We start from the raw sequence: 72,089 nt of genomic DNA, 5'->3' as shown, positions 1-72,089 counted from the left end.
TTAATGGTCACAGAGTTAAACATTACATACATGGTCCGATGGAAGTCGACAACAAAGTTAATCACAATTTCGATACCACAGCTAACTAAGTGTGGGGAGAATCGAATCTTTAAAGGATAATATGTATTTCTGTTAGAGTTAGATTGTCTGTTTTCGTGTAGTTCTCGAAAATGGAACACGTATGGTCTTTCCCTAGCAGACCCTAAAGAACTAGTCTTCTCCCCCCATTCTGAATTTTTTTTTTTAGGTTTTTACAAAATGAAGACTGCCTGTGAATTAAACCATGGTCTAATGCTACACGCTTTGATCACTAAACGTAATAATGACATACTCCCGAGTGAAATAGTATCAGTAATCAGAGAAAGAATGGACGGAGTTAGAAAAGGATCCAGATGCGAAGATAATAAGTTACAATTTGGTAAAGGAAAATCAAAATCCGCAGCGAAAAGAAGAGCACGACACCTAGAAAAATGTCACAAATGCGGAAAATGGTCACATGGAGGTAAATGTTCAAATAATCAAACCTATTCAAATACCGAATTTGTTACTTTATGCAGAGACGGACCATTCATATGTTTAGAAGAAAAGACAATGAATGCTCGAGGTTACGCCTATGCAGCCATGGAAGACCAATTAAACCGACTATCTTATGAATATAATAGATCATATAACTAAGAAATCTATTTCACAGGTATGTCTGTACAGTTTTTATTTTTATTTTTATTTTTAACCTTTTGATAATAAACGCTAATTTGTTCGCTAAAAAGTATTAAATTGGTATTAAATAAAATTAGGTTTGGCGACCGAAATTATTGATATCATTCAAAAATTTATTACATCACTGCGAAATTTAACGTTTATTCTTAAGGTATAAATATCTTTAAACAATCAAACCAAAATATTTTAAAAATTCGTCATGAGTTAAATTAGGTCTTGGAACCGAAATTACTTTACCGAAAAGAGGGGCGCATATTTTTGATAATATTTGATTAATTAAAGTGGGATAAAAAGACAAAAAGATTTTTAATTTTATTTTTTTACCATGTTTTTAAAATTAATATTTAAATCTTAAATTAATATTGTAAACTTTGTAAAAACAATATTTTTAAAATTGTAAATATTTGAAAAATTAATATAAGTTTGGTATGAATTTATGAATTTTTAAATTAAGTTTGGTGTGAATTTTTAATTTTTAAAATATGAAATTTTAATTTTATGCATTTTAAATTTTGAGTTTGGTGTGAATTTTTAATTTTAATTTTGAATTTTATATTTAAGTTGTGTGAATTTAAAAACAAAAATTTACTTTATCTCATTAAGTTAAGAATATGATTTTTAAAATTCGTCGTAAGTTGAAGACTAGGTCTCTGAACCGAAATTGCTTTACCCGAGGGAGGGACGAGAACTTTTATTATCATTATTTTTAATCTTATTGATTTAAAGTATGCCAAAAACATTGAAAAAACCCAAAAAAAAAAAAAAAAATCTTAGCTTTTAAAACAATCGCTACAAAAAGACAAATTTTAAAATTTTGTCGAGGGACGGACTAGGACATCGATCCGAAACGACCTCGTCCTAAATAACAAAGGAAACAAAATTTTAAAATTAATTTCTTAATTGTTTTATAAGTTAAAGATTATAAAAAAAAAAAAAAAAAAAAAAAAAAAAAAAAAAAAAAAAAAAAGTAACTCCGCGACTCGCGGAGTTTTGAGTGAAAACCTCCGCGACTCGCGGAGGGACAAAATTACAGAAAAAAAATATAACCAGCTGCACGATCTGTACACACCACACACAAACACACATACAGCTCGAAAAAAGACCCCGAAAAACCCACGAAAATCATCCCAAAAACTCGATTTTACACCGTTAATCTTCAAATTTTTCACTACAATCATGTTGAGAAGGATGATATCTAGGAACTACTCAAGAAAACAGGTACAATTACACCCCAAATCACCTTTAAATCCGAATTTTAGTGTGTTCTTGAGCATATTTTCATAATTTGAATTTTGTTAATTTTTAGTGTAATTAGTGTTAAATTGTTAGTATATTATGCATGTATAACCTAGATTGATGCTTGTTAACATGATTTGAAGCCAAAAACTTCAAAATCTTTATAATCTAGGGTTTGTGTTCTTGAGCAAATTTGGGGCTTTTTGATATAAACAGGTTATGGCCGATTTTTGTCATGAATTGTTGCTAAATTGAGTAGTGTAACATGTCTAGGTAGTTAAATGATCCAAACTTTGAGCCTAAACATGATTTTGAGAATTAAAGTGGACTTTTTCAAAGTCCAAAATTCATGAACTTGATTTTTGAAAGATAATGCCATTTGAGACTTGTTTATTTGCTAGTAATGATTATTTTGACATGTTATTTGAGTTGAATGCTTATGAACTTGGCGAAAATTTTCGTATATGCTTATTTGAAAAAGTGTAGAATTGATAAAAATGTGAAAATAAGCTTAAGTTTGATATAAATTGATAATGTCATTGTAATTATTTTGATTGATGATTTTGCTGACACTAATGCATATTTGGATGCACAAAATTTGTGTTTGATGTGTTTTGCAGAATGAAAGGGGTGAATCTTCATCCCAAGCCCGTCACGCTCCTGCTGAGAACTTGGAACAACAGGAGATAGATAACTACTACAAGCAGGATGTACCTCATCCAGTCATGACCTTTTCAGATATGCACTTGGAACAGTTGCACCCGAACCTGCGATTTGACAGACTTTGGATAGATTATCCAAAATATCAACGGGGTTTGCATACTCTTCACTCTAAGGTTGTTGAGGTACCGAGGGTCATAGAATGGGGACCCTTGGAAGCTGTAGAATTGGCCGGGCCAATTAGGGAATTACTGGTACAGAGGTATGGTAATTCTTATTTTAATGACTGGATATGTTTATTCACCATACGCAGACCTGTATATAAAGTATGGTGTGAAGAGTTGTTATGTAGTATAGAGTTGAATGATCGGGTAGCTAGTTTAACCGATCGTTCTTTTATTAGATTTTTGTTAGGCGGTTCGATGCGCCACATGTCTTTACTGGACATGGCTCAGGCTTTACGTATATATACGCCTGAGGAATTAGCGTCTGCCGATTGTAGAGGATTGATACTAAACGGTAGGAAAATAGATGAAAATTTTGATACACACGGTGTGTGGAGTCAAATGACAAGCCATCACCGTTTTAAAGGGGGAAACTACTCTTATTTGGATATAGATAGAGCCGAATTAAGAGTAATACATAGGTTTTTAGCTAATTCGATTACACAAAGGGGTAAAAACAAAGAAAAGGTAAATGAACAAGATTTGTTTTACCATATGTGTATTCGAGACCCACACAGCGCTGTAAGTATACCATATTGTGTGGGTTATTATTTATCAGCTATGGTTCGAGGGATGCGTCCACATAGCATAATAGGGGGTGGTATTTTTATTACTTTGATTGGTGAATACCTCGGTGTGGATATAAGTCGGGGGGGATTATTAGTAGAAGAGCCGGAACCCCGCGACACTATAGGTTTAAATGTGTACCATGGTGCGAAAGTTTTGAAGCGGCGAAACAACGCCGCAGTACGATACAATGGTAGACATCCACAGGTAGAGAGAAACCAGGAACAAGGTAATGTAGGAGGGGGGCAAGAAATGCATAGGTTTATAGCTTCTCAGGAATACGAAAATGCTAGACAGAGAGCATTTGAAGATTGGCAAGTTCATCAGAACCAGATCATAGCGCATTGCCAACATATAGGTAGAAACTATATTCCTACACCGAAGCCCGTCTTCCCTCCTTGGTCGATAGAGATGCAGCCACCATATCCTACGTATGACCCTGCCGAAGCATTCTATAGCACTTATGGTTATGCGTGGAACCCCTATTGGTACCAATATCATCCTTAGTTTACTTATTTTTATTTTTATTTTGTAATTTGTAATTATTGATATGTTTAATATTTTTTGTTAATATTGTAACCATTTTTATATTTATCTAACTTTTATTCTTAGATTTTAATAATTTTTGAATGTGGGGTAATAAACCAAACTTCAAAAATATGTATATATGTTTGCAGTTTATCTTATGTACACAACAGGGTAAAACAACGCATTTTCAAAGACTGGCATTAAGTTCAGCAAAAGCAACTAATTTTGACGACAATGATGCAAAATATATGTGAAATAACAACAAGACGGAATGAACAAATGACGTGCACCATTTATCATTCAGCAAACAAACGCCAATATATTTGAAAACTTTGGTAAAAATTTAATCATTTTCACACAAATCACCCTCAATAATTTAAATTGTTACTGATTTCTTGCAAATGAGGGCATTGCAAGATCTTAAGTGTGGGAAGGGGTTAAATTCTTTCGGATTTTAAAAATTTTTATATTAAACACTTGGTTACCATTAAAAATACTAGTAAAGCAGTAGTTGTATTAGAATCTAGTGCTCTCTGATAAAAAAGAACAGCCCTAGTCTTATATACTGACTACCCAATTCTAGTAAAATTTTTCAAAATTTTTAATTAAATGAATTCAAATCATGTTTATACATATTTATGAACGATAAAACTAGGTTTTAACACCGAAATTATTGTTACCTCGGAAAGGACATAAATTGAGAAACAAACTAAAATGTTAAAATTCATTTAAAATGGAATAGAGGACGATAAAAAGAAAAAATAAAAAAAGCCAAGTGTGGGAAAATTTACCAAGTTATTTTAAACATATGCCACATATATTTGTAACAAATAACTGAAAATACTTTTGCTTTGAACTAAACTAAACTGTTTTACCCGATGAAAGAAAAGAAGAGATGGATCTACACGATGAATCAATTCCATCATTAAAAGGAAGTAAAGTCTTCCGAAAAAGACACGCGCTTCTTGATTTAGGTCATGAAGTTGTCGTCCAGACCAGCTGTAGGTTGACGAAAAATCTAGAAAAGTCATCACTAAAATCAGCAGGAAATCCACGGACCTCAGCATTAAACAGGGTCGCCAAGTGGTCAGATTTATCCTAACCATGAGAAGGATTTATCTCGTACAATGGGGAGGCACCATGCAAAATTAGCTGGATAAGACTAATGAATCAGATCCCCAGAAAGGATAATCTCCTTAAAGATTAAAAATCAGCTTTTAAGACTGATATTACTCAATCCTAGAGATTGACCTTAAAGATTGAGAATTCAAACTCATGGAATTCAATGATATCTAAACTCGAGCTTGAACGAGAAAATATTTTGATCAAAATTATAAACCGATTTGTTTTCTGAAAACCCATTTTCAATGCGTTCATTACCATTGAACGTAAAATCCTAGGAATTCACCTAGAATTCATTAGGTCACCTGAACTAAATCGGGTGTCAACCGTAAGAACGGTGGTTGCATAACATGGTCAAAGACAGGACTTTGTGCCAGACCGACAAATTATAAGGGTGAGCTTTACTATTGCTCCTACCAAGGATAGTAATTGCGTCCGACAAGTTATAGACCATAATCAAAAGCATGTCACGGGACATTGCCTTAAACAGTTGCTTGTTCAACGCTTTCCTTTACAACCGGACGGTAGTTTGCCGAAAGGTAATATACGGAACAAGTAAACTGGACGTGTTGCTTTCCAAATACAAGGTTAGCAAGTGGGTGACACAAAACCGCAAGTTTTGAGCTAAAATTTTCAAATCTGAAACCCACCAAACCCACAAAAATATTTTGCAAACACCGGTAAAGGGTTATTCCGGAAAACTTATCTAGGGTAAAAACTAGATTTAATTTTCAAAAGATCAAATGTTTTCATAAAGATCCAATTTCCTTAATGGATCTAAATTTTTATAGTCATGTGGGACTGTAAACCATATCGTTACTACCATTGTTTATACCGCCGTATAGAAATCACTGATGTACAAAGTGTGAAGAATAAAGAAGTGATTCTAGTATTTCAAGACGATATTGCTTGAGGACAAGCAACGCTCAAGTGTGGGAATATTTGATAATGCTAAAAACGAACATATATTTCATAGCATTATTCCTCAAGAAAGACAAGCTTTTAGTTGCAATTGTTCTATTTACAAGTGATATTCGTTTAAATAATAAAAGGTGAAGACAAAAGACAGATTCGACGAATTGAAGACGCAAACGACCAAAAAGCTCAAAAGTACAAAAGACAATCAAAAAGGTTCCAATTATTGATAAGAAACGTCTCGAAATCACAAGAGTACAAGATTCAAAACGCAAAGTACAAGATATTAAATTGTACGCGAGGACGTTCGAAAATCCGGAACCGGGACTAGAGTCAACTCTTAACGCTCGACGCAACGGACTAAAAATTACAAGTTAACTATGTATATAAATATAATATAATATATAATTAATTATATTAATTATATATATATTATATATATATATTAAAAACTATCGGCAGCCAGAAACTCCAAGGGTGTAAAGTGAAAATACCTCTCCGCGACTCGCGGAGTTTTAAGGCCATTTTGCCGCGAGTCGCGGAGCCCCAAAAATCATTCCTGGCTATAAATCAACCCGAATTCTGATCAAAATATCATCATTTTTTTTTCTCTTCATACGAAGTAATATATTTATATCTATAATTTATATTTTAATTTTAATTATAATTCTAATAATAAGGGTATGTTAGCGAATGTTGTAAGGGTGTAAGTCGAAATTCTGTCCGTGTAACGCTACGCTATTTTTAATCATTGTAAGTTATGTTCAACCTTTTTATATTAATGTCTCGTAGCTAAGTTATTATTATGCTTGTTTAAAACGAAGTAATCATGATGTTGGGCTAATTACTAAAATTGGGTAATTGGGCTTTGTACCATAATTGGGGTTTGGATAAAAGAACGACACTTGTGGAAACTAGGCTATGGGCTATTAATGGGCTTTATATTTGTTTAACTAAATGAAAGTTTGTTAATGTTAATATAAAGATTTACAATTGGGCGTCCCTATAAACTACCATATACACTCGATCGGACACGATGGGCGGGGTATTTATATGTACGAATAATCGTTCATTTAACCGGACACGGGAATGGATTAATAGCCACTAGAATAATCAAAACAGGGGTGAAATTACATTCAAGGGTAATTGGTGTAATTGTTAACAAAGTAGTAAAACCTTGGTTTACACGCAGTCGATAACCTGGTGTATTCATTAAACAAAGTATTAAAACCTTGTTACAATTCGAATCCCCAATTAGTTGGAATATTTATCTTCGGGTATAATAATAATTTGACAAGGACACTTGCAATTTATATTTATGACTGATGGACTGTTATGGACAAAAACCAGACGGACATATTGAATAATCCAGGACAAAGGACAATTAACCCAAGGGCATAAAACTAAAATCAACACGTCAAACATCATGATTACGGAAGTTTAAATAAGCATAATTCTTTTATTTCATATTTAATTTCCTTTATTTTATATTTAATTGCACTTCTAATTATCGCACTTTTATTTATTGTTATTTTATCGCACTTTTAATTATCGTACTTTTTAATTATCGCAATTTTATTATTCGCAATTTCATTATCGTTATTTACTTTACGCTTTAATTTAAGTCTTGTATTTATTTTATATTTTACATTAGGTTTTAACTGCGACTAAAGTTTTAAAATCGACAAACCGGTCATTAAACGGTAAAAAACCCCCCTTTATAATAATAATATTACTTATATATATATTTGTATTTTTATAAAAGTAAACTAATATAGCGTTGAGCTTTGCTTAAAGATCTCCCTGTGGAACGAACCGGACTTACTAAAAACTACACTACTGTACGATTAGGTACACTGCCTATAAGTGTTGTAGCAAGGTTTAAGTATATCCATTCTATAAATAAATAAATATCTTGTGTAAAATTGTATCGTATTTAATAGTATTTTCTGCTAAAATTTAATAGTATTTTATACCCCTCTGCTTTGACATCAGGTGTAATCCGTTTTGGGAAACGCGGGAAGCTAAATCCGCGGTATGTTGGTCCTTTCGAAATCTTGGAGCGTATTGGAAACGTTGCTTATCGTTTAGATCTTCCGCCTCAACTGAACTCCGTTCATCCTACCTTCCATGTATCTAACTTGAAAAAGTGTCTTGCCAAACCCGATATCGTCATCCCTCTCGAGGAACTTACTATTGATGACAAACTTCATTTTGTGGAGGAACCGGTTGAAATTGTGAACACCTCCGTCAAGACATTGAAACAAAGCCGAATTCCAATTGTTAAAGTCCGTTGGAACGCCAAAAGAGGACCCGAGTTTACTTGGGAAAGGAAAGACCAAATGCAAAAGAAATACCCTCACTTGTTCCCGGTTCCGGAAACGCAGAATTCCTAGGAAGAAACAACGACTACTACGCCTACTTAAATTTCGGGACGAAATTTTTTTTAAGGAGTAGGTAATGTAACATCCCGCCTTTTTCCGTTTACTTTTCCATTTAACTATTTAAATCCCGTTATATGTTTATAACATCTCCCGTTAATACGCGTTTTAAAATATCTCGTTTAGGTAATTCACGCACCCGCAACCGAACTTGAGGGACTAGTTTCGCCAAAGTGCCAAAGAGGTGACTAGCTTTTGACTAGTCAACCCCTTCCTCCCACCTTTTTCATTTCATTTCTCTTTTTCTTTACTACTTTCCAATTTTCTCTCAAACTCCATATCAAAAAATCATCATCTAAATCCAAGCTAGCGGGTGTCTTGCAAAACAAATTACATATTTGGAATCCTTGCAACTTCCTCTTCGATTCCATACCGACTTCATCAAGTTTGGGTAACTTTCTAAAATCACTAGATTTTATGTTCTTGATATTTTGAACTTATAAAGTTGTTAATTAGTGTCCATGGCTCAAGTCTAACATGAATATATGATTTATATGCTCGATTTCGTTATTTGAAGTAACTAGCTTGAGAATGAACTTTGGTGTGTTTGATTTGGTGATTTGGTTGTTGTAATGTTGTTAAATGTTATAAATGCATGTATTAAATGTATTCCTAGTATCACTAGCTTCAATTTGATGTATAGGTTGCTTGAGAAAACTCCATAAACTTGATTAGTGATTTTGGTGAAATTGGGTTAGGGTTTGATAAGCTTGAAATGAATATTTGATGCATTGAATGCCATGAATTATTGTTAGTAAGTAGTTAGTTGTATTGTATGCTCGATTACCTACAAAACGGCATATTGTAAGTATGCATTAAATGCCCAAATCATAAATGTGCACTTATCAAATTTGAGTATTAAATGTGTGCATTAATTGATCATTTACTTTGGAAAGTCGATTGTTACAAATAACGTTTTTGGTTGGTGAAATGTATTTAGTTGTGTTCTTTGTCAAATTACCTTTCTAACGATATAAGATACGAGTTCTAAGTATTAGCGGTTTGCGAGTTATGCTTGAAAGTGTTTGGAATTAAGACTTGGACATTTGAGACTGACCAGGTACCAGCTCCCGTGTATTGTCGCGGTGCGACAATCCTGGGTCGCGGCGCGGCCTAAGCCGTGGTCAGGTTCTGACCTCCTTGGTCAATTTATGAAAAATGTTTGGCACCCTATGGACCTCCGATTCACATGAGACTTGTTCTAACATGTTTATATATGAATAAAAACCTCAGAAAAATAGTTCGGGACCCGACCCGAACGTGTTGACTTTTTCGTTGACTTTGACCGACCAAAGTTTGACTTTTTGTCAAATTTAACCAAATGATTATGCAACCTTCCTAACTTGTTTCTATACTTGTATCTTGCATGAAATTTGACAATTTGATTTCACATGCTACATAATCGAGTCGTAACGAGCCATAGGACTAATTGAAAATCTTTGACCTATCGTGTTTACCGTTATTGATACGACCTATTGGTTTAGGTCAAGACTAGCACTATCCTTCGCACACGTTACTTTGTGAAGTACTTTTCATACGTGCACTCAATGTGAAATGAATGCGACATATTTTGGTCAAACGTCATAATAAAGACTTATGACCATGCAACGAGACCGGAGTAGTCGGCGCCGTCAAACATGATTTGGTCGGGTCGCTACAATTAATTAGTTTACTTTCAAGTTTGTAGCTAAATATTACTTTTAGAGTTCATGTATGTGTCGGATCTAAGATCTTGATGTAACTTTGGTTCATCAAATTACTTGCAACACTTAATTGAGTTGTGCTACTTATCTTAGACTTACACTTGTGTTATGATAGTCAAAACTTGGTAAAGATGATGTAAACACATCAACAAGTTGTACACTTGAAGCTATATGCATCAAGGATGAGAACCGTGATGAACATCAAGCACCAAGAACCCACCTGAACACACTGTTTACTATTTTATGGAATTTATCAGAATACCTGGGCTACTTTAAAGTGGATTTTCAGTTAGCTCTGTTCGAGTAGATAATTTTTCGTTTAAGACTCGTCTTAATCCGAGTTACGGTTTAGGATCTATGGCCCTCCGAACGTCACTATGTCCTTTTAAAGTTGTACTGAAAATTCTGACCTACTTGCACTTAAACCGTCGCCACGGTCAAACGAATACGAGTCATCCCGGACTCCAAAAAAGCAGAGGTGCGGTCCGGAGAGTGGGACGGATCTACCTGGCCAAGGTGCCAAAATGTACCAAACTCAACATAGATGGATCAGCTGCTATGGGAGAGAGTGCAGGTGGAATTTTTACAGCAACTAAGGGACTCATATACGGAGCCATGGCCACTGGTCTCACCTCATTTCAGTAGGTATAGAGGATGTGGCGACTGACCGAAGTCAGCCTTTGTTTTAAACTCTTTTCTAGAATGAAACATACTTTACACTTTTTGTTTGATGATGAATGATGATGATACTTAAGACCTAATTTACATACATTTAAACCTTTGGGAACGATTTACTGACTTAATACCTTTTGACTTAGGTTGAGGACTTTCGGACCTTTTCGGACAAACATACTTGCTTACTTTCCCGAACCGACTTTACTACTACTTTACCACTGTGAGTTATAGCATCCCTTTTTTACTTTAACTATTTTGGGAACTGAGAATACATGCGCATTTTACGTTTTACATACTAGGCACGAGTACTTAAACTATATATATGTGTGGGTTATACAACGGCATAAACTTTCCCCTTAGCTCAGTAATGTTTAGTCATTGGTCTTTGACCCGGTGAACGCGAATCTTAGATATGGATCCATAGGGTTTGACATCCCCACTCGGGCTAGTAGCGCTAGCATTTAACGGGTGTTTAATACTTCGTAAACATACGCACTCGCTAAGTGTACTTTCAGGGGGTTATAAACGTTAAGTTAGTTACCAAGTGCCCACGGTTAAACATATACTTTTCATACTATTTCGAAACGCTCTTTGTAGCACTGAAATCTCGTGGCCTACCTTACATACTATTATACTTAAACTATAGCTCACCAACCTTTGTGTTGACGTTTTTAAGCATGTTTTTCTCAGGTGCTTAAGGTTGCTTGCTTCCGCTGTTGTACTAGTCATGCTTTGTAGACACCCGCTGCGCTTGTTAGAGTTGTCACCGCATGAAACATTTTATTTGCATTCAAACTATGTTACCTTTTGAAACAATGATTTGTAACGACCATTGGGTCACGTACTATTACTAATTGCTTCTGTTCATTGAAGCATACTTTTGTGGTAAGACATTTGATGTTGGTTAAGACATCACCTTTATTCATGAATGCAAACTTCTTTTGAAACCGCATATAGTATTTGACCTTGTAATGATCCTGTTGTTGATGATTCGTACACGATGGTTTTGTACGGGGCATCACACGTTAAGAAGATGTTTCTAGATACGATTAACGAGCAACTAGTCAATGTGGTTAAGGAACAAGTTAAGCTTGTTCTACAAGAAGATAATGTGGGAAGACGGGACTTTTTCTACAAGAATTTCAAGGATTCTCAACCTCCCACCTTTGATGGTGAACGAGACCCTCTTAAGAGGGCCCGATGGATCTCTGATATGGAGGGGGCTTTCCGTACTTATGAATGCCCTTTCGATAAGAAGATAAGGTATGGGTGTAGTATGTTGCGGGGCGATGCTAAATTGTGGTGGGACGCGAAGATTCAACTTTATGGTGAAGAACAATGTATGGATTTCACTTGGGAAGAGTTCAAGGCGGAGTTTTTCAACGAGTACCGAACTTCGGCCGATTTTACTAGACTTAAGGACGAGTTGCGTGCCTTGAGGCAAGGGTCGATGGATTTGAACACTCTCAAATCCGTTTTCTTGTCAAAGACCCAATTTTGCTCGGAGTACGTCGGGAATGATAAAATATTGAAGGAAGATTTCTATCGAATCTTAAACGAAAACTATCAAGATAAGATTAGCGTAAACGTGGTGAAAAGTTTTGATGAGTTGTTTGATATGGCCAAAGGTTTTGAGTCGCTCGCTTTGAGAAAGAGTGGCTTTACTTTTGGCAAGAGGAAGTTTGAAGCTACTAATCATTCGAACAAGAAAAGTAAGGGTGCGAGTGAGAGTGTTGGTAGTGTGAAGAAGGGTATGTCCGGGGGTTTTGGACCCAAATGTTATAATTGTGGGCGACAAGGACACTTGGTTCGCGATTGCACAAAGCCATCTTCTACAACCAAACTCACTTGTTATAATTGTGGAAAGGAAGGGCACCGAAGGCCGGAGTGTCCCGATTTGAACACCGATCGTGTTAAGAAATTGGAGAAGGCGACGGGTACGGCTAGGGGATGAAACTATTTAATGACCAATGATGAGGCCAAGCAATCCAACGAAGTTGTCTCAGGTACTTTCATGGTTAACTCTAATCAGGCCATGATCCTATTTGATAGCAGTGCTAATTTGTCGTTTGTTTCTCCAAGATTTGTGTCTAAGCTTGATAAACCACTAGCTAAGTTAAGTCATCCGGTAGGAGTTGAAATAGCGGATGGTAAGACGGTGCTAGGGGTTGATGTTTGTAATGATTGTGATATTGTGTTTGGTTCCGAAACATTTAAAATTGATCTTATCCCGATGACCTTGGGTGAATTCGATATTGTCGTTGGTATGGATTGGCTCGATCATTATAGAGCCGATATTGCATACCATGAGAAATCTATTCGTGTTAAGACCCCAAGTGGGGGAGAGTTAATTATTCATGGAGAGAGACGGAGAAGACTTTTGCCATTATGCACTTATGCACGGGCACGTCGTTTTCTTGTTAGTGGTGGCATGGCTTATCTTGCCCATGTAGTTGATACTCGCGAAGAGCCACCATCCATTCGTGAAATTTCGGTGGTCAGTGAATTTGAAGACGTTTTTTTGGATGAATTACCGGGTGTTCCGGCGGAAAGACAAGTTGAATTTCGCATTGAGTTGGTTCCGGGGGCTACTCCCATTGCTAAAACTCCTTATCGTTTAGCACCAACGGAGATGCAAGAGTTGTTAAATCAAACCCAAGAGTTTCTTGTAAAGGGTTTTATTCGACCGAGTGCTTCACCATAGGGCGCTCCGATTTTATTCGTGAAGAAGAAGGATGGTAGTATGCGGATGTGCATCGATTATCGGGAGTTGAACAAAGTGACGATAAAGAATTGTTACCCATTGCCTCAGATTGACGATTTGTTTGACCAACTCCAAGGTGCAACGTATTTCTCTAAGATCGACCTACGGTCCGGCTATCACCAAATGCGGGTCCGTGAGGAAGATATTGAGAAAACGGCTTTTCGAACGCGTTATGGGCATTATGAGTTTGTAGTTATGCCTTTAGGTCTTACGAATGCACGGGCGGCATTCATGGATATTATGAACCGAGTGTGCCAACCTATGTTGGATAAGTCGGTGATTGTGTTCATTGACGACATACTTGTCTATTCAAAGAGTATGAAGGAACATGAACATCATTTGCGTGGTGTGTTGAGGACGTTGCGGAAGGAGAAGTTGTATGCAAAATTCTCCAAATGTGAATTTTGGCTAAGGGAAGTTCAATTCCTTGGTCATATTGTGAACAAGGATGGTATTCAAGTAGATCCGGGGAAGATTGAGACGGTAAAGAGTTGGGGACGACTGACTACGCCTACGAAAATCCGAAGTTTTCTCGGATTGGCCGGTTATTATCGTCGGTTTATCTAAGACTTTTCTAAAATCACTTCTCCTTTGACAAAGTTAACGAGAAAGAATGCGAGATTTAATTGGGAGAACGAGCAAGAAATTGTTTTTCAATTGTTAAAAGAGAAGTTATGTCAAGCTCCGGTGTTAGTGTTGCCGGAAGGGGTGGAAGACATGACGGTTTATTGTGATGCTTCTTTAAATGGGATCGGTTGTGTTCTAATGCAACGAGGTAAAGTCATCGCGTATGCCTCTAGACAATTAAAGGAACACGAAACGAGATATCCGACTCATGATCTTGAGTTGGCGGCGGTTGTTCATGCGTTGAAAATTTAGCGCCATTACTTGTATGGTGTGAAGTGTAAGAATTATTCAGATCACAAGAGTTTGAAACATCTTTTTGATCAACGAGATTTGAATTATCGACAACGTAGATGGATGGATGTGGTGAAAGACTATGATTGTGAAATCTTATATCATCCGGGCAAGGCGAATGTGGTCGCGGATGCGTTAAATCGGAAGAGTCAACATCCGGCAATACGAGTAGGATCGTTACGCACGATTATTACTAACGTTTTCTTGTAAGGCTCGGTGAGATACAAATTGAAGCTTTTGTTAACAATAAACATGAAGAACGAATCGTGGGGCAAACGGAGTCTATTACCTTAGGCCCGCACGGTTTGTTGTCCTTTCAAGGACGAGTGTGGGTGCCTAGAATGGGAGATTTCAGACAAGTGCTACTTGATGAAGCACATAAGTCAAAGTATTCCATTCATCCGGGCACGACGAAAATGTATCTTGATTTGAAGAAAGAGTATTGGTGGCCGGGCATGAAACGTGATGTCGTAAAGTATGTTGAACAATGTGTCACGTGTTTGCAAGTTAAAGCCGAGCACCAAAAGCCTCATGGTAAGTTACAACCATTGGAAATTCCGAAATGGAAATGGGAGCACATTACCATGGATTTCATTACAAAGTTACCAAAGACGGCGAGAACTCAATTTGATACGATTTGGGTGATAGTTGATCGGTTGACTAAAAGTGTCTTGTTTCTTCCCATTCGGGAAACGATATCGTCTGAGATCTTGGCTAAATTATTTATCAAGGAGGTGATATCGAGACACGGGGTTCCTATATCTATTATTTCAGATCGAAATACTCGTTTCACATCTCGATTTTGGAATAAGTTTCATGAAGATATGGGTACACAATTGAGAATGAGCACGTCGTACCATCCTCAAACGGACAGTCAAACCGAACGTACGAACCAAACATTAGAGGATATGTTACGGGCGTGTATTATTGATTCGGTGGTAGTTGGGATGAGCATTTGCCCTTGGTGGAATTCTCGTACAATAATAGTTATCATACTAGTATTGGGATGCTACCTTATGAGATGCTTTATGGGCGGAGGTGTCGAACTTCGATTTGTTAGGGCGTAGTGGGTCAAAGAGAAATCGGGAGTACCAATTTTGTTTTAGAGACGAATAGCAAGATTGATATGATTCGGACTCATTTGAAAAAGGCCCAAGATAGACAAAAATCTTATGCCGATAAGCGTAGACGACAAATTGAGTTCCAAGAAGGCGACATGGTGATGCTTAAGGTTTCACCATTGAAGGGTATTATTCGGTTTCGAAAAAGGGGAAAGTTAGCTCCTCGGTTTATTGGTCCTTTTAAAATTTTAGCTCGTGTTGGTGAAGTTGCGTATCGTTTGGAATTACCTGAAGAGCTTGTGGGGATCCATAATACATTTCATGTTTCCCATCTCCGTAAGTGTCTTGCGGATGATTCTTCATGGATGCCATTAGACGAAATTGAGCTAAACAACAAGTTAGAGTATGTTGAGGAGCCGATTACTATACTCGATGAAAAGGTGAAAAGGTTGAGGAATAAAGAGGTGAGAACTTATAAATTCAATGGCATCGTAGTAAAGACTCCGAGTTTACATGGGAGCCCGAAGAGTTTGTGTTGGTGTATCTTCCCTCTTGTCATGCGGCTTGGATCGAGAGGATGCGCTCCGATTCAAGTGGGGGAGAGTTGTAAGACCCGAATAATTAGCGTACAGTGGTGTAAATATGGTACATGGAGTGTGAGTGACATTGTACAGCTAAACAGAGGTCAGAGCCTGCTCAGGCCTGTGTGCGCGCCGCGCAGGTATAGGTGTACGCTCCGCGCACCTGTACTGTTGGCAGATTCCAGCTTTTAAATTAAAGTTTAATGAGGGGCATTATGGTCCTTTCACATGGGGCCGGTTTTAGGGCACTTATGGCCAGATTTATGGTGGTTGAAGCACATTCAACACAACCACCAACACCATCTTCAATTCTACTTTAATCTAGAGAGAGAAACCCTTTAAGAGAGAGAAAGCTTGAATCAAGGAGGAAGAAGCTTGATCCGGGTTAAAGCTCAAGTATTAAAGTTGTTCATCTAGCCTTTAGCTACGTTTCAGTTGTGGTGGTATGTTCTAACCTCGATTTCCCTATTTTAATTTGTCTAAGGGTTAGGGTTTGGGTTAGTGATGAACATAAAACCCATATTTGATGATTTTTGGATGTTCTTGGGTAAGATTGAGTCATGAAGACTCAATAGCAAATAACCTAGGGTTTTAAAGTGTTAAATAGTGTTTATGAGCCTTAATTGGTTAGTTAATTACTAGTACACCTAGATGTTTCGTAAATGGGTGTTAAGTGGGTTTGTGGATGACCCGAAATGGGTGTGTTGACCTTAAAATGGTCAAATGGGTAATAATTGACCTAGTTGGGAAAGATGGGTATGAAATACCCTAATTGTGTATTAGTTAGGGTTGTTGAACCCTAATCACTAGCTTTTAGTGGTTCGTGATGGTCTTGACCTTAAATGGTCTGTTTTGGAGTAAATGGGTGGTTTAATGCATTAAGTCATTAAATGCACATTAGTGAATGGTTGGTGTTTAGTCCAACTAGTTTGTGTGTTGATCGAGTACTTATTGTAATAGGTACTTTGCTTTGAAGCTTGCGAAAGTGTAAAACCGTCACCAAATCGTTAAGGTGAGTGGAGTAATTATACATGTATGTATATGGTGTATTTATTTGTATGCTATGGTATGACCCACAGAGCCGGGAGTACCATAGTGTGTGCGAGTGTACTATGATGTGAACCACGGAGCTGGTAGCATCATGGTGCATGTGTTGTGATGTGAACCACAGATCCGGTAGCATCAAAGTGTGAACCACGGAGCCGGTAGCACTATAAAATGAGATGTGAACCACGGAGCCGGTAGCATCTAAGTGTGAACCACGAAGCCGGTAGCACTATAAAATGAGGTGTGAACCACGGAGCCGGTAGCACTATAAAAGAGTATGACTCGAATGCGTAGTGACGTGAACCACGGAGCCGGTAGCGTCATAGCATTACGTATGGTGTGAACCACGGAGCCGGTTGCACCATGACGTGTGTATGGTTAACCATATTGTTTGTGTATGTGTCGTTGTATAGCATAATATATTATTTTGGTGAATATCCTATTGATTACGCTAGTTGCGGTAGTTGGAGGTTATTAGCTTTTACTCGGAGTTTGTATGCTAATTGTTATTGCTAGCGATTATACGATGTATGTAGGTGTATGCAAGTAGGTATATTATATATGTATATGTATAATTATTGCATTCACTAAGCTTTGCTTACCCTCTCGTTGTTTACCTTTTTATAGGCTCGGGCGTTGACAAGGATAAGGGCGTTCGATTGGATTAGAGATCCCGCTTTGTTTTGATAGGGGACGCTTTTGGATGTGTTAGCTTTTGAAGTTTGACCGAGAGTTGGGTAATTTAACCCCAAACATCATGCTCTAGTGTCGTTTGGAATTTAAACTAATTCGGTTGAAACTTATATATTTTGTACGAAACTCGTATTTCGGCCATATGTGGGCCCGGGTTCGTAAAACTTGCTTTATCATTGAAATGTGTTAGTTTTACATATTTGAACATGTTGTGAAAAGCGTTTCGTCTAAATACATCGGGAAGTGGGAGATCTTTATTTGAAAAATGACCAAACCGGACAGAAGCTGGAATGGCCTGTGCGCGCCGCGCACCCTAGGTTGCTGCGCGCCGCGCACTGTTCTATATATAAAAAAATAAAATTTCGCGTATTCGTTTGTATATTGGGTTGGGTCGTTACATGGCTATGGGGTGATCACGACGCCCTTTTGATTGATGAGGCGAACAATGGTATATCGCGTATACTTTTTCTTTTGCTTAAATATGCATTTCATCTTACGCCATATTTGCAAAAAACTAATACACTCATGTTTTTTGCAGAAATTACCTTAGACCAACTGATGACCACAACCGACGTTCGAGCGATCAAACCAGCACGCCGCCCAAAAGAAGGCGATGACGAAATCATTGTTAGTGAAGAACCTATCCTTAATACGTTCACTATTCCCGGTGGCGAAGACCGCGAAAAATGCAAAGCTGCGATGGAGGAGACTGTCACTCCCCGCAAAAGACGCATTCGCTCTATTGTTGAGCAAGAAGCAAGTAAGTTAGCGATATTCGATACTACTGCATATATTCTGCGAATACTATTCCCATATCCGTTAACTTATTTTATTTTCTTATTCTCTTTTAGTTGTGCTTTCAGATTCTGCAGAGGGGACAGAGCAGCTGTACAAAATTGGTGGTGATATCCCTGAAGGGATTTTCGAAAACCCAGGCGATGAAAATTTAAGCCTCCCCTCCGACGCCGAAGCATCAAACAGCGAAGAAGATGCGGAAGAGGCTGAAGAGGAGGAACAAGCTAACAGACTCTACCGCAAACTCTGCAAGTTTGTGCCTAGAAACGTTCAACAACAGTATCGCGAACTTACCTTCGCTCAAGCTGAAAGATAGCGGATAAACAACTGCTTCAATGCTATCTGTTTGACCGTTGATAATGTTGAACGTTTCAACGAAATGTCTGAGCACTATGAGAAGCAAGTCAAAATTGTTGGCTCTCAGCGCAGAAAAATGCAAAGGCTTGAGGCGCAACTGAAGAAAACTACAGATGAAAATGCCACGCTCAAAAAGAGAGCAGAATATGCAGAGAAGCAATTTTCTCAGCTTGTCAAATATCTGCCTGAGTTTGGCGATAAGGTAATGGATTCGACACTGGTGATCGAAAAATTTAAGGAATATGCACAAGCCTCAAAGCTCGCTACCCGCTGTGAATGGTATGACCTTCTGTGCCAACTTGGCGACCTTTCACAGCCGCTTCCCGCAGACATTGCCAAGAAAATATGCCCAACTGGAGAGGCACAATAAGCACTGAATATAGCGAAGAAGGAGGTTGAAAAGGTTACTATTCTGGCACTGGAGGAAATTAGCCAACGCGAAAATGTTACTTTTGAGGACATTAAGGCGCTTAAGCTTTAGGGTAGCTTGCTTAAATTGTAAATTTGTAACCGCAATCTTATATTGCGTTTTGTACTTCTGCGGGTTTCACATAACGCGTTATTAATGAAAATATTTACGTTTCGCAGTTGCAACTTAATTTATTTATATAGCGCTTTATTTAATATATTCATAATCTAGACTTGTCCTTTGCAATTTCCAACTTTTACTATTGTGCACATAATAAGTATGTACTCTTGCGAAACAATCTGCATTTGTATAAACTTATACATTATGAATCTTTTAAGTCCGTCAAAACGATCCTTAGGTAATTTATTAGCATTGCGAAGCATCTAAGTATGGCAAGATCAAATACTTAGGAAATTTTTTCCTTTCGCAACATTTATCATTTAACACAAGTGGACAATTTCATCACTTGGTTTTAAAGTTAAAATTTCACAAGATACATCCGCATTATTATTGCATAAGTAGGCTGTATCATTACTTCGCAAAACAATGCCATGTGTTTTAGAATTTCTGCAAACACTTATCCGCATTTGCATAAGAATTAATTCAGTGTTTAAAAATTTAAGCGTTTGTATTCTGCAAAATGATCACTACGCGTGGCCACACGCAGTGTTTTCTGCTTTGTATAGAAACAATTGCTATAACACAAATTTATTCTTTCTTATTCATAGTTTTCAAGTAATAACTGCTCAAAAAATAGCATACAGATCATGATTAACCATGATAAACACTCAATCAGTGTTTTTTCATTACAAACATTTATGCTATTCAGCGAGCACCACATGCCCTTCAACACTAATACTTTCGCGTGCAGTAATCATTGCACAAAGTGGTTCAATTACCGCCGAAGTAAGCGTACCAATTCCTTTGTAAATAGAAAACTTCACCATTCCATGCAATGTGGATGGGATTGCACCAAACATGCGCAAAGCAGTGTGCCCAAGAATCATGTTAAACCTTGACTGATTTCGCATTACATAAAGGCTTAACAATGCTTGGCGCTTTAGCGATTCATCGCGATCATCTACTAATTCAACTTGCAACTCCAACTGACCAATAGGCCAAGTTGATTCTCCAGAAAAACCAGCTAACGAAACCGCAGTAGGTTTTAGCAAAGTTTTGATATGTGCAGGTAATTTGTTGAAACATTGCTCATACATTACGTCCACACTGCTTCCAGTAACAACATGTGCTTTCAGAATTAGAATGCCAGTATTCGCAATGCGGCATGAAACCACCACTGGCTTATCATGATCCGTACTAAAACTTATTAGAGGGAAAGTAATGGAGAGACATTGCCAATTTGCGAATTGTTCAGACACTTGGAACACTGACATTTCGCCTTGAACCTCCACTACATAGATAACCTAAATTTCGCGCAGATTCTCTTTCTTGCTCACCATTTTAACCCCTAAATTTTTTACTGCGGGAGCTTTTCTATCAGCTGAATTAGGCACTTGTGGAGCATTAGACTCTGCGGGTAGGATAATCGCATTTGCAGTGCTTGCAGCACCTTGAGTTATTAAATGATCCAATTTACCTTGCTCAAATACCTCCGCAATTAATTCTGCCAAATCTCTACAGCGGTTAGTATCGTGACCATAGTCATCATGAAAAATGCAAAACTTAGATTTATCACGCCTGCTGTTTTCCGCTAAAGGTTGAGGATCAGGAAAAGATCTTGCAACCCTTTCCTGTAAAAGAATTTCCTTAGGCGTTTTATTAACATTTGGATGATGTTGAAAAACTCATTATTCCATTTTCGCGAAGTATAGTGATCGCGACGATTATATCCATGATTATTATTTTGACCTTGATGTCTGTCATTATGCGGGTAACTACCGCCACCATTTCGCCTTGGATATCCCGACCCGCGAAAACTATCATTATTTCCATCACGAAAAGAATCATTATCGTCCCGCCAACTTTTATCTTTACCCCATCTACATGCAGGAGTTATAGTGCTATCTTCTCCGCCCCGGATGTAATCATACATTTCTTGCTGTACTTTAGCAAAAGTTGGCGGAACATCTCTTCTCAAACGTCACACAAGTGTTGGATGTCGCTGCGGATTAATAGCATGCAAAAATCCAGAGATTTTTTTATCTTCATTCAAACTTGGTATCTTTTGACATTCATAGATGTATCGCTTAAGCAACGCGTTTAAAGTTTCCTTGTTACCCTGCTTGATGTCATGGCATTCGATATGCGTCTTTTTCTGCGGTAAGAGGTTTTGAAACTGCAACGAAAATTTGTCACGAAGATCGATAAAGCCAATAATAATGCGGGCTTGCAAGCTATGGAACCACTCCCTTGTTGATCCTTGCAAAACCATGGGAAATACCCGGCATGCTACCGGTTCATCCCAATTATAGGTGCTTACAACTCCTTCAAAACGTTGCAAAAAATCCAAAGGATCAGTTAAACCTGAGTACACTCCCAACGTTGCTGGCACGATGGGCGGTGTAACAATCGGATAATCAGAGATATGCTGGACAAACTTGTCTGCAGCAGTAGTGATCTCAGTCGCCTTTTTTGTGCAGATATCAGTATTTTCCGCGCAAAATTTAGCTATCATATCTTGTAAAAAATTCGATTGTTCAAACTTGTGTTGCATTGATTTAGGCGCAATGCTTTTAAAAGCATCCACTAAGAAATTTTGAGCATTTTCCCTGCGCATAGCATCAGAAGTTTCACCCTCATCCCCGTGGTGAGGAAAGGGTGTTGATGGCCTCCCGCGCTTAACATGCGGAATTTTTACAAATTCCTCCGCACTATCTGAATCATCAGAAAATTCACTTTCTTCTCTTGGCGCTTTCGCAGTCTTTGAATTATAAACAGAGTTTAAAACAACACGTTCCTCTGCATCATCGCTATCACTATCACGATGTTCAACAACTAAGCGATCAACCTGTGATCTGGAATCATTCAACGACCATAAGTAAGTTCGCGGTATGCGAGGTTCGCGACCATCTTTTCTAGCTTGTTCAATAGCAGTGCCAACCTTTTGTTGCAAATCAGTGTTATTAGCATTGACATTAGATGCTTTAGCGAGTGGTTCTTAAACTGAACTACTCGCGATAACAGTAGCATTTGCCTGCATATTAACCGGCAAGGCATTCTGCGAATTGTTGCGCATTAGTATTTACAGACTGCTTGCTTGCTTCGCATTAGCTGCCATGTCCGGCAATCAAATCAACTGGTACGCCTTTAGCAATTTCCTGCAAATCATCATAACAATACACGTTTAGAATTAAACAAGCCAATTTATTGTTTGGTAGCACAAAACAAAAAATTTCGAGCTTAATTTTGAAAGTGTCAAATGAATGGCGCCAATTGATCAATCCTATATTAATGAGTTATTTAATTAAGGATTGAGTGCAATGATAAAGATGGAGGATGGGATGTTTGATGATTATTTTGGGCCCTGATGATGGTCTTTCACTTTTCAATCAAGTGATCAACCACCCCGGCCCGGTCTTGATTGTTAATTAGCATAATTCACCTTAACTCGATGTAAATCTTCCTTGGGCAAAGTCACAAGTGAAAATTACAAAGGTCTGGGCAAAAGACAGAGAATCAACAACCTATAAATGAGAGGCCAAGCTCTCTATTTATAGTATTTGAAATATTCGCGGTGTGCGGATTTTAATTGCGGTGACGATCGCTCCAAATCCATATGGACGAACACGTCATTCATCGATTTCATTGCGAGGTATTTGACCTCTATATGATACGTTTTGTAAACATTGCATTCTTTTAAAAAAGGCACACCATAAATGAATATTTAAATCAAAGGTTTTCGACATCTGATGATTTCTACATATAGACAATCACCGTAAATAATAGTTTACAATAGTACTTCCATTGACAATGCAGTCAAAATAAGATACATGGTGATGATTTGGTGAATGCAACGTTTCCTTGATAAATATGCCATGTAAGACTCAATGCACATAGCTTGTCTAACATATAAGCAAACAGCGGAAGACTTCTAGGGAACCTAAGAATAAACATGCTAACAAGTGTCAACACAAAGGTTGGTGAGTTCATAGTTTTAGTGTTTCGCATAATCTGTATATAAAAGTGGATCACAAGATTTCAGTTGTTTCATCCAGAAACAAAGATTGAGCACCCTGGTAGCTAAACTTAACGTATATATAATTTATACCCTTTGTATAATCATCTTAATAATACACGCAAACCAACGTGTACGCTTCTCAAATAGCATACGTCCGTTAAAAGGCTAGTGCTCTAGCTTGGACGGGGATATCAAGCCCTATGGATCCATATACTACTACTCGCGCCCACCAGTTCTTATAACTGGCAGTTAACAGTTACCAAAGCTAAGGGATTTTCGGTTCAAACTCAGTGTAGAATTTAGTATGTACTTGTATCCATTGCGTTTAAAATAAAGTGCATGTATTCTCAGCCCAAAAATATATATTGCAAAAGCAATTAAAAAGGGATCAATGAAACTCACCTTAGCAGCATATAAAGTTGTTCACCAAAATGTGACCGAAACTCGGATTACCAATTAATCGTAGATCTCAACCTAGAGAACATATGTTGGTCAATAAATGTCTATCAAGCTAGGTCAAGTCATAGTGTATCACAATCCTAATGCTCGAGATCGACATATAATAGTTATCCAAAGTTGTTTCAAAAAGTCAATTTTGACAATAGTTTAACAAAACGAGACGTGCCTTATATAAGGATTCATTTACTCGGTTGGTAATATTTAAAAGTTCACTTTATCAATCTCGTAAATAAGTTGTTTAAATCTTAATTGCAGATTCAAAAGCAATTTCAATTAACGTCTATCATAATTCAGTTGATCATATCTTTTAATCCGTTCATCGAAACTATTCGATATCTAAATGAAAAGTTATTGATTTTTCGCCAGCTTTCCAAAAACATGTATATCATATACCTTTTACCAGTAATATATGTATTTAATTAGTGATTCATTATAAACTGTTTAACGATGAAATTTAGCATACAAGCATATATAAATATATATACTCGAGCACTAGACATGAATACATAATTAATATATAAAAGATAAGATATGAGTGCTTACGTATCAGTATTGAGATTCAAAATTGTAGGAAAGTACGTAGACATAACGGAGATGATAAACACTAGGTTTGATTCACAAATATACCCCCAAAAATTACCCATAACCTCCTTGGCAATAACCCATAATTTCCTTAGCTCTATCCCGCTTGAAAACCATTTTGAAAGTGACACGCTCATAACCTCGTCGTAGTATTTTATGTATAATACTAATTAATAATATTAATAATAATAAGATTAATAATAATATTAATCTTAATAATAATAATAAATAAAATAAATACGGAGTAATATATGATTAGAGAAACTGAGCCAAAAGTTGAGCAATTTATAAAACATTTTCTGAAAAAGTACCCCATGCGATCGCATGGGATTTGTGCTTTAAGGCCATGCGATCGCATGGCCCTCTGATCCAGCTCACAAACTTTTAACTTTTTGTTTGTCGACATAATTTTATATATTATATTAAATTCACATGCATAGTTGACTTGTAATTTTTGTTCCGGTAAGTCGTACGTCATCACTCGACTTATGTCCCAGTTCCGGTTTTTCAAATATCCTTTCGTACGCTGAGAAAACTTGCATTTTACATTTCGTGACACGTACCATTGTCAAAATATAGCCTTAAGTTATCCTTAAACTATAGCACTCAAAGTATATCTTAAACTTTCGAGTATTTTGGTCATTTACTTCTATAAATCATCGTCTCGCTATTTGTTAATATATATATAATAACAATTTGTTTTTATGACCAAGTTAATATATATTTTCAATATTAATAAACACATTTTAAAATACATATCACAAGTTATTCATATATCTAATTCCAACTGTTAATATTCCTTATTATTGTATGTGTCCAAATTACATTATTTAAACAAACACTTTACCATTTATTCCGAATACCGTTAAGAATGAATGATTTCCCAAATCAACGTGGACCTCATAACAGAGACCCGTAATAATATTATAATCCTTAAGGGACTCATTAAATATCTTTTAATTCAATCGTTTGGCATTATCTTTTAATTCCATAGTTGAATATATCAATCAGATAATTAAACCAATAAGTTTAATGCACAGTATCATTTACTTAACATTTTGTTATGTTTTCAAGTTATAGTATATGTACCTATTTACGTATAATTGTTCGCGAATCTTTAAGAACAATCGAAGGGTAATTGAATAATTCAAAATTTTGAGATTCAACTTCATAGACTTTGCTTATCGTGTCGGAAACGTTAAATCATTTAAAGATAAAGTTTAAATTTGGTCAAAAATTTCCGGGTTGTCACATTGTCCATTCGTGTTCTCCTGGTTCGGGCAATTGTTCTATTTACAAGTGATATTCGTTTAAATAATAAAAGGTGAAGATAAAAGACAGATTCGACGAATTGAAGACGCAAACGACCAAAAAGCTTAAAAGTACAAAATACAATCAAAGAGTTTCCAATTATTGATGAGAAACGTCTCAAAATTACAAGAGTACAAGACGCGAAACACAAAGTACAAGATATTAAATTGTACGCAAGGACGTTAGAAAATCCGGAACCGGGACCAGAGTCAACTCTCAACGCTCGACGCAACGGACTAAAAATTACAAGTTAACTATGTATATAAATATAATATAATATATAATTAATTATATAAATTATATATATATTATATTTATATATTAAAACCGTCAGCAGACTAAGATCCAAACTTGTGTGAGCTGGATTCCACTGCTCCGCACTCGTGGAGCTTATAAAGGCAAAAACATCCGCACTCGCGGAGGTTAAACAGTAACACGTGGGCCTATAAAAGGCCGAGCATTCGGCCGAATTTTACACATCTTTTTCTTTCCATCATATGTAAACGTATATATATATATATATATATATATATATTTTAATTTTAATTTTAATTTTAAATCCTAATAATAAGGGTATGTTAGCGCATATTGTAAGGGTATAAGTCGAAATTCTGTCCGTGTAACGCTACGCTATTTTTAATCATTGTAAGTTATGTTCAACCTTTTTAATTTAATGTCCCGTAGCTAAGTTATTATTATGCTTATTTAAAACGAAGTAATCATGATGTTGGGCTAAATATTAAATTTGGGTAATTGGGCTTTGTACCATAATTGGGGTTTGGACAAAAGAACGACACTTGTAGAAATTAGACTATGGGCTATTAATGGGCTTTATATTTGTTTAACTAAATGATAGTTTGTTAATTTTAATATAAAGATTTACAATTGGACATCCCTATAAATAACCATATACACTCGATCGGACACGATGGGCGGGGTATCTATATGTACGAATAATCGTTCATTTAACCGGACACGGGAATGGATTAATAGTCACTAGAATTATTAAAACATGGGTGAAATTATGCACAAGGACACTTGGCGTAATTGTTAACAAAGTATTAAAACCTTGGGTTACACGCAGTCGATATCCTGGTGCAATTATTAAACAAAGTAATAAAACCTTGTTACAGTTTAAGTCCCCAATTAGTTGGAATATTTGACTTCGGGTATAAGGATAATTTGACGAGGATACTCGCACTTTATATTTATGACTGATGGATTGTTATGGATAAAAACCAGACGGACATATTAAATAATCCAGGACAAAGGACAATTAACCCATGGGCATAAAACTAAAATCAACACGTCAAACATCATGATTACGAAAGTTTAAATAAGCATAATTCTTTTATTTCATATTTAATTTCCTTTATTTTATATTTAATTGCACTTTTAATTATCGCACTTTTATTTATTGTCATCATATTTAATTGCATTTTTAATTTTCGTACTTTTTAATTATTGCAATTTTATTTTCTCGCACTTTATTTATCACAATTTCATTATCGTTATTTACTTTACGCTTTAAATTAAGTTATATTTATTTTTAATATTTTACATTAGGTTTTAACTGCGACTAAAGTTTTAAAAATCGACAAACCGGTCATTAAACGGTAAAAACCCCCCTTTTATAATAATAATATTACTTATATATATATTTGTATTTTTATAAATTAAAACTAATATAGCGTTAAGCTTTGTTTAAATATTCCCTGTGGAACGAACCGGACTTACTAAAAACTACATTACTGTACGATTAGGTACACTGCCTATAAGTGTTGTAGCAAGGTTTAAGTATATCCATTCTATAAATAAATGAATATCTTGTGTAAAATTGTATCGTATTTAATAGTATTTCGTTATAAAATATAAGCTATTTCATATACACCTCGCACGACATCAAGTATTTTTGGCGCCGCTGCCGGGGAACTTAAAACGCCGAAAGCGCAACGCTAATGATATAAAAAAAATAATAATATAATTTTGTAAAAGTTTTTATTAAGTCTTACAAGTAAAAATATAAGTTTTTAAAAAAAATAAATATAAAAATACAAAAAGAGTTTATTAAAAAATATAGAAAGTTAAAAAGTATTTTTATTTTTGAGTTTAAATATAATTATTTTATTGTTTTATATAAATATTTATTTATATTTATATATATATATTATATTTTTAGAAAAACAGAAAAAATAAATAAAAAAAAACTGAACCTGTTCAAAAACGAACCCTTTCTCAGCTTAAATTTGACCCTCCGCGATTCGCGGAGGTTTTGAACTGGGACTATCCGCACTCGCGGAGGTCTTCTGACAGGCCACACAAACAACCCTAAAACTGCATTAATTACGGTGTATTATTATTATTATTTAATAAACCCTAATTAGGTTTTATTATTTAATTAGTTATTAGTTTTTAGATTTAATTTATATATTTAGTTTAATTAGTTTAATTAAATTATAAAATTAATAGTTTTATTAAATAAATAATATAAAAATAATATTTTTATAAAAATTGTAATTTTTACAACTTTTAGTTTATTTTTATATTTTGTACCTTTTTATTCGTTTTAGCGTAATATTTGTGTTTTTCGCTCGTATTTAGTTTTAATCCATAGTTTTTGCCATAGTTATTTTTATTTCTAGATTTTTAGGCTTTGCCGTAAAATCCCTTAAGTGCTTTTTCTTTAGACTAAAATTTAGGTGCTTTAGAATTTTGCGACGCCTTTTTAAGTTTTTAGTACCTTTTTAAGTTATTGCCGTTCTGGGATATAGTTTTTCTTGTAAGATTTAATATTTTTAGACGCAACTTTTAATTCTTAGTTTTTAGTTCCTTTTTAAGTTTCGACGCGCTACTTTCTTATTTTTATTTTTCGACGCCTTTTACCTATGTATCAATTATCACTCCAATTAGTAATCTCAATTTGCAATTTTAATTTTAAGTTAGTGATAATAATAAGGTTGGGTTAGTCGGGTGTTTTAAAGTTTTATAAGTCACTCTTTTTCTTTCTTATTTCTCCAATTTTAATTTTAATTCCGACGCGCTCTTTTTCTTTCTTATTTCTCGCCATTCTAGTTTTAGGACATAGATTTTTATTCTATTTCTTTTCTAAATTTCTTTGAATTACGAAAATTTATTTTAAGTGGTTAAATTGATAGACATCAAAATTTTCTGGTTCGTAGTAACAGTTGGATTTGTACGTGGACCGGGTTATTGGAGCAAAACAGTACTCAATTATATTGAGACCAAACGAATCCTGCCCCTCTGCTACATCTTTTAGCTATTCGAAACGTGGGCAAAATCAGAAAAGTCTATTAATTGGATAACTTATATAATTTTTCTTTATTTTTAAAAACTAATAGGATATTCAGTGAATGCACCGAGCAAAACGTTCACCACCTTTTGTACGTTCACCACCTGTAACTCGATCAAGACATCTAGCTAATATTGTCGCCGTTGATTTTTCTTTAGAATCGTCATCCAGTCGACCAAGTACTCCAATTCAAATTTCTGATAATCCATTTTTTGAACCCGACCACACAATTGAGAATCCGGAGAATATTCAGGGACGATTCATAGATCCTGAACCATTAATTTTTCCTCCGGAACCACCAATCATTCAAACAGAGATTGTTGCGGAATGAACCATTAAATCAGAATCCTCTAGTGATTCAGATTCAACAAATTAAATTATGGAGAATCTGGAACCTTTAAGTATGGATGACCGAATGAGAGCTAAACGCACTGGCCAAGGTCACGCAATTACTCATCCAGACATTAATGCGCCAGATTATGAAATTAAAGGACAAATTCTATACATGGTGACTAATCAATGCCAATTTAGTGGTGCGCCGAAGGAAGATCCAAATGAACATCTTCGTACCTTTAATAGGATCTACACTCTATTTAAAATAAGAGAAGTTGAAGATGAACAGATATATCTCATGTTATTTCCCTGGACTTTAAAGGGAGAAGCCAAAGATTGGTTGGAATCGTTACCTGAAGGGGCGATTGATACATGGGACGTTTTAGTTGATCATCTTTCTCATCTTGAAAATCCCGAATTAGAAGTTCTAAATGAATCGGCCATACAAGACAACTTTCCTGATGAATATCTATTGAAGATAGATTATAATTAAATTCCATGGTTTGCAGACTATGCAAACTACTTAGTATGTGGATTCCTTGAAAAAGGATTGTCGTACCAAAAACGAAAGAAATTCTTTAGTGATATAAAACACTATTTCTGGGAAGATCCACATTTGTTTAAAAGTTGTCCCGATGGAATAATACGCCGATGTGTATTCGGAGATGAAGCTAGTAAAATTTTAAACCATTGTCACACAGGACCAACAGGAGGGCATTATGGGCCTCAACTAACAGCAAGAAAAGTTTATGATGCTGGATTCTATTGGCCTACAATTTACAAAGACGCACACCTTCTTTGCAAATCCTGTAATACTTGTCAAAGGGCCGGAAAAATAAATCAACGTGATGAAATGCCATAAAATGTCATTCAAGTATGTGAAGTATTTGACATTTGGGGTATTGACTTTATGGGTCCATTTCCAAAATCTCATAATAATCTCTATATTCTCGTAGCCATTGATTATGTATCTAAATGGGCGGAAGCACAAGCTCTCCCAACTAACGATGCACGAGTTGTAGTCAATTTTTTAAAACGTCTTTTTGCAAGGTTTGGAACACCGAAAGCTTTAATAAGTGATCGAGGAACTCATTTTTGTAATAATCAACTTGAGAAAGTTCTTAAAAGATATGGAGTAACTCATAAAGTCTCCACCGCATATCATCCACATACAAGTGGACAAGTTGAAAATACCAACCGAGCTTTAAAACGTATTCTAGAGAAAACCGTAGGCTTAAATCCGAAGGAATGGTCCATTAAATTGGAGGATGCACTCTGGGATTTTAGAACAGCCTACAAAACCTTAATTGGAACCACACCTTTTAGACTCGTTTACGGGAAAGCATGTCATCTTCCAGTAGAAATTGAACACAAAGCATTTTGGGCTTTGAAGACATGTAATCTTGATTTACATGAAGCTGGACGTCTACGGTTAAATCAATTAAACGAATTAGAAGAATTGAGACAAGAAGCATATGAAAATTCGTTAATCTATAAGGAAAGAAAGAAGAAATGGCATGATAAAAGAATCAGAAGTTCAAAAGAATTTAAAGAAGGAGACAGAGTTCTTCTTTTCAATTCACGATTCAAACTATTTCCTGAAAAATTGAAATCAAGATGGTCTGGACCATTCATAGTCAAAAGAGTTTTCCCATACGGAACAGTAGAATTAATAAATTCAAATGGAATTGAATTTAAAGTTAATGGTCACAGAGTTAAACATTACATAGATAGTCCGATGGAAGTTGACAATGAAGTTAATCACAATTTCGATACCACAGCTAACTAAGTGTGGGGAGAATCAAGCCTTTTAAGGATAATATGTATTTCTGTTAGAGTTAGATTTTCTGTTTTCGTGTAGTTTTCGAAAATGGAACCCGAATGGTCTTTCCCTAGCAGACCCTAAAGAACTAGTCTTCTCCCCCCATTCTGAATTTTTTTTTTTTTTTTAGGTTTTTACGAAATCAAGACTTCCTGTGAACTAAACCATGGTCTAATGCTACACGCTTTGATCACTAAACGTAATAATGACACCCTTCCGAGTGAACTGGTATCAATAATCAGAGAAAAATTGGACGGAGTAAGAAAAGAATCCAGATGCGAAAATAATAAGTTACAATTTGGTAAAGGAAAATCAAAATCCGCAGCGAAAAGAAGAGCACGACACCTTGAAAAATGTCACAAATGCGGAAAATGGTCACACGAAGGTAAATGTTCAAATAATCAAACCTATTCAAATACCGAATTTGTTACTCTATGCAGAGACGGACCGTTCATATGTTTAGAAGAAAAAATGTTGAATGCTCGAGGATACGCCTATGTAGCTATGGAAAACTAATTAGTCCGACTATCTTATGAGTGGACTAGAGCGTATCACTAAGAAATATATTTCACAGGTAAGTTTGTACAGTTTTCATTTTTATTTTTATTTTTATTTTTAACCTTTTGATAATAAACGCTAATTTGTTCGCTATAGAGTATTAAATTGGTATTCGATGAAATTAGGTCTTGCGACTGAAATTATTGATATCATACAAAATTTATTACATCACTGCGAAATTTACCGTTTATTCTTAAGGTATAAATATCTTTAATCAATCAACACAAAATATTTCAAAAATTCGTCATGAGTTAAATTAGGTTATGGAACCGAAATTACTTTACCGAAAAGAGGGGCGTATATTTTTAATAATATTTGATTGATTAAAGTGGGATAAAAGCCAAAAAGATTTTTAATTTTATTTTTACCATGTTTTTAAAATTAATATACAAATATTAAATTAATATTATCAATATATTTAAAATTATAAATATTTGAAAAATTAATATTTTTAATATAAGTTTGTATGTACAAAAACAAAAATATAATTTAAGTTTGGTGTGAATTTTTAAATTTTAATAATATGAATTTTTAATTTTATGCATTTTAAATTTAAGTTTGGTGTGAATTTAAAAACAAAAATTTACTTTATTTCGTTAAGTTAAAAATATGATTTTTAAAATTCGTCGTGAGTTGAAGACTAGATCGTTGAACCGAAATTGCTTTACCCGAGGGAGGGACGAGAACTTTTATTATCATTATTTTTAATCTTATTGAATTAAAGTATGCCAAAAATATTAAAAAACCCAAAAATCTTTGCTTTTAAAACCGCGCTTAAAAATGACAAATTTTAAAATTTTGTCGAGGGACGGACTAGGACATAGATTCGAAACGCCCTCATCCTAAAAAGAAACAAAATTTTAATTTTTAAATTAATTTTATGTTTTATAAAGTTATAAGATTTTTATTTAAAAAAAAACCACCGCGACTCGCGGTGATTTAAACTGGCCCACCACCGCACTCGTGGAGGTCAGAAAACCCAGAACACTTATCTGGTCGAACAGACCAGTTGCACACACACACACACATATTTTCACCCGAAAAATCCACAAAAAATCATCACAAATTCGCCATTTTTCATCAATTTTTATCAAATCTTTCATAAAATCGCAATGAGGAGACTATTATCAAGGAATTACACAAGGAAATCGGTAAATTTCTACACCTAAACACCATTTAATCCGAATTTTTAGTGTTCTTGAAAATTTCATACATAATTTGATTTTGATGCTTTCAAGTGTAATAATGCTTAAATTGTTTGTATATTATGTTTGTATAACCTAGATTGATGCTATTTAACATGATTAGAAGCTTTGAACTTCAATTTTTGAATAATCTAGGGGTTTGTGTTCTTGAGCAAAATTAGGGCTTTTTGATATAAACAGGTTATGGCCGATTTTTGTCATGAATTATTGCTAAATTGAGTAGTGTAACATGTTTAGGTAGTTAAATGATCCAATCATTGATCCTAAACATGATTTTTGGAGATTAAAGTGGACTTTTTAGGTGCAAAATTCATGAACTTGATTAATTTGATATAATTGCCATTTGAAACTTGTTTAATTGTTAGTAATGACTATTTTGACATGTTATTTGAGTTAAATGCTTATGAACTTTGCCTACATTTTCATATGTGCTTATTTGGAAAAGTATAGAATTGTAAAAAATTTGTGAAAATGTGTATAAGTTTAATTTTGATTTAACATGTTATTGTGATTGTTTTAAGTTGTTATTTTGCTAAAACTAATGCATATTTGGATGTACAAAAATTGTGTTTGATATATTTTGCAGACTGAAAGGGGTGAATCTTCATCCCAGGCTCGCAATGCTCCTCCGAAAGATGCAAATCAACAAGAAATTAATAACTATTACCGACAAGATATGCCTCACCCAATTGTTTCATATTCAAATATTCATGAGGCAAATTTACATTCGAATTTGAGATTTGATAGATATTGGATAGACTATCCAAAATATCAAAAGAACCTGCACAACCTTGTGTCTAATAATGTTGAGGTACCCAGAGTTATAGATTGGGAGCCATTAGAGGTAGTGGAATTGGCCGAGCCAATCAGGGAATTACTTACTCAAAGGTATGGTAATTCTACTTTTAGTGATTGGGTACATTTATTCAACATGCGTAGACCTGTATATAGAGAATGGTGTATAGAGTTATTGTGTACTATTGAAATAAATGATCGGGTAGATACTTTAACCGATCGTAGTTTTATTAGATTTTTATTAGGAGGGGAGATGCGCCATATGTCCTTACTAGACATGGCTCGGGCTTTAGGTATATATACGCCCGAGGAGCTAGCATCTTATGATTGCCAGAGGTTAATAGTTTATGGTAGGAGGGTGGATGAGAATTTTGATACGAATGACGTATGGAGTAGGATGACTAGCCATCGCCGATTCCAGGGGGGATTATACTCTTATCTTGATATTGATAGAGCTGAATTAAGAGTAATCCATAGGTTTTTAGCCAATTCGATTACACAACGAGGTAAGAATAAGGAAAAGGTAAATGAACGGGATTTGTTTTACCACATGTGTATTCGAGACCCACACAGCACTGTAAGTATACCTTTTTACGTGGGTTATTATTTATTGACTATGGTTAGGGGTATGAGGCGTGGTAGCATAATAGGAGGTGGTATATTTATTACTTTGATTGCTGAATATCTCGGTGTGGATAGAAGTCAGGGGGATTATTAATGGCAGAACCAGAACCCCGCGATAGAATAGATTTGCGTGTTTATCATGGTGCTAAGGTCTTAAAGAAATGAAACAACGTGGCAGCACGTTATGATGGCAGGCATCCACAGGTTGAGAGAGATCAACAGCAAGGTCAACCGGGAGGGGGTAATCCAATGACGGAAATGCAAATTTTTATGGCTCGACACGAGTATGAAATGGCTAGGCAAAAAGCATTTCAAGATTGGCAGTATCATCAAAGCCAAATCATAAGTCATTGTACACACGTAGGTAGAGAATACATTCCTACCGTTATGCCCGAATTTGCTCCTTGGACTTTAGAGAGCCGACCGCCATATCCTACATATGACCCGGCCCAAGCATTTTACAGCATCTATGGATACGCTTGGGACCCACACTGGAACCATCCTCCTCATCCGTAATTTTCTATTTTTATTTATTTTATTGTAATGTTACTAATTCTTAATTTTCTTATTTCTTATTTTATTATTATTATAGCTTTTATAATTTTCTAACTTTATTATATTTTAATAATTTTTTGAATGTGGTGTGAAAACCCAACTTCAAAAATATGTATATATGTGTTTGTAGTTTATCTCATGTACAAAACAGGGTAAAACAGCGCATTTTCAAAGACTGGCATTAAGTTCAGCAAAAGCTATTAATTTTGACGACAAAACGAAAAACAAATGTGATGTACCAACAGACGGAATGAACAAATGATGTGCACCATTTATCATTCAGCAAACAAACGCCAATATGTTTGGAAACTTTGGTAAAATTTAATCATTTTTCTACGCTAATCACCCTCAATAATTTAAATTGTTACTGATTTCTTGCAAATGAGGGCATTGCAAGATCTTAAGTGTGGGTAGGGGTTAAATTCTTTCGGATTTTTAAAATTTTTTTAACTTATATACTTGGTTACCATTAAAAATACTAGTAAAGCAGTAGTTGTATTAGAATCTAGTGATATCTGATAATAAAGAACAGCCCTAGTCTTATATACTGACTACCCAATTCTAGTAAAAATTTTCAAAATTTTCAATTAAATGAACTCAAAATCATGTTTATACAAACCAAAATGTTAGAATTCATTTAAAATAGAATAGAGGACAATAAAAAGACAAATAAATGAAAATAAAAGCCAAGTGTGGGAAAATTTACCAAGTTATTTTAAACATATGTCACATATTTTTGTACAAATAACTGAAGATACTTTTGCTTTAGACTAAAATAAAAAGTTTTACCCGATTTACTGTAAGAAAGATGGATCTACACGATGAATCAATTCCATCATTAAAAGGAAGTAAAGTCTTCCGAAAAAGAAACGCGCTTCTTGATTTAGGTCATGAAGTTGTCGTCCAGATCAGCTGTAGGTTGACGAAAAATCTAGAAAAGTCATCTCTAAAATCAGCAGGAAATCCACGGACCTCAGCATCAAACAGGGTAGCCAAGTGGTTAGACTTATCCTAACCATGAGAGGATCTGTCTTGTAAAATAGGGAGGACGCCGTGCAAATTAGCTGGATAAGACTAATGAATCAGATCCCCAGAAAGGATAATCTCCTTAAAAGATCAAAAATCAGCTTTTAAGACTGATATTACTCAATCCTAGAGATTGACCTTAAAGATTGAGAATTCAAACTCATGGAATTCGATGATATCTAAACTCGAGCTTGAACGAGAAAATATTTTGATCAAAATTACAAACCGATTTGTTTTCTGAAAACCCATTTTTCAATGCGTTCATTACCATTGAACGAAAAATCCTAGGAATTCATCTGAAATTCATTAGGTCACCTGAACCAAATCGGGTGTCAACCGTAAGAATGGTGGTTGCATAGCATGGTCAAAGACATGACCTTGTGCCAGACCGACAAATTATAAGGGTGAGCTTTACTATTGCTCCTACAAAGGATAGTAATTGCGTCCGACACGTTATAGACCATAATTAAAAGCATGTCAGGGGACATTGCCTTAACAGTTGCTTGTTCATCGCTTTCCTTTACAACTGGACGGTAGTTTGTCGAAAGGTAATATACGGGACAAGTAAACTGGACGTGTTGCTTTCCTAAATACAAGGTTAGCAAGTGGGTATCACAAAACCGCAAGTGTTGAGCTAAAATTTTCAAATCTGAAACCCACAAAACCCACAAAAATATTTTGCAAACACCGGTGAAGGGTTATTCCGGAAAACTTATCTAGGGTAAAAGCTAGATTTAATTTTCAAAAGATCAAATGTTTTCATAAAGATCCAATTTCCTTAATGGATCTAAATTTTTATAGTCATGTGGGACTGTAAACCATATCGTTACTACCATTGTTCATACCGCCGTAAAAAAATCACTGATGTACAAAGTGTGAAGAATAAAGAAGTGATTCTAGTATATTTCAAGACTATATTGCTTGAGGACAAGCAACGCTCAAGTGTGGGAATATTTGATAATGCTAAAAACGAACATATATTTCATAGCATTATCCCTCAAGAAATACAAGCTTTTAGTTGCAATTGTTCTATTTACAAGTGATATTCGTTTAAATAATAAAATGTGAAGACAAAAGACGAATTCGACGAATTGAAGATGCAAACGACCAAAAAGCTCAAAAGTACAAAATACAATCAAAGAGGTTCCAATTATTGATAAGAAACGTCTCAAAATTACAAGAGTACAAGACGCGAAACATAAAGTACAAGATATTAAATTGTACGCAAGGACGTTTGAAAATCCGGAACCGGGACCAGAGTCAACTCTCAACGCTCGACGCAACGGACTAAAAATTACAAGTTAACTATGTATATAAATATAATATAATATATAATTAATTACAAGTTAACTATGTATATATTAAAACCGTCGGCAGACTAAGATCCAAACTTGTGTGACCTGGATTCCACTGCTCCGCACTCGCGGAGCTTATAAAGGCAAAAACCTCTGCACTCGCGGAGGTCAAACAGTAACACGTGGGCCTATAAAAGGCCGAGCATTCGGCCGAATTTTACACATCTTTTTCTTTAAATTCATATGTAAACGTATATATATATATTTATATTTTAATTTTAATTTTAAATCCTAATAATAAGGGTATGTTAGCGCATATTGTAAGGGTATAAGTCGAAATTCTGTCCGTGTAACGCTACGCTATTTTTAATCATTGTAAGTTATGTTCAACCTTTTTAATTTAATGTCTCGTAGCTAAGTTATTATTATGCTTATTTAAAACGAAGTAATCATGATGTTGGGCTAAATATTAAATTTGGGTAATTGGGCTTTGTACCATAATTGGGGTTTGGACAAAAGAACGACACTTGTAGAAATTAGACTATGGGCTATTAATGGGCTTTATATTTGTTTAACTAAATGATAGTTTGTTAAGTTTAATATAAAGATTTACAATTGGACGTCCCTATAAATAACCATATACACTCGATCGGACACGATGGGCGGGGTATCTATATGTAAGAATAATCGTTCATTTAACCGGACACGGGAATGGATTAATAGTCACTAGAATTATTAAAACATGGGTGAAATTATGCACAAGGACACTTGGCGTAATTGTTAACAAAGTATTAAAACCTTGGGTTACACGCAGTCGATATCCTGGTGCAATTATTAAACAAAGTAATAAAACCTTGTTACAGTTTAAGTCCCCAATTAGTTGGAATATTTGACTTCGGGTATAAGGATAATTTGACGAGGATACTCGCACTTTATATTTATGACTGATGGATTGCTATGGACAAAAACCAGATGGACATATTAAATAATCCAGGACAAAGGACAATTAACCCATGGGCATAAAACTAAAATCAACACGTTAAATGTCATGATTACGGAAGTTTAAATAAGCATAATTCTTTTATTTCATATTTAATTTCCTTTATTTTATATTTAATTGCACTTTTAATTATCGCACTTTTATTTATTGTCATCATATTTAATTGCATTTTTAATTTTCGTACTTTTTAATTATTGCAATTTTATTTTCTCGCACTTTATTTATCACAATTTCATTATCGTTATTTACTTTACGCTTTAAATTAAGTTATATTTATTTTTAATATTTTACATTAGGTTTTAACTGCGACTAAAGTTTTAAAAATCGACAAACCGGTCATTAAACGGTAAAAACCCCCCTTTATAATAATAATATTACTTATATATATATTTGTATTTTTATAAATTAAAACTAATATAGCGTTAAGCTTTGTTTAAAGATTCCATGTGGAACGAACCGGACTTACTAAAAACTACAATACTGTACGATTAGGTACACTGCCTATATGTGTTGTAGCAAGGTTTAGGTATATCCATTTTATAAATAAATAAATATCTTGTGTAAAATTGTATCGTATTTAATAGTATTTCATTATAAAATATAAGCTATTTCATATACACCTCGTACGACATCAGCGGGCTCGTGTAAACTTATATCTTCTTGGATTCTTTCAGGTAATCCTTTCACAAATGCGTCGATCTTCTCTTCCTCATCTTCGAACGCCCCGGACACAATAGGCATAATTCTGTGAATCGTCTTTCGTACGTGGTAATATCAAATCCTTGGGTTCATAACCCTCTAAGTTCTGTCTTGAGCTTACTGACCTCGGTTCTGGGACGGTACTTCTCGTTCATCAAGTGCTTGAATGCTGACCACGGTAGTGCGTAAGCATCATCTTGTCCCACTTGCTCTAGATAGGTATTCCACCATGTTAACGCAGAACCTGTGAAGGTATGCGTAGCGTACTTCACTTTGTCCTCTTCAGTACACTTACTTATGGCAAACACTGATTCGACCTTCTCGGTCTACCGTTTCAATCCGATCGGTCCTTCGGTTCCATCAAATTCCAAAGGTTTGCAGGCAGTGAATTCTTTGTAGGTGCATCCTACACGATTTCCTGTACTGCTAGATCCAAGGTTATTGTTGGTATGTAGCGCAGCCTGTACTGCGGCTATGTTTGAAGCAAGAAAGGCACGAAATTCCTCTTCACTCATATTCAAGGTGTGTCGAGTAGTCGGTGCCATTTCCTTCAAAATAGTTAAATGAAACGAGTTAATCATATAGAATATCAAGAGTAGTCAATAGTATTTCGTAGCGTAATATGAACTTATTTATAAAAGCTCTTTCTTCATATTAGCATTTTATACTCTTTAATTCGGGTAGTACCTAATCGTTAAGTTCATACTTAGTAGCTAACATACCATTTCAACTACTACAATTCTATATGAAAAACTAATCACAAAAACAAAAAAATATATATCATATTCAAGCCTTTATACAATAACTTGCAAACTTACAATATCGCTATTTTACATATAGTATGAATTATAGCACATAAAACTTTGATACAAAGTAGTTGCGAAGATAATTCTAGTTAATAAATAAGGCGTTCAGCAAAGGCAATAAAGACACGAAATTCATACGTCCAGAAACAAGTCATGCATTCTGGTTTTACTAATACCACTTCCCATCCTTGGTTTTGTGGAACATAACCGTTGTGACCGATAGTAAGACAATGTGTTGTATCGTCGTCAAAAGGATGAAGGTTACGTAATGACCAACAGTCTCGTAATAACCTAAAAACCTCACTTCTTACCCCAATTACCGACTCCGTCACTTGTGGAAACGTTTTGTTTAATAGTTGTAGCCCGATGTTCTTATTCTCACTTTGGTGAGAAGCGAACATTACTAACCCGTAAGCATAACATGCATCTTTATGTTGCATGTTAGCCGCTTTTTCTAAATCACGAAGTCCTATATTCGGATATATTGAGTCAAAATAATTTCTTAACCCGTTGCGTAAAATAGCATTTGGGTTCCCCGCAATATATGCGTCAAAGTAAGCACATCGTAACTTATGGATTTCCCAATGTGATATCCCCCATCTTTCGAACGAAAGCCTTTTATAAACCAAGGCATTCTTGGAACGTTCTTCGAATGTCTTACAAACTGATCTCGCCTTAAATAGTTGTGCCGAGGAATTCTGACCGACTCTAGACAAGATTTCATCAATCATGTCTCTGGGTAGGTCTCTTAAAATATTGGGTTGTCTATCCATTTTGTGTTTTTATACTGTAAAATAGACAAGAGTTAGATTCATAAAAAAAATACTTATTAATACAAGCAATTTTTACATATATCATAAAGCATAAGCACACTATATTACATATATTACACCACACGAATACAACTATCTTATTCCGACTCGCTCGTTTCTACTTCTTCAGTTTTGGTTCGTTTTTCCAAGTTTCTAGGGATATATGATGTTCCCCTAATATGAGCCGTCGTTTTCCACATTGGTTTAGAAAAACCTGGTGGTTTAGAGGTTCCCGGGTTATTGTCACAACTTAAGAAATACGGGTGTTGACGATGCATATAAAGTTCATCGGGTTTGGAATCAAATTTCTCTTTTTTTATTCTCTTTCCCTTATTGTTCTCTTTTGCCTTATTAAATTGTGTTAGGGTAATTTCTATAACATCATCAGAATCCTTGTCGGGATCCGATTCATCGGAGAATTGGTAATCCTCCCAATACTTTGCTTCCTTGACGGAAACACCATTGACCATAATTAACTTTGGTCGGTTGGTTGAGGATTTTCTTCTACTTAACCGTTTTATTATTTCCCCTACTGGTTCTATTTCTTCTTCCGATTCCGATTCTTCTTCCGGTTCCGATTCTTCTTCCGGTTCCGACTCTTCTTCCGGTTCCTCTTCTGGAACTTGTGAATCAGTCCACGAATCATTCCAATTTATATTTGACTCTTCATTATTATAAGGTGAGTCAATGGGACTTGTTCTAGAGGTAGACATCTATCACATAATATCAAACGCGTTAAGAGATTAATATATCACATAATATTCACATGTTAAAAATATATAGTTTCCAACAAAATTTGTTAAGCAATCATTTTTCAAGTAAACACGGTCGAAGTCCAGACTCACTAATGCATCCTAACAAACTCTATAAGACACACTAATGCAAAATTCTGGTTCTTTAAGACCAACGCTCGGATACCAACTGAAATGTCCCGTTCTTATTGATTAAAAACGTTTCATATTAATTGATTTCATTGCGAGGTTTTGACCTCTATATGAGACATTTTTCAAAGACTGCATTCATTTTAAAACAAACCATAACCTTTATTTCATCAATAAAGGTTTAAAAAGCTTTACGTAGATTATCAAATAATGATAATCTAAAATATCCTGTTTACACACGACTATTACATAATGGTTTACAATACAAATATGTTACAACGAAATAAGTTTCTTGAATGCAGTTTTTACACAATATCATACAAGCATGGACTCCAAATCTTGTCCTTATTTAAGTATGCGACAGCGGAAGCTCTTAATAATCACCTGAGAATAAACATGTTTAAAACGTCAACAAAAATGTTGGTGAGTTACAGGTTTAACCTATATATATCAAATTGTAACAATAGACCACAAGATTTCATATTTCAATATACATCCCATACATAGAGATAAAAATCATTCATATAGTGAACACCTGGTAACCGACATTAACAAGATGCATATATAAGAATATTCCCATCATTCCGGGATCCTCCTTCGGACATGATATAAATTTCAAAGTACTAAAGCATCCGGTACTTTGGATGGGGCTTGTTGGGCCCGATAGATCTATCTTTAGGATTCGCGTCAATTAGGGTGTCTGTTCCCTAATTCTTAGATTACCAGACTTAATAAAAAGGGGCATATTCGATTTCGATAATTCAACCATAGAATGTAGTTTCACGTACTTGTGTCTATTTTGTAAATCATTTATAAAACCTGCATGTATTCTCATCCCAAAAATATTAGATTTTAAAAGTGGGACTATAACTCACTTTCACAGATTTTTACTTCGTCGGAAAGTAAGACTTGACCACTGGTCAATTCACGAACCTATAACAAATATGTACATATATATCAAAGTATATTCAAAATATATTTACAACACTTTTAATACATTTTGATGTTTTAAGTTTATTAAGTCAGCTGTCCTCGTTAGTAACCTACAACTAGTTGTCCAACGTTAGATGTACAGAAAAAAAATTGATATATATTATCTTGAATCAATCCACGACCCAGTGTATACACGTCTCAGGCTAGATCACAACTCAAAGTATATATATTTTTGGAATCAACCTCGACCCTGTATAGCTAACTCCCACATTACTGCATATAGAGTGTCTATGGTTGTTCCAAATAATATATACACATAGGTCGATATGATATGTCAAAACATTTGCATACGTGTCTATGGTATCCCAAGATTATATAATATATTAGAATACATGTATAATACAATATAAGTTAGCTAGGATATGATTAATATAGATTTGTTACCAATTTTCACGTTGCTACAACAAGAAAAATTATCCAATCTTGTTTTACCCATAACTTCTTCATTTTAAATCCGTTTTGAGTGAATCAAATTGCTATGGTTTCATATTGAACTCTATTTTATGAATCTAAACAGAAAAAATATAGGTTTATAGTCGGAAATATAAGTTACAAGTCGTTTTTGTAAAGGTAGTCATTTCAGTCGAAAGAACGACGTCTAGATGACCATTTTAGAAAACATACTTCCACTTTGAGTTTAACCATGATTTTTGGATATAGTTTCATGTTCATAAGAAAAATCATTTTCCCAGAAGAACAACTTTTAAATCAAAGTTTATCATAGTTTTTAATTAACTAACCCAAAACAGCCCGCGGTGTTACTACGACGGCGTATGTCCGGTTTTACAGTGTTCTTCGTGTTTCCAGGTTTTAAATCATTAAGTTAGCATATAATATAGATATAGAACATGTGTTTAGTTGATTTTAAAAGTCAAGTTAGAAGGATTAACTTTTGTTTGTGAACAAGTTTAGAATTAACTAAACTATGTTCTAGTGATTACAAGTTTAAACCTTCGAATAAGATAGCTTTATATGTATGAATCGAATGATGTTAGGAACATCATTACTACCTCAAGTTTTCTGGATAAAGCTACTGGAAATGAGAAAAATGGATCTAGCTTCAAAGGATCCTTGGATGGCTTGAAAGTTCTTGAAGCAGAATCATGACACGAAAACAAGTTCAAGTAAGATTTCCACTCGAAATAAGATTGTTATAGTTATAGAAATTGAATCAAAGTTTGAATATGAGTATTACCTTATATTAGAAAGATATCTTACTGTAAATAAGAAAGATTTCTTGAGGTTGGATGATGTGACGATCGCTCCAAATCCATATGGACAAACACGTCATTCATTGATTTCATTGCGAGGTATTTGACCTCTATATGATACATTTTGTAAACATTGCATTCTTTTGAAAAGGCACACCATAAATGAATATTTAAATCAAAGGTTTTCGACATCTGATGATTTCTACATATAGACAATCACCATAAATAATAGTTTACAACAGTATTTTCGTTGACAATGCAGTCAAAATAAGATACATGGTGATGATTTGGTGAATGCAACGTCTCCTTGAAAAATATATCATGTAAGACTCCATGCACATAGCTTGTTTAACATCTAAGCAAACAGCGGAAGACTTCTAGGAAACCTGAGAATAAACATGCTAACAAGTGTCAACACAAAGGTTGGTGAGTTCATAGTTTTAATGTTGCGCATAATCTGTATATAAAGGTGGATCACAAGATTTCAGTTGTTCAATCCAGAAACGTTTATCAAAATATTCTACGAAATTGAGCACCCTGGTAACTAAACTTAACGTATATATAATTTGTACCCTTTGTATAATCATCTTAATAATACACGCCAACCAACGTGTACGCTTCTCAAATAGCATACGTCCGTTAAAAGGCTAGCGCTCTAGCTCGGACGGGGATATCAAGCCCTATGGATCCATATACTACTACTCGCGCCCACCAGTTCTTATAACTGGCAGTTAACAGTTACCAAAGCTAAGGGATTTTCGGTTCAAACTCAGTGTAGAATTTAGTATGTACTTGTATCCATTGCGTTTAAAATAAAGTGCATGTATTCTCAGCCCAAAAATATATATTGCAAAAGCAATTAAAAAGGGATCAATGAAACTCACCTTAGCAGCATATAAAGTCGTTCACCAAAATGTGATCGAAACTCAGAGTATCAAATAACCGTAGATCTCAACGTATCAATATTGTGATTCAATATTGCAGAAAAGTACGTAGACGTAACGGAGATGATAAATACTAGATTTGATTAACAAATATACCCCCGAACATTACCCATAACCTCCTTGGCAATAACCCATAATTTTGTTAGCTCTATCCCGCTCAAAACCCATTTTGAAAGTGACACGCTCAAGACCTCGTCGTAGTATTTTATGTATAATAATACTACTAATAATAATAAGATTAATAATAACAATAATCTTAATAATAATAATAATAATAATAATAATAATAATAATAATAATAAGAATAATAATAATAATAATAATAATAATAATAATAATAATAATAATAATAATTATAATAATAATTATAATAATAATACGGAGTAAAAAAATAGATTGAGGATATATATTGGCCAAATGATTGAGCTTTATAATGTCTCCTGGAAATCCTTGCCATGCGATCACATGGCATATGTGAGGGGAACCCATGCGATCGCATGGCCCCTGGTGATAGCTCAAAGTTGCTTGTTTTCTTGCTTGTCGACATAATATTATAATATATATAATATATTTAATTTAAATAATTAATTATATATTATATTAAATTCACGTGCATAGTTGACTTGTAATTTTTGTTCCGATAAATCGTACGTCATTACGCGACTTATGTCCCGGTTTCGGTTTTTCGAACGCATTTTTGTACGCTTAGAAAACTAGCATTTTACGTTTTGTAACACGTACACTTGTCAAAATATAGACTTAGATTATCCCTAAATTATACCTCTCAAAATATAACTTATACATTTGAGTGTTTTGGTCATTTACTTCTATAAATCATCGTCTCACTATTTGTTGAAATACATTTTAAAATAGTGTTTTACTGTAGAAAAGTTACTATAGCAATTCACTGTAGCAAAGTCAATTTCACTGTAGCAAATAGTGATTTTCGAAAACACTGTAGCATTTTGGGTACTGTAGCAATTTGAAAATACTGTAGCAAGTTAGTGTTTTACTGGTTCATCTTAAATGCTTTAGTTAACTTATCTAAATATCAATTGAATCAATAAACGAATGTTACTATCGTTTACTAAATAACTTGAAATTATATATATGTATATATCTTTTTAATATACATAAATCAGTTTTTAAATACACATTGGAAGTTATTTATAAATAAATTTTAATAATAAATATTTCAACTTATCATATATATATTCAAATAGTTATTTAAACCAATAAGTTTAATGTACGGTATCAAACAATTAATACATTGTTACCTTTTCAAGTTATAGTATATATGTATCTATTTACATATAATTGTTAGCGAATCATCGAAAACAACCGAAGGGTATTTAAATATATAAAAGTAGTTCAAAAATTTTGAGATTCAGTTTTACAGACTTTGCTTTTCGTGTCGAAAATGTTAATCATACAAAGATTAAGTTTAAATTTGGTCAGAAATTTCCGGGTCATCACAGATGATCACTCTACAAGATTGGAAGTAAGCTAGCAAACTTGGAAGTATTCTTGATTTTATGAAACTAGAACTTGTAGAATTTATGAAGAACACTTAGAACTTGAAGATAGAACTTGATAGAGATCAATTAGATGAAGAAAATTGAAGAATGAAAGTATTTGCATGTGTTTTTGGTCGTTGGTGTATGGATTAGATATAAAGGATATGTAATTTTGTTTTCATGTAAATAAGTCATGAATGATTACTCATATTTTTGTAATTTTATGAGATATTTCATGCTAGCTGCCAAATGATGGTCCCCACATGTGTTAGGTGACTCACATGGGCTGCTAAGAGCTGATCATTGGAGTGTATATACCAATAGTACATACATCTAAAAGCTGTGTATTGTACGAGTACGAATACGGGTGCATACGAGTAGAATTGTTGATGAAACTGAACGAGGATGTAATTGTAAGCATTTTTGTTAAGTAGAAGTATTTTGATAAGTGTCTTGAAGTCTTTCAAAAGTGTATGAATACATATTAAAACACTACATGTATATACATTTTAACTGAGTCTTTAAATCATCGTTAGTCGTTACATGTAAGTGTTGTTTTGAAACCTTTAGGTTAACGATCTTGTTAAATGTTGTTAACCCAATGCTTATAATATCAAATGAGATTTTAAATTATTATATTATCATGATATTATGATGTACGAATATCTCTTAATATGATATATATACATTAAATGTCGTTACAACGATAATCGTTACATATATGTCTCGTTTCAAATTCATTAAGTTAGTAGTCTTGTTTTTACATATGTAGTTCATTATTAATATACTTAATGATATGTTTACTTATCAAAATATCATGTTAACTATATATATAACCATATATATGTCATCATATAGTTTTTACAAGTTTTAACGTCCGTGAATCACCGGTCAACTTGGGTGGTCAATTGTCTATATGAAACCTATTTCAATTAATCAAGTCTTAACAAGTTTGATTGCTTAACATGTTGGAAACACTTAATCATGTAAATAACAATTTCATTTAATATATATATATATATATATATATATATATATATATATATATATATATATATATATATATATATATAAACATGGAAAAGTTCGGGTCACTACAATGTCAAGCCCTATGGATCCATATACTACTACTCGCGCCCACCAGTTCTTATAACTGGCAGTTACTAGTTACCAAAGCTAAGGGATTTTCGGTTCAAACTCGGTGTAGAATTTAGTATGTACTTGTGTCCATTGCGTTTAAAATAAATTATATGTATTCTCAGCTCAAAAATATATATTGCAAAAGCAATTAAAAAGGGAGCAATGAAACTCACCTCAGTAGCATATAAAGTCGTTCACCAAAATGTGACTGAAATTCGGATTATCAAATAACCATAGATCTCAACCTAGAGAATATATGTTGGTCAATAAATGTCTATCAAGCTAGGTCTGGTTATAGTGTATCACAATCCTAATGCTCGAGATCGACATACAAAAGTTATCCAAAGTCGTTTCAAAAAGTCAGTTTTGACAATAGTTCAACAAAACGAGACATACTTTATATAAGGAGTCATTTACTCGGTTGGTAATATTCAAAAATCCAATTTATCAATCTCGTAAACAAGTTGTTTAAATCTTAATTGTAGATTCAAAAGCAATTTCAATTAACGTCAATCATAATTCAGTTGATCATATCTTTTAATCCGTTCATCGAAACTATTCGATATCTAAATGAAAAGTTATTGATTTTTCGCCAGCTTTCCAAAAACATGTATATCATATACCTTTTACCAGTAGTATATGTATTTAATTAGTGATTCATTATAAACTGTTTAACGACGAAATTTAGTATACAAGCATGCATAAACATATATACTCGAGCACTAGACATGGATACACTATTAATTTATAAAAGATAAAATATAAATGCTTACGTATCAATATTGTGATTCAATATTTCAGAAAAGTACGTAGACGCAGGAAGATGATAAACACTAGGTTTGACTTGAGAACAATACCCTTGAACATTACCCATAACCTCCATAGCTATAACCCATAGTTTTCTTATCTCTATCCCGCTCGAAAACCCGTTTTGAAAGTGACACGCCCATAACCTCGTCGTAATATTTTATGTAATAATATTACTAATATTACTAATATTAATGATAAGATTAATAATAATATTAATCTTAATAATAATAATAATAATAATAATAATAATAATAATAATAATAATAATAATATAAATAATATAAATACTTACAGAGTAATAATAAAATGAATTCAGAGGCAGAAATGATCGAGCTTTTATAGTTGTGGCGTGTCCCCAGACCCCATGCGATCGCATGGTTCTGAAGGCCGATGGCCATGCGATCGCATGGCCCACTTTTACAGCTCACAAAATTCTGGCAACTAGCTCGTCGACATATTTTTATAATATATATATAATATATAATTTAAATTAATTAATTATATATTATATTTTATTCCCGTGCATAGTTAATTTGTAATTTTTGTTTCGATAAGTTGTACATCATCACGCGACTTATGTCTCGGTTCCGGTTTTTCGAATGTCCCTTCGTACGCTGAGAAAACTTGTACATTACATTTTGAGACACGTACCTTAGTCAAAATATAGCCTTAAATTATCCCTAAATTATATCACTCGAAATATAACTTATACATTTGAGTGTTTTGGTCATTTACTTCTATAAATCATCGTCTCGCTATTTGTTAAAATACATTTTAAAATAGTGTTTTACTGTAGCAAAGTTTTTTTACTGTAGCAAATAGTGATTTTCGAAAACACTGTAGCTTTTCGGGTACTGTAGCAATTCGAAAATACTGTAGCAAATTAGTGTTTTACTGGTTCATCTTAAACGTTTTAGTTAACTTATCTAAATATCAATCAAATAATCAAATCAATAAGGTTAATACACAGTATCATTTACTTAACATTTTGTTATATTTTCAAGTTATAGTATATGTACCTATTTACATATAATTGTTCGCGAATCGTTGAGAACAATCGAAGGATAATTGAATAATTCAAAATTTTGAGATTCAACTTCATAGACTTTGCTTATCGTGTCGGAAACGCTAAAGATTAAGTTTAAATTTGGTCAGAAATTTCCGGGTCATCACAATTGCTGTCCGCAATAACTTAGCGAAGATAATCCGCAGTCTTTTATTAATACGCCATAATCCGCAGACTTAACTTTTAGCGTATATGTCCAGTCTCTTGAATATACTTCGCGCAACTTCTATTTTTAGCCTTCAGCAAATAAAATATACATATACAATGCTATGTATATGATCAACTCGCATACCCGGCCAGTATTCCCGACCTATATACATGTGTACCCGATCCGATAAAGATTTTAATTTCATCAATAACTATAATAAAATTTACTAATACTAATATAAGCTATAATGTGTTATTGTACTATTGTTCCATATTTTTATATATTTATTTAGATTTAGAACTTAATTTAATATCATTATTGAAACATAAACTGAAATAAGTGAATGGTGAATGATAATGGCTAATAAAGAGGATATTCGATACTCACAAGAAAAGTCGATAACCCTAGGGTTACTAAGTATATGGGGATCCCCGTTTACCCGTGAGGAAACCTGATAATCCGTCGGTTATTAATTAAATGAGGACCCGGCGGGTATAAGACCGGTTTAGGACGAGGTTTCACATACCGAGTTCGAATATGAAATTACCTAAAATCAGGCCAAACCCGACCCTATGTCATCCTTACTATAGCTAAAATGTGAGAGTAAGCAAAGTTGTGACGTATCTTCGGTTCGGGGGGACCAAGTGAAGAAATCCGCTTTCTCTGCTCTTAAGCAAAGTTGGAGAGGGAGGACTTTCTCCGCTCTTGTGAGTGTTTAACTCGGGGTGGATAAATGATTTCTCTTTATTCTAGGATAGAGGAATGATTGTCGACCTCCCACCTCCCCATTCATATGGGTTTGAGTATTGTTGTTGTTGATATATTTTCTTTTTCTTTTGTTTATTTTTGCTTTTGCATACATGCTCATAGGCTATACATATACGTACACAAACATAAATCTATATCTCATTTTAGGATTCTTCCTTCTTCACAGACAACAATCACTCCTTGAATCATTCCTCAGTTTCTCTCTCTACAACTATCATGTGAACTCGGTCAAAAATACACACACTCTTACACCTTTTTTCACACACTACTCTTCTTTGTAAGTACATACTTCCAGTTTAGGGTTTATGTACTTTATAATGCCTGTGTATTGCTAATTTGTGATCATGATGTTCGTTTTATGAAGAATTAAGCTGTATTTTGCGGTATGATCATGTGTTAGACTGTTAGGTTTATTTAGCTGGATAATTTTGAATTCAGTTGGTGTAGTTGTTGTGATGCAGTTAGAAAAAGTACTTTTGATTGAGACAATACTTCAAAATATATTAAAATCTAATTGCGTATGAAAAAAGTTAATTAGTTTGTTATATTATTTAATTAGTTTTTGTTAGAAGATGAATTAAGCTCTGGTGTACCCTGATTTTGATGTATGTTTTCAGTATAGTTAAATTCAACTATGTTATTCTAATATTACTTTGTTATTTGTTATATTTATGTGATAATGCTTTTCTAAATTGCTACTCAATTTGAAGGTTTTGTTGTTAAACCTTTTTATGTTATTAATTTTCATGGAAGCCTAATTGATCCTTCGCCTATATTCTGTGACATGGTGTATGCTGATTTGTTTTTTTTTTTGTTTTTTTGTTTTTTTGTTTTTTTTTTTTGTTGTTAACAGTTTAAGTAGATCTGCTATCATGCTATAACTTTGGTACTTTATTGTTAAAAAAAAGAAGTCTAGTTTTGATTTTTATAAATCAAAGTATGTCATTAGCATTTTGTGGATTTATTGCAACAGAATGTTTATGTTTAGTAGAACAAAATTTTGTTAATCAACTGGTAATTGCTAGTATTTTGTGGCTTTGAAACATGAACAACTTTATGAGTTGTAAAATTTGAATAAAAGACCGACTCTAAAAAGTCCAGCTATCATGGACTTCTTTTTCGGTGGGACAATGAGTGTATTACTTTATGTAGAAGATATTCAATAAAGAACATGTTTCTGCAATATCTTGAGCATGGGTTTCAATGAAATATGGTAGGTAATATATCTAGGTAATAGAAGACTTTAAGTGACATATTATAAACTATGAGACATTGGCGTTTTCTTTATGTGCCTCTAGTAATTGTATTTTTTTTTTTTTTTTTATCATTATGTTGAATATATAGTCTACAAAGATGACAAAGGTAAGCCCTGAAGTGGGAGATGAGACGCATATACAAGCTGTTTTGTCTGTATCAGCAGATGTGAGTTTCATATCAAACAAGTTCCCCAAATACAAATTAGGTCCTGATAATCAGATTCTGGATGAAGCAACCATGCATATTAAGGGCCCGCCATTGAAAGAGGTGGTGGCACAAGAAACAGAGCAGCTATCTGATCAGCACAAACGCCTCTCTGTACGTGACCTGGCCAGTAAGTTTGACAAGAATTTGTCTGCTGCAGCTAAGTTGTCCAATGAGGTATAACTACATATCTGGTTTTAGAAAGAAAAAAAAATGATAGAACTTTGTTTCGATAATCGCATTGTGTTTTTTTTTTCTTCATGTAGACCAAACTTAGAGATGTGGCTTCTTTAGAGGGTCATGTACTTTTGAAGAAACTTAGAGATGCTTTGGAGTACTTAAGAGGACGCGTAGCTGGTATGAACAAAGATGATGTTGAAAAGGCAATCTCAATGGTATACCATTTTTTTTTTTACTTTTCTTACATGTTAACTTTATGATTTAGGAAGATTTTTTTGGTATGACATGATAATAACAGGGTTAAGAAAGAATCACAATCGATGCGATGTATTTTGTAGTGACTAGTCTGAATGTTTTTGTGGTTGATACGTTGTTGTAGGTGGAAGCATTGGCAGTAAAGTTGACTCAAAATGAAGGGGAGTTAATACAGGAAAAGTTTGAAGTGAAGAGATTTGCAAACTTCCTAAAACAGGTAACATTGATCACTTGTTCACTGGGAAATAATAGACAGCAGTTAGTTTTGGTTGTGTCAGTAGTTCATAATGTTGATCACCTATTTGGCTAGTTAGTAGTATGTCTATACTATGAAGTAGTATGTTAGTGTAATATGTGAAGAACATTTCTCAACTTATTTATATGAATTTTTGGTTTGAACTTTTCATTTTTGCATCCAGTTCCCCCTGTTTTAATGAATTGTTCATAGTATGAGATAATGATTTGATAATTTATCTATTTGTAGGCTACGGAAGATGCAAAAAAGTTGGTAAACCAAGAAAGGTCTTTTGCTTGTGCAGAAATTGAGAGTGCGAAAGCGGTGGTACGAAGAATTGGGGAGGCTCTTGATGAGCAAGAAAAGGTATCACTTACCTCTGGAAAGCAGGTAACATGTCTATACCATACTTTATATATATATATATATATATATATATATATATATATATATATATATATTTTAAATCTGTTGCGCTTTTATTTCGTTAAATATTAGTGATAAATAGGTTTAAATATTGTTTTATAAAATTTTAACCTTTTTGAATTTAATTTATGCCAGGAAATGGAGGAGATGGTAGAGGAAATCCAACAGGCTAGAAGAATCAGGTTTTTGCATCATCCCTGTAAGGTACTTTTGTCATTGTTGTTAATAAATAAATGTGTGATAAATAACTGCAAGGTACCGTCTTAAAATCTAGGTTTAGCAGTTGGCACATTAATGAAATGCTATTGCTTTAAGTTGAAGTTAAATATGTTTGTTATGCCTTTGCTTTCTAGGTGATGGACATGGAACACGAGCTTCGAGCCTTAAGATTACAGATCCAAGAGAAGTCTGCATTTTCAGTAAAGCTTCAACAAGAGGTAATCAAATTCTAAAAAAAAAAAAAAAATTGAGGTTATTGTCTGGTTAAAATTATTATCCCCTCCATCCTAAAAAAAAAAAAAAAAAAAAGGTAATTTTGGCTTGGCTTAGAGTTTGTAATAACATAACATACAATTATCAAATTGATGTCTACAATCGACATTCAATAAGAACAAAATAAGGGAAAGTTGTGTCAACATCAAAGTTGATAATATCAAGTTATGATAAGTAATAATGCAACTTTGGACCGACTTTTTTGCCAAAAAAGAAGAAGAAATTATTGCATACTTTTGAGACAAAACAGTATGTGTGTTGTCGAGATTTTTTGGACGGAGGTAGTAAATCATTATCTCTTTGTTTTTATTGTTCTTTAAGTTTTTTTTTTTTTTTAAAATCTTTTTGGATGGAGGTAGTAAATAATTGGTTAATACAACTTTGAATTGACTTGTTATGTTAACTTTCCTAATCTAAATGCAGCTAACGCTGAAGAAATGGGCTGTGGAGAACAAGTTAAGCTTATACTCGTTAGAAGGTTCTGGAAGTTTAGGCTCAATTTTACGACTTCAACCGTGCTCGGAAGACGCCATGGAGCTCTCAAAATGTTCAATTCAGTGGTATCGATTATCATCAGAATGTAGCAGAAGGGAGCTTATTTCAGGTACTTGATCCACTTCAAAAGATAAATGCTGACCATTATGTGTTCCAGGTAGCATTTTATTTATGTTTTATGCTTCGGTCTTTATTTGCTTATATATGTATACCATAACAGGTGCTAGCAAATCAGTTTATGCTCCGGAGCCATACGATGTTGGGCGGATTTTGCAAGTTGATGTTATCTCAAATGGCCAAAAATCTACTGTCACAACGACTTGCCATGTACAACCTGGTTTGTCCTTTTCTTATCCTTTTGTTTTGATTTTATCACTGTTTTTTAACTTATCTGGTACCATGAAATTCTGACAACTAACTATAAAAGTTGTCATGATTGCTTTTGCAACAGCTGTTGGATTGGAGACGTACGTGGAGACACTTACTCGGAAAAGCAATTCTGAATTCTCTGTATGTTATCTATAACAAAAAATTGATAGGGACTATATCTTCTTTCAACCCCTTGAAAATAATAACCATAACCATAACTATAACCTAACCAAGGACATTATAATAAAGTGCTTAGATATGACAAAAGTTCAACCAATGACATTAGGCGATTATGTGATTTACCTTGGTAAACATCCCACAGTAGAAGACATTGTTTTTATATAAGAAGGAATCAAGATGAATTTGAATTTAAAACAAAGGTTTTGTATTTCAGGTTGTGATCTCCCAAATGAATGGACGGAATTACTCGTCACACTCTGCCCATTTGTTACGCGTGGGGAAAATGAGAATGAAGCTCTCTAAAGGATGGATTACCAAGGCCCGGGATGCATATTCTTCTACATCAATGCAGGTAATACTTCATTTTAACGTCATTTTCAGTATTATTTTATTATCTCAAAAGTAACACGACTTCAAACACGTTTCAAGAAGAAATATATGTTAACTGCATTATAGTTTGTATAAAATTAAAGATATTGCCCATAAACATGGAGAATTACGATATCAGTTTGCCTACAGTACTCATATTATTTGTTAAAGCAACACTAAAAGTAAATTGAGTGTTCTTACCACGTTATTTTCTACAAATTTCAGCTATGTGGATTTAGAGGAGGCGGGAATTTGGCAGCTAAATCATTGTTTTGGCAATCTAGAAAAGGGCAATCTTTTGTATTGGTGTTTGAATCAGAACGAGAAAGAAATGCAGCCATCGTTCTAGCCCGAAGACATGCACTTGATTGCAATGTATGTACTTTTCCTCTTTATTAACCTCATTTTAACAAACTTGAATCTCATTCGCAAGTATTTCAGTTCAATTTATGCACACACAAAATGTTGACTCAGTCTCGTCTCGTGATAATTATAACATGATATTGGTTCTGATGGGTGGTCATTGTTAACAGGTGGTGTTGGCTGGACCAGATGATCAAGCATCACTTTATCTTCTCTGACTTCACTAATGCAAGTATGACGAAGGTTTACTAAGCCGTTTGATTATTTCATTTTTTTCACTTCCAATTTTGAGTGTGTTTTTCTTCTTCTTATGGGTGTGTTTAATTGGTTTTTTTCTACTAATTTGATCATCCGTGCATCGTTTATAGGCATAGTTTTGGTTTGCCTGTTCATCGTTGTAACAATCTGTTTTAGTGAGTGATTCATTTGTACCTTGTATTTCTAATATAACAAACTCTTCAAAGCTTTATTCTTTAGTTTTGTTGTGGTTGAATATTGATTACACGTGTGAATTGGTTGATATAAAGTTAATGTTATTCAAATGTTGTAAGGAATATATGTGTGTATGCAAATATAGTGAGCCAAAACAAAGTTTTGTGTTAAAATTTCGATTTCACAATATCACATTTAGGTTTGGTTCCACATCTCAGTTGAACACCCCCAAAGTATCATGTTAGACCAAATTTGTGTCCGGTATTATTTCTGCACTAAAGTTATGACCGATATTCACAATACTTATCATGGTGATAATGCTTATTAATTAAGACAGATATTAACCTCAAAGTATTACAAACAACTTAATTATCTAAGTACTTTAATTATCAACAAACTGATTATATTTATGAATTCGCAGCTAATTTCTTACACGTTGCATACGCGTATTCTACTTTTCACGTAACTGAGATGTTAATAACCAATATCATCTTTACAAATGACTTGAATGAATTTTTAAATATTTTTGGGGAAAAAGTTGCTCATAAAAAAAGAACGCATGTAAACAAACATGTATGACGTGACAAATTATTTAGGCTTTAAAATGGTGCATTATTTCATCTTAATTTCAACATATTTTTACAATACGTAGTTAAGACTTAAGATTATTGTATATTTGTATTGTATTACATTATTATAACTTAGAAAAACGAAATTGCTGCGTGGCCACCGAGTTGTCCAATGAAGCACACTACCCGGGTTCAATTCCTGGCTATGCCAAATTGTTCAAAAAGGAAGTGTGACTAGAGGGTGCGCATAATGCGCAATTCACCCGGTACCAAGTCTCGCGCTCGGGGGCTTGATTACCCAAGGTTTTACCTTCTATGAGGGAGCCAATGTGCTCGTTCATAGGAGGGTTTCCCTGCTTACCCAAAAACATGGGAAGCTCCAAAATAAAACTTATGTAGCGTTTAATTATAAAAACTTAAAACTAAAGGCGGTGTACTTGTAAATATCAGATTCTGTAATAAGAAAATACGGAGTACTTCTTAGGGCATAATAAATACGGAGTAATAATTTTCAAATAGTTAACGGCTAGAAATTAGACCGTTGGGTCAGGAGAGCGAATACAAATCGTTGGCTTCAAAAGGGGTGTAACCCTAAATATCATTTCATCACTTCAATAGTGTGTCTTTACAATTGTGTTCGAGATTTCGGGGGAGATATCGATTTCTTTGTTTGACTTTCGTTTGTTCACCTAATCAATTTCTTAAAGATGGGTTCAAGACATTATCTTCAAGAACAAGACAGAGGTATACATTTATATTAATTTACCGTAGTTTTAATTATTGCGTGAATTGATTGAAAGTTCAATCAGATTTATGGGTTTTGATTGTTTTTGGATTCAGATTTTTGGGTTTTTGTGGGGTTTTTTGAAGTAATTCTGGTCTTCTGGATTTAAATAACTGATACCAAATAGATTTTTGTATTGGATTTATGGTTGATTCTGACTGTTTCGATGGATTTTTATTATCTTGGTGATTAAATCTGTTATTTTTATATGAATCCCAAGGTGGGTTTATTATTTATTTCTAGTAGATTGAAAATTGAAAATTATATAATCGAAATCAAATAGATATACTGTTGGATATAAATTTAAGGGTTTTTTGTTAGTGGGTTTCGCTTCATCTCATCTAATTTGCATCTTATTCTTATTTATTTATTTGCGGTTTTAAATATATGTTTATAAATGAAATTTATGCGTATTTGATTATCTGTGTAAATTGATGATGGATGCTTTTTTTATTCCATTATATTCGCCAGGATCTAATTAAGTTCAATTTGATTCTAAAGATTTAAACCCTATATGAAATAGTTGATTTAAGAACTTTAAAAGTTTAAATTAGTTAACGGGGTTCTTGTTTTATGAACTTTCTTGATTATTATATTCGATCTTGATGATAGGTTTTCATTTTTCTATACTCTATTGATTTAAAGATTTAATCTTTTTCCTTTTGTGATTGATAAAGGTGAAGCAGTAGGGGTTATGAAGCAGAAGAACATGGCGGTGGATCCAGCGGCCGGAAAAATCAAGAGCCGCCGTGCACTTGGTGATATCGGAAACCTAGTCACTCTCCGGCCACTAGATGGCAAACCACTTCCGGCAGTCACTCGTCCTGTTACAAGAAGTTTCTGTGCACAATTAGTAGCCAATGCCCAAAAAGAAGCAGCTGAAAACAAAAAGGTCAAAAAGTTTACTCCTTTACTATTTTCATTTAATCACCAATCTACAGTTAGTTTTAATTTTAAATAAATCCTTACAGTGTTGATGTTATGTGTTACAGAAACCATTGACAATGAATGCTGATAACAACAAAATGGTACAACCCAAAAAGAAGGCAACAGCCAAGCCCAAACCACCACCTGTTCCACAAAATGTGGAAGTAATCGAGATCAGCCCGGATACAGTAGAAGTGGCGAAACCCGAATCGTCAAATTTACGAAACAAGAAACCTAATTCCTCGCTCACATCGATACTTACAGCCCGAAGCAAGGCTGCCTGTGGCCTTAATTACAAACCGAAACCAAAAAATATCGTTGACATTGATGCTGATGATGTCGATAATGAACTCGCTGCAGTTGAATATGCTGAAGACATTTACAAATTCTACAAACTCGTAGAGGTATATTTACATATACTTAATCTAATAGACTGCAATGAGTACTTTGACACTTTGTACAATATTCTGTTTGCTGTTTTATTGAAGTTTTTGATGTGATATTGATGTAGAATGAGAGTAACGTTCATGACTACATGCACTCACAGCCCGAAATCAATGACAAAATGAGGGCGATTTTGATTGACTGGTTGATCCTAGTACACAAGAAGTTTGAGCTAACTAATGAAACATTGTACCTTACAATTAACATTGTTGATCGTTTTTTGGCTGCTGAAACGGTTGCTAGAAGAGAACTACAATGTGTTGGCATGAGTGCAATGCTTATTGCCTCAAAATATGAAGAAATTTGGGCTCCTGAAGTCAATGATTTCGTTCAAATATGTGATCAAGCTTATGAACATCGACATGTTTTAGTGATGGAGAAACGGATCTTGGGTCGACTTGAATGGAATTTAACTGTCCCAACACCTTATGTTTTCCTTACCCGTTTCATCAAAGCTGCCGGAGTTATACACGATATCACAGTAAGTTTTTTATATCCGTCCAACTTTATTTGTTAAAATAATGATGAAGTTTAGACCTTTCTGGTCTACTTCCATTTGGTTTTCACTAATAATGATAAAGTTTGGACCTTTTGTTAAAATAACAGCCTCTAGTGTACATTTTATGGTCATGTGTTACATTTTGATATTAGTAGTAACATTGTTCCTAATGGTTTTGTTACAGATGGAACATATGGTGTACTTTTATGCTGAATTGGGAATGATGAATTACGAGACAATAAGATTTTGTCCATCAATGGTAGCTGCTGGTGCTGTATACGCAGCACGTGCAACATTAAACAAGACACGCGTGTGGCATGAGACGTTGGAAATGCACACGGGGTTTAAGGATGTGCAAGTGATTGAGTGTGCTAAAATGATGGTTATGTTTCACTTGTTGGCCAAAGGTGATGAAAAAAGGAAAGTGATTTACAAGAAGTATTCGAGTGGGACCCTTGGGGCAGTCGCTATGTACAACCCGGCTAAATGTTTGTTGACTGCCGGAATTTGAGGGGTTTAGTATAGGTTGCAGATGAGTAAAATGATGTAGAAGTATCAAACTATTTGTTTGTTAATGTTTGAAAGATGATTTGTTTCTTGATGGAAATGTTAACTCAGTAGTACTAAATTTCAATTTTTATGAAATATTATATGTAGTCTTACAGTACTTATTATGGTTGATGAATATGAATGAACATCATATTGACAATTGACAACAACTATGAAAGTGTTTTCAGTAAACTCGACTAGTGGGCCCCAATTAGTGCCATTTCACAACACAATCTACACAGTTGATGATTTGAACCCCACTTGATTGACCATGTCTCTACTACTTCTTCATGGTGAGATTCGCTAATTTAACATCTTGTGGGCCCCAGCAATACCGTGTCCTCACACTCCCAGAACACTAACCCAACATATGATGCTAAAAACATGATTGTGTGCAACTGACCTACGATATGTTCAGAGGCAAAATCTAAAGAAGTCTACGGGTAAAAGCTTTACGTCCATACAAGAAGAAATCATCCTACTTTTTTGTGTAAATGGATAACAAATAATGTGAAGTCGAGTGTTTGTGACATCCCAATGAAAGGGATGCCAATGGCGTCAACATTTAATGAAACTCGACCTCTATTCAAGAAATGGTTAAATTGTCAAAATAAACAATTTGTCACACCTTACCGTTCCTTTTGTAACTATCGTTTTTTTTTTCTTTTTCTTGTTTGCCCGTCCGTTTTGTTTGGTTTGGATTCTGTTTGTCTCTAGATGGTTTTCTTCACGGTTAGTGTTAGATGCCCTATTATTTGTTTGGCGGTTGCATTTTGTTTTGTTCCCTTGCCTTTGTTTAGTTGTTTAGGCAGGGTTTGGTTTTTGTTTCTATTGCTGCATGTTCCCGTTTCATTTCTTTTGGGCTTTAATCTATTGGATGAATTGTCCCTGTTAATGAGTTTATTTTACACTGTAAAATAAAAGTGATTCAAGTATCTCATATGAGAGTATGAGACTAGCGTTGTAACAAGAGTAGTCATCAAGTGAATGTCAACAGCAAAACAAGAAATGAAAACTAGTGTGCTTTGACATGCCTTGTGTTACTTTGATATTAGTAGCAAAACATGATTTACTTGAGTCAAAATGACGACACGAAAACTGTGTATTAACATATGCATAAAGATCGAACTAGGGGAACATAACATGTGCATAAGCACATACGGATTAAATCAGAACCATCAATCAAGCACACATTAACCAGCAAACCATAACATCGTTTGTCATTTCTTATAAAAGTTACCAAAGCAACCATAAGAAAACATGCTGTCAATACACAACACATACCACAAATTGAACATCACCGGTACTTGAACCTCATAACCAGAAACAAAACATACGAAAATTTACTGATTCATGAAGTGATTCCTAGTTGGTGAGTTCCATAATAGCAGATACAATATCCCCATCAGCAGCTTTAAGAGCCTTGACTGCCTTTCCTCTGGATACACCAGCTTGTGTCATAACGAGCTCGATGTCCTTGGGCTCCACCCCAGTCTCATCTTCATCTTCATCATCCTGACCTGTAACTGTTGGCTCAGTTTCAGATCCCACGTTACTCAGATTAGGTGCTTTGAACTGTTCTGCTGCTTGACTTTGCAGTTGTGAACTTAAATCTTCTATCTTAGCCTCTCCGAAAATAACATAGGTATCTGAAGCAGGACTCTTAAATACATCAGGCTTTGAAATCACAAACAAAATCTGTAACATAATAGCAGAGCATGAATTAACAAAAAGAGGTGATATTTTTAAGTATGTAAGTATGTTTTGGTCCAAATCAAAGTTTACCTATCTCAAAAGTAGCTTATGTAAAGACAAAAAGTTGGAAAAAAAGGTAAATGGCTTGAATTTCATCCAAGGTGTATGCAACCTACTGAATCATTTAGTCAAATAGAACTATTATGGTAATACCTACATGTTTAAAGAACATTCTATAATAGCAAAAGTGATTTTAAGTGTCAACCCGACCCAACCCAACCCTGCCCTGTTTACTAATCCAGAAGTTGAGTGTTGACCCTAGCTTAAATGGAAGTTGGAACTGTTTAACAACCACCTGATCCACCCTGATTTGAAAATATACGGTATACAATTAGAATGACGAGTTAAATTTGTGTACAATTTGAAGGGCAGAAAACTAACATTTTTGCTCTTCTTAACAGTAACACGGCTAACACCGGGAACTGGCTTCATCCCGAGTTTTAACACAGCCTTTCGACTCTTCTTTTCACTTCTACTTTGCTTAGACCTCCCACTTGCATCTCCAAGTCCTGATTTCACACAAATGATTACATACGTGATCTTTGAAATACTGCTCAAATACAATAAAACAAGACAGCGCCTAGCATTCCATTAAAATATATCACATCAACTGAAATGGACAAAATAGGTTATTCAAGAGGTAGAGTATGAACCAAAACATAGAACATTCAATACGAGTCATAACATGCCTGGCCAACCCACAAACATTCAATTGTCTTTGTACAAAATGAATAACAGAGTTCTCTTTTTATTTTGATTTTTGTTACAGTCAGGGGGTATAGCCTTCTAGTATTTACGAAAATATATCTAGACATATAGAAATGCGTCTACATATTTGTCCTAAGCTTAAAATTATCCTCACCTTCAATCTCATCATCATTGGCATCATCATCTTCGTCATCGTCATCTTCATCATCATCATCTTCAACCAATGGCTCCTCATGCTGCAAAAAGTACACTCAAACATCAATTAATTCCCATTACCAACAAACTTTGACATATATGATATATGATTACAAGCTATCATTATATATGTGGCTAAGTAAAAAGTATATCACTAAAATTTATTTATCAATACTCAAAACCTAGCATACAATTATCCAACTGATAAGAAACTATCGTCTTGTTGCAATTCTGCATCTCCAACACTTATCTAAAACAGCTAAATTATGCCAACATTATAACTTATTAGAGAAGGCCTTGGGGTATTATTGATTAGTCGAGGTTTAATGTAATCAAATTCTACATACCAACATAATTCTTTAGCTTGGAATCAAACATCACATTCCAAATTTACTATCAATGTACGCAAACAACAATATTTCAATTCATTTGCCTATTCATGTAAATTAATGTCACCCATTTCGTTCTAGTAACCGAAATACAAAATCATAGTGTATGGAACACGTTTTTCCTAATTAAAGCAACTTACTTTTCACAATTTTGACAAGCTCGACTAGATCTTTTCATATGAGAATCATCAAGAAATCGAATAAACAACTTATTCATAGCAGCGGTAGTAACTACAAACACTTAAGAAAGATGATAAGTATAGAATACTGGAACACACATTTTTAGCAAATTATAGTTTTTATTATTTCTGCTAATCAGTTTTACAAGATCATGAAACTAAAATATCGCAACCTTACGTATAATAAAAAACAGTTAAAGCAAACTAACAAAGAAATAAACTGATATTAAAAGAACAGATCCGAAATAAAAGATCTAAATCTTTTGATCAAATAGATAATTATAGAATTAGTTACATCGATTTTTTGTTGTTCGAGATGAGCGGCCAAGAGTTCTTCTTGAGTTTGAGCAGTCATGATTGATTAATTTGCCGAAAGAAAAGCAATTGAATTGAATTGAAGAAATACAAAACCCTAAAAATCTCAAATCAAACACTACTGCACAAACGGCGGTGAGAAACTGTATATGTACTCCATGTTTATCTTATCAATTTTGTCCCTCAATTATGTCTCTTTTTACATTTTGAGCACAACCATTTTTCTTTGCAACCTGTGATTGGAGAATATTATCATTTTTGTCATTAATCATTAACCATGCTTATCAATCAATAATAATAATGTTAGAAGTCAAGGAATTTGAAGTTATTAGGATACAATGGGAAAATTGTAAAAAAAAATATATAAGAGGTGATAGCACACACTAGTTTTTTATCCACGCACTTAATCTATAGTTTCTATTAAATTCTATAATAATGATGTCATTATTAAGCTAATTTTTTTGTTAAAAAAATTAAAAAACAAAAAAAAAAATTAATCATGGTGGGTCATTAATCTAAATAATTCTAAATCTTATTAATACTTATTTTAATTATTAAAATTAAATAATTTTGAATTATTTTAATTAATTATTTTGAATTGAATACGAGAAGGTATAAAAGTTCGGTAGAATGTGTAGCGACCCGACCAAATCGTCATTGACGGCGCCGTCTACTTAGGTCCCGTTACGTGGTCATAAGTCTTTAAAACAACGTTTGACCAAAAGATATGTCGCATTCGTTTCAAATGTAAAGGTTGTTCAAGTTTACAAGAATAGTTCCACCACAAGTTACGATACATAGTTTTAAGTACAAATGAAACTTATGCGACACAATTTAAAAGTATCCAAAAGACGCTTCATGTATGCATATATACTCGACATCCAATGCAAGTATCAAAATAATGAGCGGAAGCATGTATCATGTATCGTTCAAGGACCTGAGAAAAACATAGAAATCTGTCAACGAAAACGTTGGTGAAATCATAGGTTTAAGTAAGTAAGTACAAGTGAACCACAAGATTTGCATCAATGAAATAATAGTAATACATTCCAAAAGTTTGTTTCACGAGCACCCAATTATCAAAGCTTAACATTCCTTCCATTGAACCCCATCACTTAGTGCTAGAACATACACTGTTTCTCGAAAATATATTTCATTCGTAAACGGTAGCGAACCGTTTGAATGAGGGTTTGTCAAACCCATATGGATCCATACAACATAAGTTCTCGCTTACACCCGGCAAGTGTAACTAATGATAATCGAATTGAGGATTTTGTTCTAAACTCGTATGTAGAATGTTTGTTTTTCCTGTACTTGTGTTCACTTAGTAAAGAAATGTTTATGTTTTCTCATCCCAAATGTAAGTTCAAAAAGAGTAAAAGTGGGACTATGATCTCACCTTGAGTGCAAGAGTTAATAAAGTACTTCAACAAGTAGACGCGTGCAAAGACGAAGCTAGTCTTGACCTAAACATATAGGTTGTATCAATAACGGTAAACACGATAGGTCAAAGATGTTCAATTAGTCCTATGGCTCGTTAAGACTCGATTATTTAGCATGTGAAATCAAATTGTCAAGTTTCATGCAAGATACAAGTATATAAACAAGTTAGGAAGGTTACATAATCATTTGGTTAAGTTTGACAAAAAGTCAAACTTTGGTCGGTCAAAGTCAACGAAAAAGTCAACACGTTCGGGTCGTGTCCCGAACTATTTTTCTGAGGTTTTTAATCATGTATGAGCATGTTAGGACAAGTTACATGTGAATCGGAGGTGCGTAGCATAGCAAACATTATGCGAAAATTGACCAAGTTGGACAGACCCAAACGGCGCGCCGCGCGGGTATATGGCGCGCCGCGCGGGTACCTGTGCAGAGAATTCTGGCAGTTTTTAAGTTTTATGCACGAACCTAACTTCAAACAATCACCATTTATGATCCGCAAACAATCAAGACAAGTATCTTATACCGTTGGGAAGGTAATTTGACGAGGAAAACAACTAAACACATTTCATCAATCAATCTACCTATTACAACAACCAAAACCGCATCTAATGCTTAACATTAACCGCATACAAGTTCATAAATGCAATTCAATGATTCGGGCAACCAATTTACATGAATGATATGCCGTTTCGAAGGTAATCAAGCATACAATCCAACTAAACACTTACCAATAATAATCCATGGCATTCAATGTATCAAAAGTCCATTTCAAATTCATCAAACCCTAACCCAAATTCACCAAAAATCAATGATCAAACTCATGAAGTTTTCTAAGGCAACCTACACATCAAATTGAAGCTAGTGATGCTAGTAACACAATTAAAACATCAACTTTCAACATCTAACAACATATGATCATCCAAAATTCAAGAACAACACACCAAAATTCAAGTTCATGCTAGTTACACTAAAACAACGAGATCGAGCATATAAATCATATATTCATGTTAGACTTGAGCCATAGACACTAATTAACACTTTTATAAGTTAAAAACATCAAGAACACAAAATCTAGTGATTTTAGAAAGTTACCCAAATGAGATGAAGTTGGTACCAAAATGAAGAGGATGAAGAGAGGATCACGAATATGTAATTTATTTGGTTGCTAGCTCCCTAATCCGGATTTAGATGATGAATGAATGAGAAAGGAAATTGGGTGTGTTCTTGCTAGAGAGAAAGAGAGAGAGATAGGGAGATGGTAATGAATGGGTGAAAGGGGTTTGACCCTTTGACCTAGTCAAGGGTTTGATCCCTTGTCAAGTTTAGTCCCTCAACTTTCGTTCGGGTGCGGGAATTACCTAAACGAGATAATTTAAAACGCGTATCAACGGGAGATGTTATAAACATATAACGGAGTTTAAATTAGTATAACGGAAAAGTAAATGGAAAAAGGCGGGATGTTACAGAATGAACCAATTCTAAATTTATATTTTAATTTACACTTTTAAAATAAAATGACAACCCAATATTATCTCTTATGGTTGGATGTGGATCGTTTAATATGCATTTTAGGTGTTTGATGAAATGTTCGGCTTGTGACGACCCGGGAATTTCCGACCAAATTTAAACTTAATCTTTATATGATTTTGACACGATAAGAAAAGTCTGTTAAGTTGAGTCTCAAGAATTTTGAACTGTTTCATATATGCATTTGACTTTCGACCGTTCTCGACGATTCACAAATAATTAATTGTAAATAGATATGTGTGTATGTATATATAATAATAACTTGAAAGATAATTTAAAATATTATATATTGTTGTTATTAAAATTTATTATATAAAATAAAATAAAAAAATATAATATTATGATAAATATTATTTAACACATATCTACATATATAAATAAAGTATATTAAATATATATTTTGTAGTTTTGAATTCATGTAGTAAACGATAGTAACACTCAATTGTCATTCGATGGATATTAAACAAGTTAAATTCAAACTGTTATTATTTTAACATAAATGGTGATCCAAAAATGAATTTTATAAATTTTAGACTTATTAAAGATATATTTAGAAACTATTTGTTAAATTTTAACAATTAGTAATTTTTCTTGGGTGGGAGCTATTAATTAATTTAATTTCTATTTAATAATTTTAAACAGTTAATAACCGATATTTCTTTACAATAATGACTAAGATAAACAAACATATTTACTGTAAAATTTTGGGATTTTTCTGAATAATTTTATCCGCTACTAATTATCAACGGAGCACGATATAATATTGGTATTTAAACTGTTAGGTGATGGCTTTACTATACAAGCTAAATAATTCAATCTGCACACGTCTTTTGTTACTTTAATAATTCTTAGATTAGTACATTATAATATATTATCATTATTAGTCACCGACATATATCTATAGATGATAGATATGATGAAGCATAACAACTCCACTTGTAAATTGTCCCTGTGCAATTCTGACTCAAAAACTAAATCACCAACACAAACTTCATCATTAAAACAACACCACCTTTTGAGTTTAAATTAACTCAAGAACAAACCCATGCACTTTACTAGTTTTTCGGCCACCATCATGTTTTTTATTCGGCCAAAACAAACACCATCTTGTTAGCCTTCTACAATCACCACACCCGCAACCATCAACCTCACAACAACACCATCATCATCAAACATTCATTAACCGTCGCTATTCGATATTCATGCTATCACGAGTAAGATTACTGCAACTCATATATTTCTATTCTTTTGCAGTGTATTCAAAAACACCACACAAATTGTTCTCTGTTGCTACGGTCGTCAAACACCAACATCGAACATTTTCATTTGATACTACTTCGGTTCCTCTTTTGGTTCTAATAATCGAGCAACTCAAAACCATTTTGCACCCTATTTCTTGCTCCACTCGAAACCCACACGACATATTCATCAACAACTAACTTGACAGTTATATTGTTAGGTGAACGACAAACCGAGACCAAAACCATTTTCACGTTTACATGTTATTACGATTTACGGTTTGCAACGATAAACAACACCACTACATGATTACCCATCTCAACCGCCACCCATATCACCATCCTTGGCCATTTTACAACACCTCATGTACAACCACTGCAACACCTTCGATCACCACCTCACTCTCTCTCTATCTATACCTCTCCCTCTCCTATTTTGATAGCCGAGAAACCTCGCCACCTTCTAATCAATCAACCACCATTAAATCATCAATAATCGCCACTTACTTTATACTATTAAACGAGTAATTAAGAACACATTAAACCAACGAATAATATAAAAACCCACTACCGTTATCTCATATTGCTGTTACACGTACAAGCCACAAAACCATGATCACATGCTTCTGTTTTTATGTGAACCGAAAACAAATACACTTGTTCTTATTATTGGGATGATGATGAATAGTGAGCGAAGTAATGTATAATGACAGGTTACTGCGTGATGTTGATTAGAGCCGTAAACCTTTAAAACTAATTAGACTGTATTTGTTTTGGGTTGCTGCTATACGAAAACATCTTATACCCTTAATTTTCGGGACAAATTTTGCATGTGGAAGATTTATTGCCTCTTAGTGGCCGACCCAAAATCAAGGCTAGTGACTTTTGGATATTTTTTTTTAATACATGATGATGATGAAGTGGATGATAATAATTAATTTAATATTAATATTAATATTAATATTACAGCTATATTTTGGATCCTATTTAAAGAAATAGTTGAGCCATTAAATTAGTTAAGTGGATTGGTAGAAAGGGATGCTATTGGGCCGCATAACCCTTTGAATAAATGGGACGTGATCATGTTTATAGGTCGCTATTTTTTTTCATTACATATGACGAGTGACGATGATTGTGATGATAAGTTGCGAGGTTGTAAAGATGAAGTTATAGAGATGATGACGATAATAGATGATGATAATGAATTCAATAATGATACATGTTAAGATGGTGATTTGATTATGATAATGATGATGAGTAATAGAAGAAGATAATAGTGTATACATATTAAGAAAATATTCGAACGGTGTAAGACGGAAATAAACAATCGGTTCAGCGATTGGTGAAGGGGCTGTTGAACGAGAGGTCCTAGGTTCGAGCCTGGGCTCGGGCATTTTAAAAAAAAAAAAAAGAAAGAAGAAGAAGCAGGATAATAGTTAAGGATGTTATCGGGACGTCGCGGGTTCAAACACGGACTTGAGCATTTTTTTTAGGACTACTTCTTTGAGGTAGTTTACTTATTATTATTATTATTATTATTATTATTATTATTATTATTATTATTATTATTATTATTATTGTTATTAGAATATTTATTATTATTAACAAAATTATATCATAAATTATTAGTATTATCATTAAACGTTATTAGTATTATCATTACAAACAATTTTTATTATTAGTACTATCTTTATCATTAATATATTAACAAAATTATATCATAAATTATTAGTATTATCATTAAACGTTATTAGTATTATCATTACAAATAATTTTTATTATTAGTACTATCTTTATCATTAATATTAAAATTATCATTATTATTATTATTAGAATTATCATAATTTTTATCATAATTAGTATTATTTTTATCATTATTATTATTAGTACTATAAATATATCAAATGAAGATTTTCTATATAAAAATATATTTATAACATAAAACCTAACCATATTAATTTTTTTATAATAAATATTAATTATCTATATAAAGATAAATATATCTAATTAAGATATTAATAAAACACATGATATAAAATAACAAATAAAATCACTAATAATATATAAATTCGTTCGATTACAATTATACGTGTTAATATATATATATATATATATATATATATATATATATATATATATATATATATATATATATATATATATATATATATATATATATATATATATATATATATATATATATATATAATGATATAGGTTCGTGAATCCGAGGCCAACCCTACTTTTGTTCAATATCGTCATATGTATTTTTACTACAAAATACATTAGGTGAGTTTCATTTGCTCCCTTTTTAAATGCTTTTGCAACATATATTTTTGGGACTGAGAATACATGCGTTGTTTTTATAACTGTTTTACGAAATAGACACAAGTAATCAAAACTACATTATATGGCTGAATTATCCAAATCGAATATGCCCCTTTTTATTAAGTTTGGTAATCTAAGAATTAGGGAACAGACACCCTAATTGACGCGAATCCTAAAGATAGATCTATCGGGCCCAACAAGCCCCATCCAAAGTACCGGATGATTTAGTACTTCGAAATTTATATCATGTCCGAAGGAGGATCCCGAAATTATGGGGATATTCTTATATGCAGATTGTGAATGTCGGTTACCAGGTGTTCAATCCATATGAATGATATTTTTGTCTCTATGCATGGGACGTATGTTTATGAGAAATGGAAATATGAAATCTTGTGGTCTATTAAAATTATGAAATTATTATTTATGATAAACTAATGAACTCACCAACCTTTTGGTTGACACTTGAAAGCATGTTTATTCTCAGATATTAAAGAAATCTTCCGCTGTGCATTTGCTCATTTTAGAGACATTACTTGGAGTCATTCATGACATATTTCAAAAGACGTTGCATTCGAGTCGTTGAGTTCATCAAGATTATTATTAAGTCATTTATAGTTTAGATATATTATGAAATGGTATACATGTCAACTTTCAATGTAAATAAAGTTTGTCTTTTAAAAACGAGTGCAATGTTTGTAAAATGTATCATATAGAGGTCAAGAACCTCGCGATGTAATCAACTGTTGTGAATCGTTTATAATCGATGTGGACTTCGTCCGAATGGATTAGGACGGGTCTCTACACGGCTGACGAGTTTCTTAGTCGAATTCTGTGGTTTCACGTGTCATTAAACTAAATGACTTTAACATTTACGTTTACTTAATACCTAAAACATATCATTAAACTGTTTCGTTTAAACAAACCTGTGGTTTCACGGGTAATTTCACTAGTTTATTAATATGTCTTTACTTACAGTGATGGAGGTTCTACTCCCTAGATAAATTTAAGGATATAATTGTAAGTTTTATGATAAAAATTGTATATGGATCAAAGACATGTGTGTGAGTATCACTTCCCCTATCTAATATGCACAATGTTAATATTTAATGATTATATTTAATATTTATGTTTTTTAAAGTAAGTATTAAAGCGTATACCATACATATCAGGTAGATCTTTTTATTTATAACTTTTACTATTCACATATAAATGTATTTGTCTTTTGTGATTCTTTTAGGGTCTATATTTATACTGAATGGTTCGTTAATATTGCTAAACATTTAATGTTATTTTTGTTATATTTCAGTAGGCTTATAACTACCTTTAGTGGCCTGGTTCAATATATTCAAATTGAAAGAACCAATAAAAGAGAGATGTGTTGTAGAAGATATAGGAGAGAAAGAGGTTGAAGAGGTGTGATGTATTTAATGTATATGTGTGTTTTTGTAACTTACATTATGCACATATATATAGTACAAATTTTACTATCCATATTTGACTAATTACCATCCATATTTAACTACTAAATTTACAACACTCCCCCTTGGATGGTAATTTTTTTAAAGAGCAATTAATACTGCCTCGTTAAAACCTTGCTAAAGAAAACCCAGTGGGATAAAACTTTAGCTAAGGGAAAAAGAGTGCAGCATAGAGTTGACTCCCCCTCAAGTAGACAACGCTGAGTCGTCACATCTTTTGAACTTGCCTCATGCCAATATTGTGAACGTATGTTTTGAAAACAGCGATTGACAGTGCTTTGGTATAAAGATCAGCAGTTGTTGATTGAACATATCTCATTTTAATCTGGTTGTCTTTTACGAGATCTTGAGTATATGAGAAAAATCTGAGGTTTTCATCTGAAACTGTATCATCTAAATCTTTTATGTACAAGTTTGACCCATGTGATTTGTCTACAGTCTCCTTCATGGTTTGCTCAAACTGTTGTTTCAATTCCTATTCCCTTTCAGTCTTTTTCTGAGCCTTACCAATATACTATTCTTTTCCATCAAACTTATGACCGTTAAGACCGTTTATAGCTTTAGCGCCTCGTCAGCATTTATGTTTTGTTCTGTCATTTTTGATACTCTTCTTTCATTTGTACTATGTAAGTTGTATTATCTTCATAGATAGTTGTTGGGCTTTTATAGCGTTCTAGTCCACAAGAATCAATAATGATTTGTAGCATTGATCTTAACTAAAATCATTCCCGAGTAGCTTCATGTAACGCAATCACTTTGACATGATTTGATGATGTTGCAACAAGTGTTTGTTTTGAGAACGTCATGATATTGCGGTGCCTCTATTTAGGAATACATATCCAGTTTGAGATTTAGCTTTATGTAGATCAGATAAATAATCTGCATCTGTATAACCAAACAAATCTTGTTTCGAGTTGTTAGAATAAAATAATTATAAATCAGTAGTTCCCCGAAGGTATCAAACTATTTGTTTGATCCCATTCCAATGTCTTTTGGTAGGGGCTGAGCTGAACCTTGTCAACAAATTAACTGCAAAAGAAATGTCAGATCTTGTATAATTTGTAAGATACATAAGAGCCCCAATTGCACTAAAATATGGAACTTCTGAACCAAGAAGATCTTCATGATCTTCTAGAGGATGAAATGGATTAGTATCAATATTAAGATCTAACAACCATATGAGTTCTTAATGGGTTTTTGTCTTGTCCATATTAAAATATTTTAAAATCTTTTCGGTATAAGTTGTTTGATGTATAAGTAAGTCATTAGTTATATGCTCAATAT

General features: G+C 33.9%; 3 protein-coding genes across 4 annotated transcripts; 2 read left to right on the top strand and 1 right to left on the bottom strand.

The window, feature by feature from the left end:
* Positions 1 to 50,351: 50,351 nt before the first annotated feature.
* Positions 50,352 to 55,522, top strand: LOC139876605 (stomatal closure-related actin-binding protein 3-like). 2 transcript variants are annotated; one of them, XM_071863947.1, is made up of 13 exons: positions 50,352 to 50,498; positions 51,566 to 51,859; positions 51,949 to 52,077; positions 52,242 to 52,334; positions 52,602 to 52,742; positions 52,914 to 52,982; positions 53,132 to 53,215; positions 53,694 to 53,874; positions 53,986 to 54,102; positions 54,217 to 54,275; positions 54,529 to 54,666; positions 54,909 to 55,058; positions 55,217 to 55,522. In XM_071863947.1, exons 2-13 carry the CDS (start codon positions 51,575 to 51,577, stop codon positions 55,262 to 55,264), a joined length of 1,494 nt encoding a protein of 497 aa, XP_071720048.1. In that variant the 5' UTR covers positions 50,352 to 50,498; positions 51,566 to 51,574; the 3' UTR covers positions 55,265 to 55,522. The 2 variants fall into 2 exon arrangements, with proteins under 2 accessions (XP_071720048.1, XP_071720047.1); XM_071863946.1 differs by having other exon boundaries at positions 54,193 to 54,275.
* Positions 55,523 to 56,664: 1,142 nt separating this feature from the next.
* On the top strand, positions 56,665 to 59,303 carry LOC139874223 (G2/mitotic-specific cyclin S13-7-like). Its single transcript, XM_071861678.1, has 5 exons — positions 56,665 to 56,791; positions 57,509 to 57,723; positions 57,824 to 58,162; positions 58,270 to 58,683; positions 58,886 to 59,303. The coding sequence occupies exons 1-5, from the start codon at positions 56,755 to 56,757 to the stop codon at positions 59,210 to 59,212; spliced, it is 1,332 nt and encodes a 443-aa protein (XP_071717779.1). The 5' UTR covers positions 56,665 to 56,754; the 3' UTR covers positions 59,213 to 59,303.
* A 1,140-nt stretch (positions 59,304 to 60,443) lies between these two features.
* On the bottom strand, positions 60,444 to 62,927 carry LOC139874225 (nascent polypeptide-associated complex subunit alpha-like protein 1). The gene is made up of 4 exons (XM_071861679.1): positions 62,772 to 62,927; positions 61,868 to 61,949; positions 61,387 to 61,514; positions 60,444 to 60,948 (listed from the first exon to the last, which is right to left on the bottom strand). Exons 1-4 carry the CDS (start codon positions 62,829 to 62,831, stop codon positions 60,616 to 60,618), a joined length of 603 nt encoding a protein of 200 aa, XP_071717780.1. The 5' UTR covers positions 62,832 to 62,927; the 3' UTR covers positions 60,444 to 60,615.
* Positions 62,928 to 72,089: the final 9,162 nt, after the last annotated feature.

Source organism: Rutidosis leptorrhynchoides, chromosome 11, assembly GCF_046630445.1.
Source record: "Rutidosis leptorrhynchoides isolate AG116_Rl617_1_P2 chromosome 11, CSIRO_AGI_Rlap_v1, whole genome shotgun sequence".
Taxonomy (NCBI): Eukaryota; Viridiplantae; Streptophyta; class Magnoliopsida; order Asterales; family Asteraceae; genus Rutidosis; species Rutidosis leptorrhynchoides.
This window is presented reverse-complemented; position numbering and strand designations above follow the sequence as displayed.

Bases quoted from the DNA above. Each gene is read 5' to 3' on its own strand.
- LOC139876605 (XM_071863946.1), top strand. From the start codon at position 51,575: ATGACAAAGGTAAGCCCTGAAGTGGGAGATGAGACGCATATACAAGCT. The intron at 52,078-52,241 runs GTATACCATTTT...ACGTTGTTGTAG, and splicing joins TTGAAAAGGCAATCTCAATG to GTGGAAGCATTGGCAGTAAA. The intron at 55,059-55,216 runs GTATGTACTTTT...CATTGTTAACAG, and splicing joins GACATGCACTTGATTGCAAT to GTGGTGTTGGCTGGACCAGA.
- LOC139874223 (XM_071861678.1), top strand. From the start codon at position 56,755: ATGGGTTCAAGACATTATCTTCAAGAACAAGACAGAG. The intron at 58,163-58,269 runs GTATATTTACAT...ATATTGATGTAG, and splicing joins AATTCTACAAACTCGTAGAG to AATGAGAGTAACGTTCATGA. The intron at 58,684-58,885 runs GTAAGTTTTTTA...GTTTTGTTACAG, and splicing joins GAGTTATACACGATATCACA to ATGGAACATATGGTGTACTT.
- LOC139874225 (XM_071861679.1), bottom strand. From the start codon at position 62,831: ATGACTGCTCAAACTCAAGAAGAACTCTTGGCCGCTCATCTCGAACAA. The intron at 61,950-62,771 runs GTAACTAATTCT...TACTTTTTGCAG, and splicing joins TCGAACAACAAAAAATCGAT to CATGAGGAGCCATTGGTTGA. The intron at 61,515-61,867 runs GTGAGGATAATT...GTGTGAAATCAG, and splicing joins CAATGATGATGAGATTGAAG to GACTTGGAGATGCAAGTGGG.